Raw genomic sequence first — 72,089 nt, 5'->3', positions numbered from 1 at the left:
TATTTGAGTCGGACAATGTCACACCCTGATCTGTTTCACCTGTCTTTGTGATTGTCTCCACCCACCTCCAGGTGTCACCTGTTTTCCCCATTATGGCGTATTTATTCCTGTTTCCTGTCTCTCTGTGCCAGTTCGTCTTGTTTTGCCAAGTCAACCAGTGTTTTTCCGAGCTCCTATTTTCCCCAGTCTGTTTTTTCCTAGCCCTCCTTGTTTTTGACCCTTGCCTGTCATGACGCCGAACCCGCCTGCCTGACCACTCTGCCTGTCCTGACGCCGAACCCGCCTGCCTGTCCTGACGCCGAACCCGCCTGCCTGACCACTCTGCCTGTCCTGACCTCGAGCCTGTCTATTGCCTGGTAATGTTTGGACTCTGACCTGGTTTATGAACACTCGCCTCTCCCCGATCTGCGTTTGCCTACCTCTTTTGGTATAATAAATATCGGAGCTCAACTATCTGCCTCCTGTGTCTGCATTTGGCTCTCACATTGTGCCCTTATAGACACAAACATTTAAAAGCACATCTAATGGCTGAGTTAGAATTGTATTAATTAAGAATGAAATACACCTCATTTCTCTAATCGAACCCAATAGATCACAGTAATAGTCTTCAGAAACATCATAAAAGTAAGATAGAGAAAATGTATTTTCTCCAGATCAGAGCTGATCTGTTGTTTAAGAGTCAATGGGGGAGAGATAACTATGTCAACATTATTACTTGTTTCCTCCTGTGTTTTCCACATGTTTAGTGTGTGTGTGTGTGTGTGTGTGTGAATGCAAGCGTGTGCCTCTCTCTCTGTCTCTCTGTCTCTCTCACACACAGCTCCCTGGAGTATTTTCCCTGGCCCTGATGCCTGGCTGCCTCTCACTGTGCTGCAGGGAGAGAGAGGAGGAGGAGGGGGAGGGGGAGAGTAAACCACAGCTGCTGTCTGACGTAAATGCAACACAACCGCTCTGTTTGTGTGGTCACAGCCACAACGGCAGCACTAACCAGCTAATGGGCTAACACTCACTTTCCTCCCTTCCTCACCCCCTCAGCTCACTTCCCCGTCTCACAAAACCATACACAGGCTTACACTGTTGATGGATTTCATAGGCAGGCACGAACAGATACACTGAGGCGAGACACTCAACAGGGTGGAAAATATAGCTACCGTCTCTGTTCTGCGGTTTCTGTTGCCATCTATGAAAGTGTTTGCTGGTGTTTGGAGAACCCAATGCACATTTAGTCATGTGTTTCTACCATAGAGCTGAATTCGACATGTGTAGCATCTTAACTTTACCTTGATGACAGCTTTGCACACTCTTGGCATTCTCTCAACCAGCTTCACCTGGAATGCTTTTCCCGACAGTCTTGAAGGAGTTCCCACATACACCTCCTCCTCCATGCTTCACGGTGGGAACCACACATGCAGAGATCATCCGTTCACCTACTCTGCATCTCACAAAGACACGGCGGTTGGAACCAAAAATCTCAGATTTGGACTCATCAGTCCAAAGGACAGATTTCCACCGGTCTAATGTCCTTTGCTCATGTTTCTTGGCCCAAGCAAGTCTCTTCTTATTATTGTTGTCCTTTAGTAGTGGTTTCTTTGCAGCAATTTGACTATGAAGGCCTGATTCACACAGTCTCCTCTGAACAGCTGATGTTGAGATGTGTCTGTTATTTTATTTGGGTTGCAATCTCAAGGATGATCAATGGAAACAGGATGCACCCGAGCTCAATTTTGAGTCTCATAGCAAAGCATCTGAATACATCTGTAAATATTATATTTCCTTTTTTTATTTATAATATATTTGCAAATAAAAACTGTTTTTGCTTTGTCCTTAGGTGGTATTGTGTGTAGATTGATGAGGGGGAAAAAACGATTGAATCCAGTTTAGAATAAGGCTGAAACGTAACAAAATGTGGAAAAAGTCAAGGGGTCTGAATACTTTCCGAATTCACTTTACATACTGAATGTACAAAACATTTTTGCCCTCAGAACTGCCTCAATTCATCGGGGCTTGGACTTTACAAGGTGTCGAAAGCGTTCCAAAGGGATCCCTGTTGATTCCAATGCTTCCTAAAGGTGTGTCAAGTTGGTTGGTGGACCATTCTTGATACACACGGGAAACAGTTGAGCGTGAAAAATCCAGCAGGGTTGCAGTTTTTGACATAAACCGGTGCACCTGGCACATACTACCATATCCCCGTTCCAAGGCAATTCAATATTTTGTCTTGTCGATTCACCCTCTGAATGGCACACATACACAATCCATGTCTCAATTGTCTCATGGCTTAAATTTGTTTATTTAACCTGTCTCCTCCCTTCATCTACACTGATGGAAGTGGATTTAACAAGTGACATCAATAAGGGATCATAGCTTTCACCTGGATTCACCAGGTCAGTCTATGTCACAGAAAGAGGTGTCCTTAATGTTTTGTACACTCAGAGTATATTGTCCATGCTGTCTACACACACCACGTTTTGATCATTCTTAATTGTTCTTTTCTTTTCTCTCCTTGGGATTATTTGTGTTTTATTATTGTACTGTTAGACATTTACTGCACTGCTGGAGCTAGAAACACAAGAATTTCATTGTACCTACTTTAATCTGCGTATGCAACAAATACACTTTCATTTGATTTGGAGTATGTGTGTGGTGGATAGACATTCACATCAGCGTTTCCATAGAGCTGTTTGCTGAACATGATGTTATAGCCGTGTCCTAATGACTAACTGCTTGTTCTGCCACAGATAGATCAGGACTCATTAACAGCACTTCATACCACCAGATAAAGCACACACACACACACACAGACACACAGACACACACACACACACAGAGAGAGGAGTCTTGTTGATTCATGTGTTTACCTTTACCTTCATCTCAAGGAAGCCCTTGGCCTGGAACACAACAATTTAAACACAGACTTCCGAGGTTCTAGTTTGGAACTGTTTCCACTGTTCAGTAGTCATTCAACAATTATTGTTTTCATGCTCTGTGCTCTTTTTCAGCAGATCCATAGTTTAAACAGATCGCCCATCCTGCCAGCCTGCAGCCTGCTGCCCTGGCCTGGGATGGATCAATGAGACTGATGAGCAATCAATACTTCCATTGATCAGACAGAGAAATCTTGCCACGAGCAAACTTATGGTTAAACATTCTGGAGCTCTTGTGTGTGTGTGTGTGTGTGTGTGTGTGTGTGTGTGTGTGTGTGTGTGTGTGTGTGTGTGTGTGTGTGTGTGTGTGTGTGTGTGTGTGTGTGTGTGTGTGTGTGTGTGTGTGTGTGTGTAAAATATAATTTGTTTGTACCCGAGTTGATTTCATTACAGGTATGGATACATTCATACCAGTGGCGGTCGGTGCCGTTTAAGATGAGGGAGGACAATTATACTTTATTTATGAGCATGGTCTTATTTCTATTACAGCATATTGGATTACTGTCATTCTTATTCTTATTCAGTTCAATGTAACATAAATAGATTTAAGCTACTACATGATACTCTAATTTCCCTATACCCATCATGAGGTTGCTACAACCTAGCCTATGAATGAAAGTTTACAATGTAGATGAACACAGGTTGAGAGAAAGATTTGAAGTGACAGACAGTGACACATGGAAAGACAGTGACACATTCAATACCGCACATTCTTGTCTGCATCTAGCTGATCTTGGGTGTAATCAATTGTCCAACAGTTGCAAAGGAGAGTTTCTATTGGACAAATTCAGGTATGTTTGTCTTCGTTTCGTTTGCTTCCGTTTAAGAAATATTTTTCAACAGAATCGGCGGAATGAATACACCCCTGATCACACGCAAACAGTTCACTTTCATAGCCACATAAAAACAGCTCATTTAATTCCTTCTTGCATCTACGCTCTCTCCTCCTATCACCTTTTCCCTTCGCATGTGGACTTCAATGCACAACACATCAGCCGTCTGTGACCATGCTTAAAAACCTTTCCAAGCCAAACCTTCACATCATAATTGCTACACACACCCTACATCGTTGTCACCATATTAACTAAAGTGACGTCATAGTCCACTTAGCGAATAGAACTATCACGTCAGTAAACCCGCTACAATTATACAGTAGTGTCAATAAGCTATTTAGCAGTTACACCAGCGGGCCCCGTTGACAATAAATGAGTCAAACGAAAAGCTTACCTTGACTTGGAAGTGTTCCAGTGTTGGATAGTCATAGCCAGCTAGCTAACATAACATCTGTTTGAGCCGGGTGTTTGAGTAGACTAAACTAGCTAGCTGCATTTGCTACCTAAGTATATTAAAGTGAAAGTTTCAACAACAAAAAATATATATAGCTAGCTCTGTCTCTCTCTCTCTCTCTCTCTCTCTCGCTTGCCCCTCCTTCATTTTTGTTTTTTCAAAAACTGTTCAACTGTCTTTCTCTCTCTTTGACTCAACTACTCACCACATTTTATGCACTGCAGTTCTATCTAGCTGTAGCTCATGCTTTCAGAACTAGATTCATTCTCTGATCCTTTGATTGGGTGGACAACATGTCAGTTCATGCTGCAAGAGCTCTGATAGGTTGGAGGATGTCCTCTGGAAGATGTCATAATTACTGTGTAAGTCTATGGAAGGAGGTGAGAACCATGAGCCTCCTAGGTTTTGTATTAAAGTCAACGTACCCAGAGGAGGACTGAAGCTAGCTGTCCTCCCTCTACACAATGGTGCTACCCTACAGAGTGCTGTTGTGTAACGGCGTTCTTCGTTTGTTGAAAGAGAGGACCGAAATGCAGCGTGGTGGTTACTCATGTCTTTAATGAAAAAAGTGACGATACATGAAATAACTTAATAAATACAAAAACAGCCTATACAACACCCCTAATCAGCCGCGATCCCAAATACTACAAACCCCAATACGAAATACAATAACATAAACCCCTGTCACACCCTGGCCTGACCAAATATATAACGAAAACACAAAATACAATGACCAAGGCGTGACAGAACCCCCCCCCCCCCAAGGTGCGGACTCCCGGACGCACCTCAAAACCATAGGGAGGGTCCGGGTGGGCGTCTGTCCATGGTGGCGGCTCCGGCTCGGGACGTGGACCCCACTCCATAAATGTCATAGTTCCTTCCTTTCGCGTCCTGGGATAATCCACCCTCGCCGCCGACCATGGCCTAATAGTCCTCACCCAGAACCCCACAGAACTGAGGAGCAGCTCGTGACTGAGGGGCATCTCGGGACTGAGGGACAGCTCGGGACTGAGGGGCAGCTCGGGACTGAGGGGCAGCTCGGGACTGAGGGGCAGCTCGGGACTGAGGGGCAGCCCGGAACTGAGGGGCAGCCCGGAACAGAGGGGAAGCCCAGTACTGAGAGGAAGCCCAGTACTGAGAGGAAGCTCAGGTAGGTAGTAGGCTCCGGTAGATCCTGGCTGGCTGGCGGATCTGGAAGATTCAGGTTGACTAGCAGATCTGGAAGATTCTGATTGACTGGCAGATCTAGAAGATCATGGCTGACTGGCGGATCTAGCTGCTCTATGCAGACTGACAGCTCTGACTGCTCCATGCAGGCTGACAGCTCCTTGCAGACTGGCAGCTCTGGCTGCTTCATGCAGACTGACAGCTCTGACTGCTCCATGCAGGCTGACAGCACCCTGCAGACTGGCAGCTCCTTGCAGACTGACAGCTCCTTGCAGACTGACAGCTCCCTGCAGACTGGCAGCTCCTTGCAGACTGACAGCTCTGACTGCTCCATGCAGGCTGACAGCTCCTTGCAGACTGACAGCTCCTTGCAGACTGGCAGCTCCTTGCAGACTGGCTGCTCCTTGCAGACTGACAGCTCCTTGCAGACTGACAGCTCCCTGCAGACTGGCAGCTCCTTGCAGACTGACAGCTCTGACTGCTCCATGCAGGCTGACAGCTCCTTGCAGACTGGCAGCTCCTTGCAGACTGACATCTCTGGCTGCTTCATGCAGACTGACAGCTCTGACTGCTCCATGCAGGCTGACAGCTCCTTGCAGACTGACAGCTCCTTGCAGACTGGCAGCTCCTTGCAGACTGGCAGCTCCTTGCAGACTGGCAGCTCCTTGCAGACTGACAGCTCTGGCTGCTTCATGCAGACTGACAGCTCTGACTGCTCCATGCAGGCTGACAGCTCCATGCAGACTGACAGCTCCTTGCAGACTGGCAGCTCCTTGCAGACTGGCAGCTCCTTGCAGACTGACAGCTCCTTGCAGACTGACAGCTCCTTGCAGACTGGCAGCTCCTTGCAGACTGGCAGCTCCTTGCAGACTGGCAGCTCCTTGCAGACTGACAGCTCCTTGCAGACTGGCAGCTCCTTGCAGACTGACAGCTCTGACTGCTTCATGCAGACTGACAGCTCTAACTGCTCCATGCAGGCTGACAGCACCCTGCAGACTGGCAGCTCAGGCTGCTTCAAACAGGTAGGAGGCTCCGGCAGCGCTGTAGAGAAGAAAGGCTCTGATAGCGCTGAAGAGGCGGGAGCGCAGGAGAGGCGAGGCGCACTGTAGGCCTGATGCGTGGTGCGGGCACTGGTGATACTGGAGCGAGGACACGCACAGGAAGCCTGGTGCGGGGAGCTGCTACCGGAGGACTGGAGTGTGGAGGTGGCGCAGGATGTGCAAGGCTAGGGATGTGCACAGGAGGCCTGGTGCGTGAGGCTGGCACCAACTTCACCAGCCGACTAACACGCACCTCAGGACGAGTATGGAGCGCTAACTCACGGGGCCATCAAATCCCCGACACGATCCGTCGGACGAATATGGTATCTATAGCACCAAGCTAGCAACTCCCTCATTACTCTCCACTCCACTTTCCCCATTAACTCCTTCACAGTTTCTGCTTCGCTCACCTCTAACACCGGCTCTTGTTCTGGTCTCCTCCTTGGCTCCTCACGATAAACAAGGAGAGTTGGCTCAGGTCCATCTCCTGACTCAGCCACTCTCCCTCTGAGCCCCCCCCCAATACATTTCTTGGGGTGACTCTCGGGTTTCGCTCAGCGCCGCCGTGTCTGTTTCTCCAACTCCATTCGCCTATAGCCTTCTTCGCACTGCTCTAGCGAATCCCATGCGGGCTCCTGCACTCTCTCTGGGTCGGCCGCCCACCTGTCGATTTCTTCCCACGTCGTATACTCCATGCCATTGCTGTCCATAACGTCCTCCTTTTGCTTTTCCTGCCTGTTACCACGCCGCTCGGTCCGTATGTGGTGGGTGATTCTGTAACGGCGTTCTTCGTTTGTTGAAAGAGAGGACCGAAATGCAGCGTGGTGGTTACTCATGTCTTTAATGAAAAAAGTGACGATACATGAAATAACTTAATAAATACAAAAACAACAAACGGAACGTGAAACTTATACAGCCTATCTGGTGAACACTACACAGAGACAGGAACAATCACCCACGAAAGACAAAGCGAAACTCAGGCTACCTAAATACGGTTCCCAATCAGAGGCAACGAGAATCACCTGACTGCTGATTGAGAACCGCCTCAGGCAGCCAAGCCTATACAACACCCCTAATCAGCCGCGATCCCAAATACTACAAACCCCAATACGAAATACAATAACATAAACCCCTGTCACACCCTGGCCTGACCAAATATATAACGAAAACACAAAATACAATGACCAAGGCGTGACATGTTGAGGCTACTGTAGACCTTCATTGCAAAACAATGTGTTTTAATCAATTATTTGGTGACAAATATATTTCATATAGTTTTATCTAAAAATAAGAACTTTTACATTTCACCCAAAAAATGATCAGAAAATTCACTGACGAAGATGGTCCTCCCCTTCCTCTTTTGAGGAGCCTCCACTGATTCATACACACACACAAACAAACACAGTACGCTGATTTGATTAGTGAGTAAGGATCCTGAGGCGAGTGCGAGTTAAGGGGATTGTAAATGTGCTCCTGAGTCTCTGACGCATGTTTCTGACATCAATGCCATAAGTCCATCTGACCGATAGTACTGTCATGGAGGAGAGGAGAGAAGGAGGAGGGAGGAAGAGAGGAAGAAGAGAGGGAGAGAGGAGTAGGGGGGAACTGACTGAGACAGATAGAAACTTCCAGGTTAGAAATTGAGAAATTGAGGCTTATCAAAACAACGATAAAAACATGAAGAAAGCATGAAAAAGAAACAAAAAGGTTAAGAGACTGAGCGAAGGAAAGAGAAACCGACTATGTGAGAGATGGAGCAATAGAAAAGGAAAAGACTGGTTTTGAGTTCACTGATGAGAAGGTACTGTGTCAATATTAAAACGGAGCCAATCAGAATAATGATTGAAATCTCCTACTCAGTAACTAGCTGTGTTCAGGATATTTATATCACATAGGAGGCCAATTCCTCCTCTACCTAGATCATTAGTGTCGTATACCTGACAATGGCTATAGAGTAGCTAGAAGAGAGAGCATGTACCTGACATAAATATATTGATCATGTACAGTAGCTAAAGCAGGAGAAGAAACCATGTCTCCAACAGACGTAATGATTAGAGTGACTCACAGTGTAGGGTGAGATGATAACAGGAGTATACAGGAATAAAGTAGCTCCCTGGTGGTCTGTACATCTTGTATTCTGCATGACAACAAACAGCTGTTCTGTACCTGGCAGACAGGCTGTCGTCTTTTAGTTAGTGTGCTCTGGGGACCAGTGATACCGTAGTCATAGTTGGTGGGGTTAGTGAGTTCTTATGATTCATTCAATGGCATCTCTACTTTATTAATCCATTCAGTAATTAGGACTAACTTGTTTGGTCTAAACCCTCAAACTCAACTCTGGGCCCTGAAGCCAGTTCCACTATATGTTTTCATTGTTCCCCTCTAATCAGGGGCTGATTTAGACCTGGGATACCAGGTGGGTGCAATTCATCAGGTAGAACAGAAAATCAGCACGTTCCGGACCTCGTAATGTGAGTTGAATACCCCTGGTCTCGAAGTTCACATTTTCGAGAGACAGAGTAGTTGTGCTGGAGGTTATTTCATAATTATACCTGATAATCTCTGGGCCTCCCGAGTTCTAAACATAGGCAGATAATTGTAATTGTTTGGGCCCTAGAGTAGTCTAGCAGTCTGAGCTTCTGACTCAACCTATTAGAGCTCTTTCAGAAATTCTCTCCTTTCTCTTTTCTCAATAGCTCTGTCCTGTTCAATAAACACAAATATGTGACAAATGGGTCTACCCTAGATCTTAATAAAAAGAAAAGGTAATTGTTCAAAACTCATGTAATTGTGATGCCTTAGACAGCCCTGTGTTTTGTAGATGGATGGACTCCATGTGGCAGGTGGCTCCTGGCCGGCTCCTCGGATTCCTTCCTGGGTCTCTGGGTGCTTCAGACCCTTGACGATGTTTGTTTTTCTGCTCTAAGTTGCTTAACTTTACAACCTAGAGGAGAGGACAGGAGAGAAGGGGGGGATATGAGGAAGGGAAGGGAGAATTAGAAAGGAGATGAGATGGAAGAGGGATGACGGCATAGGTTGGGAGGGGGGCGAGGGGCTGTGGTGTAGATAATCTGAAGTTAATCACTGGGTGGATGAGAGAGAAGGGGGGGAGAGAGCGAGAGAGAGAGAGAGGGAGAGAGAGAGAGAGAGAGAGAGAGAGAGAGGGATTTAGGATGTTGCTGATGAATGAGTGTGTTGTAGACACAGGACGGACGGAGGGAGACCAGTTCAGACCTCAGATCATTATTATATGTTATATTAAAGGTGAACTGGGAGACCAGCTGACCTCAGATCATTATTCCATGTTATATTAAAGGTGAACTGGGAGACCAGCTGACCTCAGATCATTATTACATGTTATATTAAAGGTGAACTGGGAGACCAGCTGACCTCAGATCATTATTACATGTTATATTAAAGGTGAACTGGGAGACCAGCTGACCTCAGATCATTATTCCATGTTATATTAAAGGTGAACTGGGAGACCAGCTGACCTCAGATCATTATTACATGTTATATTAAAGGTGAACTGGGAGACCAGCTGACCTCAGATCATTATTCCATGTTATATTAAAAGTGAACTGGGAGACCCCTTTACTGCTCCCCATAGAAACAAAACCAAACACAGTGATAAACAGTGAACACATGCATGGACGCACACACACACACACACACACACACACACAAACAGTCTTGTACAACTAATCTTGTGGGGGCACAAATTTCAGTCCCATTCAAAATCCTATTTTCCCTAAATCCTAAACATAACCTTAACCCAGTTGGTCACATTTTTGTTAGTTTACTATTCTTGTGGAGACTTCTGGTCCCCACAACTATAGTTAAACACATCCACACACACACACACACACACCCCTCTGGCTGCGTCACTCTGTTCCCTATGTTTCCTTGGTTACCATGCATATTCCTGGCTGTCACCATGGTGTGTGTGCATCCATATGTATGTGTTTGTGTCCCACCCAGCACAATGTATTTGTTGACTGTCCTGATCTGACTATTGATTTCTTTAACATTACTGTGTGTGAGTGTGCTGTGCCACGTGCTGTGTTGTGATATGATGATGTGAAGGGATGTGTGCGTGCGTGCGTGCTGGTGTGTACGGCTGTGCTGTGGTGTGCTGTGGTGTGGTGTGGTGTGTAATGCTGTGGTGTGGTGTGCTGTGCTGTGGTGTGGTGTGTGATCAGTTCTATACAGCAGACTGAACATTCCTCAGTTTTATCACCCTGGCAGACAGAACCACTGGCACCAGAACAAAGAGAGAACATCAGTCAGTCCACCCAGAGAGAGATACAGTGAGAAATACAGAGAGAAATACAGAGAGAGATACAGAGAGAGAGATACAGAGAGATATGGAGAGAGATACAGAGAGAGAAAGAGAGAGAGATAGAGAGAGAGATACAGAGAGAGAAAGAGAGAGAGAGAGATACAGAGAGAGATACAGAGAGAGAGAGAGAGAGATACAGAGAGAGAGAGAGATACAGAGAGAGAGAGAGAGAGAAAGAGTTACAGAGAGAGAGAAAGAGAGATACAGAGAGAGAGAGAGAGAGAGAGAGAGAGAGAGAGAGAGAGAGAGAGAGATACAGAGAGAGATACAGAGAGAGAGATACAGAGAGAGAGAGAGAAAGAGAGTTACAGAGAGAGAGAGAAAGAGAGAGATACAGAGAGAGATACAGAGAGAGAGAGAGAGAGAGATACAGAGAGAGAGAAAGAGAGAGAGAGATACAGAGAGAGAGAGACAGAGAGAGAGAGAGATACAGAGAGAGAGAGAGACAGAGAGAGAGAGATACAGAGAGAGAAAGAGAGGGGAGGGGACAGTCTGAGTTTGCTTGCCATGTGTGAGTAATTAGTCTAGTTTTGTAGACCAACCACTGCATATCAAGTGGTGATGCTCATAGTGGTGATGTAAGTGTGTGTGTAAGCATTCATTTTCTCATATCAGAGGTGATTTGACTTAAGTCTACCCTCCGTTTTCATGTGCCAACTTCCTGTAGCACCCCTCTGAGATCCGAAGGCCATCCTTAGTGACCGCCCTTAAATGCTGACTAGACCGGGCGTGTGCGTCCACATGCGCCATCGCACACATGTTAACTTTGTTCATCCACACCAGACAAGAGAGAGGAAGAACTTCTCCTATTTTTTCTCTCCCTCCTCTATGATCCCCTTCCCTCTCTCTCCTTCCTGTCTCTCCTTCCTGTCTCTCCTCCCTCTCTCTCCTTCCTCTCTCTCCTTCCTGTCTCTCCTTACTCTCTATGATCCCCTTCCCTCTCTCTCCTCCCTCTCTCTCCTTCCTCTCTCCTTCCTCTCTCTCCTTCCTGTCTCTCCTTCCTGTCTCTCCTCCCTCTCTCTCCTCCCTCTCTCTCCTTCCTCTCTCCTCCATCTCTCTCCTTCCTGTCTCTCCTTCCTGTCTCTCCCCCCTCTCTCTCCTTCCTGTCTCTCCTTACTCTCTATGATCCCCTTCCCTCTCTCCTCCCTCTCTCTCCTTCCTCTCTCCTCCCTGTCTCTCCTTACTCTCTATGATCACCATCCCTCTCTCTCCTCCCTCTCTCTCCTTCCTCTCTCTCCTCCCTCTCTCTCCTTCCTCTCTCTCCTTACTCTCTATGATCCCCATCCCTTTCTCTCCTCCCTCTCTCTCCTTCCTGTCTCTCCTTCCTGTCTCTCCTCCCTCTCTCTCCTTCCTGTCTCTCCTTACTCTCTATGATCCCCTTCCCTGTCTCTCCTCCCTCTCTCTCCTCCCTCTCTCTCCTTCCTCTCTCCTCCCTCTCTCTCCTCCCTGTCTCTCCTCCCTGTCTCTCCTTACTCTCTATGATCACCATCCCTCTCTCTCCTCCCTCTCTCTCCTTCCTCTCTCTCCTCCCTCTCTCTCCTTCCTGTCTCTCCTTACTCTCTATGATCCCCATCCCTCTCTCTCCTCCCTCTCTCTCCTTCCTGTCTCTCCTTACTCTCTATGATCCCCTTCCCTCTCTCTCCTCCCTCTCTCTCCTTCCTCTCTCTCCTCCCTGTCTCTCTTTACCCTCCTCTATGATCCCCATCCCTCTCTCTCCTCCCTCTCTCTCCTCCCTCTCTCTCCTTCCTGTCTCTCCCTACTCTCTATGATCCCCATCCCTCTCTCTCCTCCCTCTCTCTCCTTCCTGTCTCTCCTCCCTCTCTCTCCTTCCTGTCTCTCCTTACTCTCTATGATCCCCATCCCTCTCTCTCCTCCCTCTCTCTCCTTCCTGTCTCTCCTCCCTCTCTCTCCTTCCTGTCTCTCCTTACTCTCTATGATCCCCTTCCCTCTCTCTCCTCCCTCTCTCTCCTTCCTGTCTCTCCTTACTCTCTATGATCCCCATCCCTCTCTCTCCTCCCTCTCTCTCCTTCCTGTCTCTCCTCCCTCTCTCTCCTTCCTGTCTCTCCTTACTCTCTATGATCCCCTTCCCTCTCTCTCCTCCCTCTCTCTCCTTCCTGTCTCTCCTCCCTCTCTCTCCTTCCTGTCTCTCCTTACTCTCTATGATCCCCTTCCCTCTCTCTCCTCCCTCTCTCTCCTTCCTGTCTCTCCTTACTCTCTATGATCCCCTTCCCTCTCTGTCCTTCCTCTCTCTCCTCCCTGTCTCTCTTCTTTCGCCTCCCTCTCTCCTCCCTCTCTATGATCCCTTGTCCCTTAAAGCTATGATGGGTTTATATGTTGGATGTTTCTAATTTAAATGGCCTAGCTATCAAATCAATTTCGCCATGAGCAGTACAATTCTGCAAATCCTTTGTCCCTGGACCCTGTGTGTGCGTGTGTGCGTGCACGTGTGTGTGTGTGTGTGTGTGCGTGCGTGTGCGTGCGCGCGCGTGTGTGTGCTTGCGTGTGCGTGCATGTGTGCTTGCGCATGTACAGTACCAGTCAAAAGATTGGACACACCTCCTCATTCAAGGGTTTTTCTTTATTTTTAAAATGTCCTACATTGTAGAGTAATAGTGAAGACATAAAAACTATGAAATAACATTGAATCATGTAGTAACCAAAAAACTTTTAAACAAATCAAAATATTTTAGATTCTTCAAAGTAGCCACCCTTTACCTTGATGACAGCTTTGCACACTCTTGGCATTCTCTCAACCACCTTCAACCACCATCTCAATTGGGTTGAGGTCGGGTGACTGTGGAGGCCAGGTCATCTGATGCAGCACTCCATCACTCTCCTTCTTGGTCAAATAGCTCTTACACAACCTGGAGGTGTGTTGGGTCATTGTCCTTTTGAAAAACAAACAATTGTCCCACTAAGCACAAACCAGGTGGGATGGGGTATCACTGCAAAATGCTGTGGTAGCCATGCTGGTTAAGTGTGCCTTGAATTCTAAATAAATCACAGACCGTGTCACCAGCAAAGCACCCCCACACATCACGCCTCCTTCTCCATGCTTCACGGTGGGAACCACACATGCGGAAATCATCCATTCAGAACCAAAAATCTCGAATTTGGACTTCGGATTTCCAACGGTCTAATGTCCATTGCTTGTGTTTCTTGGCCCAAACAAGTCTCTTCTTCTTATTGGTGTCCTTCAGTAGTGGTTTCTTTGTAGCAATTCGACCATGAAGGCCTGATTCATGCAGTCTCCTCTGAACAGTTGATGTTGAGATGTGTCTGTTACTTGAACTGTTAAGCATTCATTTGGGCTGCAATCTGAGGTGCAGTTAATTCTAATGAACTTATCCTCTATAGCAGAGGATCTCTGGGTCTTCCTTTCCTGTGGCAGTCCTCATGAGACCAAGTTTCATCATAGCGCTTGATGGATTTTGCAACTCCACTTGAAGAAACTTTCAAAGTTCTTGAAATTTTCCAGGTTTGAATGAACTTCATGTCTTAAAGTAATGGTGGACTGTCGTTTCTCTTGGCTTACTTGAACTTTTCTTGCCATAATATGGATTTGCTCTTTTACCACATAGGGCTATCTTCTGTATCCCACCCCTGCCTTGTCACAACACAAGTGATTGGCTCAAACGCATTAAGAAGGAAAGAAATTCCACAAATTAACTTTTAAGAAGGCACTCCTGTTATTTGAAATGCATTCCAGGTGACTACCTCATAAAGCTGGTTGAGAGAATGCCAACAGTGTTCAATGCTGACATCAAGGCAAAGGGTTGAAGAATCTAAGATATATTTTCTGGTTACTACCTCTATATGTGTTATTTCATAGTTTTGATATCTTCTCTATTATTCTACAATGTAGAAAATAGTCAAATAAAGAAAAACCCTTGAATGAGTAGGTGTGTCCAAACTTTTGACTGGTACAGGGCTTCTTTCCCTCTTTACTCCGCTACCTCCCTGTCACGACTTCTGCCGAAGTTGGTCCCTCTCCTTGTTCGGGCGGCGTTCGGCGTCATCGGCCTTCTAGCCATTGCCGATCCACTTTTCTTTTTCCATTTGTTTTGTCTTTGTCTTACACACCTGGTTTCAATTCACCAATTACTTGCTCATTATTGAACCTTCTGTTCCCCCATGTTTGTTTGTGAGTGATTGTTTTTATGTAATACGGTCTGTTTATGTGGGCTCGCTTATTTTGTATTGTATTTGTCTATTTTGAGTAAAGTATGTTTATTTACTCATATCTGCTGTCCTGCGCCTGACTCCTCTGCACCAGCTACACAGACCACATTACACTCCCCCTCTCTCTCTTTACCCCTCTACTTCCCTCTCTTTAAACTTCTACATCCCTCTCTTTCTCTCTCCACCCCTCTACCTCCCTCTTTCTCTCTCTGCCTTTCTTTCTCACTGCATTTTAAATTCCAATTTTGTCTCTACAGTATGTGTGTGTGTATACATCTCTCTCTCTGGCTTTCTGATTCTGTCTCTGTCAATCCCTTCTCTGTCTGTTTATCTTTGTCTCTCTCTTTCTGCTCGGGGATAATGGACTGGTCTATGGTATGACGCAGGCAGCCGTGTCTCCAGAGGGCTTTATACGCAGACAGACCAATGAAGAGAGAGACAGACAGACGAAGAGAGACAAGCAGGCTGACACAAACAGACAGTCAGACAGATGGACAAACAGACTGGCAGGCTTGCAGGCAGGTAGGCAGGCTGACTGACAGGCAGACCGGCAGGCAGGCAGGCAGACAGGCAGGCAGGCAGACAGGCAGACTGGCTGAATTCAGATTGCTGTGTGTTTTTGCAACACCTACTATAGTAATGTACTATTTAATGGCAATTAGATTTTTTATTTATATTCTGACTCAGACTTCACACACCTCTCTGACTTCTCTTTTGGGGAAAATATGGACCTTGGTATGGGCCCTACCAGCACAGGTTGTAATAAGGAGATGGGGGGGGGGTAATATAGAGTAGGGTATTGTAGTACACTCCAACCCTAACCATAATATAATAACCCTAGGGTACTGTACTACACTCCAACCCTAACGATAATATAATAACCCTAGGGTACTGTACTACACTCCAACCCTAACCTTAATATAATAACCCTAGGGTACTGTACTACACTCCAACCCTAACCATAATATAATAACCCTAGGGTACTGTACTACATTCCAACCCTAACCATAATATAATAACCCTGGGGTACTGTACTACACTCCAACCCTAACCATAATATAATAACCCTGGTGTACTGTACTACACTCCAACCCTAACCATAATATAATAACCCTGGGGTACTGTACTACACTCCAACCCTAACCATAATATAATAACCCTGGGGTACTGTACTACACTCCAACCCTAACCATAATATAATAACCCTGGGGTACTGTACTACACTCCAACCCTAACCATAATATAATAACCCTGGGGTACTGTACTACACTCCAACCCTAACCATAATATAATAACCCTGGGGTACTGTACTACCCTCCAACCCTAACCATAATATAATAACCCTGGGGTACTGTACTACACTCCAACCCTAACCATAATATAATAACCCTAGGGTACTGTACTACACTCCAACCCTAACCATAATATAATAACCCTAGGGTACTGTACTACACTCCAACCCTAACCATAATATAATAACCCTGGGGTACTGTACTACACTCCAAACCTAACCATAATATAATAACCCTGGGGTACTGTACTACACTCCAACCCTAACCATAATATAATAACCCTGGGGTACGGTACTACACTCCAACCCTAACCATAATATAATAACCCTAGGGTACTGTACTACACTCCAACCCTAACCATAATATAATAACCCTGGGGTACTGTTCTACACTCCAACCCTAACCATAATATAATAACCCTGGGGTACTGTACTACACTCCAACCCTAACCATAATATAATAACCCTGGGGTACTGTACTACACTCCAACCCTAACCATAATATAATAACCCTGGGGTACTGTTCTACACTCCAACCCTAACCATAATATAATAACCCTGGGGTACTGTACTACACTCCAACCCTAACCATAATATAATAACCCTGGGGTACTGTACTACACTCCAACCCTAACCATAATATAATAACCCTGGGGTACTGTACTACACTCCAACCCTAACCATAATATAATAACCCTGGGGTACTGTACTACACTCCAACCCTAACCATAATATAATAACCCTGGGGTACTGTACTACACTCCAACCCTAACCATAATATAATAACCCTGGGGTACTGTACTACACTCCAACCCTGACCATACTATAATAACCCTGGGGTACTGTACTACACTCCAACCCTAACCATAATATAATAACCCTGGGGTACTGTACTACACTCCAACCCTAACCATAATATAATAACCCTGGGGTACTGTACTACACTCCAACCCTAACCATAATATAATAACCCTGGGGTACTGTACTACACTCCAACCCTAACCATAATATAATAACCCTGGGGTACGGTACTACACTCCAACCCTAACCATAATATAATAACCCTGGGGTACTGTACTACAATGATCAGGGGCAAAGGAATCCAATTGGAGCTTTTTTACTCACGTCACCCACTCTGGATTACTTTGCTCATTTTAGAAAGAGAAATGGGCATGTTCAGGATTAGGGTTAGTAGGGCTCAGCTTAAATGTGTGTAGTGACAAAAGGTCTTCAGGTGGTTCGAAAGGCCTCTGCTGCTAAAAAACATACACAAAACAAAGATATAAATGCAACATGCAACAATTTCAAAGATTTTACTGAGTTATAGTTCATATAAAGAAATCAGTCATTTTACATTAATTCATTATGCCCTAATATATGGATCACACATGACTGGAAATACAGATATGCATGTGTTGGTCACAGATACATTTAAAAAAAGAGGTAGTGGTGTGGATCAGAAAACCAGTCAGTATCTGGTGTGACCACTATTTGCCTCAGGCAGCACGACACATCTCCTTCTCATAGAGTTGATCAGGATGTTGATTGTGACCTGTGGAATGTTGTCCCACTCCTCTTCAATTGCTGTGCAAAGTTGCTGGATATTTCCGGGAACTGGAACACGATGTCGTACACGTCAATCCAGAGCATCCCAAACATTCTCAATGTGGGAAATGTCCTGTGAGTATGCGGGCTAGAATAGAAAAACTAGGACATTTTCAGCTTCCAGGAATTGTGTACGACATGAGAATGTGCATTATCATGCCTTAACATGAGGTGATGTTGGTGGATTGTGGCGGATCTCATCATGATATCTTTATGCTTTCAAATTGCTATCGATAAAATGCATTTGGGTTCGTTGTCAATAGCTTATGCCTGCCCATACCATAACCCCACTGCCACCATGTAGCGCTCTGTTCACAACGTTGACATCAGCAAACTGCTCGCTCACATGACGCCATACATGCTGTCATCTGCCAGGTACAATTGAAACCGGGATTCATCCGTGAAGATCACACTTCTACAGCGTGCCAGTGGCCATCGAAGGAGAACATTTGCCCACTGAAGTCTGTTACGACGCCAAACTGCAGTCAGGTCAATGAGTGAGGACTATGAGCATGCAGATGAGCTTCCCTGAAACGGTTTCTAACAGTTTGTGCAGAAAAATGGGACCAACACTTTACATGTTGAGTTTTTGTTCAGTATACATTAAGACTTCACTCATCTCTCATCCCTGGTGACCTTCTGACTTACTGACTTACTGTAAGTAACTTACTGACTTACTGTAAGTAACTTACTGACTTACTGATGGTCCTGTGAACTCTTAGACTGATGATGACTGAGGAATAGGACAATGCTGTATATTTACAGTAAAACTGTAGTCTTCCTGTACAGGCTTTGGGGTGTGATCCAATATGAACTGTTTCCCTTTCAGCCTGTTTTCAGACAACACTTTCAGTCATCAGCTGAGCTTCCCCTTATGATTGTGGCTTACAGTTTTTCTCAGAAATAATGTGTGAAGGGGGTGAGTGATTGTGTGTGTGTGTGTGGAAGGGGGGGGGGGGTGATAGTTCAGGCTACAAGTGTGGGAACACTCTATAATGACTGCTATTGTAATCTGTCATGACCTCTTTAGACTGGCGTTATAAAGGCCATACTCTAAGAACAGACGTCACTAGACGTCATTATGCCTCTGGATGTCAATAATAGCTAATGGATTTGTTATTGATGAGCGCTATCATCATGACATAATTATAAGGGTTGAACCAGTTTGCCTATATGACCTAAGAGCCTTTTTGTGTCCTAAGTTCTCAACCAGCCTTTCGCACTCCATTCAACACAAACTACCTTGGACCTTTGTGTGCAGGGGCGTTTCTAGGATTCTTTTTAAAGGGATGGCCAAGGGGCAACCAAGAACCAGTTACTGGTGGCCATGAGAAATCAGCAAATTGTATCAGAAATAACATTGAAAATTGGCTACAATGAATTGTGTTGAATAACTGTTTCAAATGGCAATTTGTATCTGTCCTTATTCATTCAAATAAATGCATTTGAAAATGAACATAGGGAAAAAAAACTAGACAAGTTAGATAATACATTTTCAGTGGTAACTCCCTCTCCAATCATTTTTCCCCCCTCCAATTCATTTTTTAGAAAGTTGACTTAGGCCTACTGCATTGTTTTAAAAATGTAAAAGCTCTAAAATGCCCCCCCCCCTCTGGTGCCGCCCCTGCCTGTGTTGGGGGACTTTGGTTTGGAGTCTGTGCGTGTATATTTCTGTGTGCGTACGTACAGACGTGTGTGTGTCTGTGTGTGTGACCTGCAAGGCCTCTCACCATTGGTTTTGTTTGTTTGTAGATGACAGTTTGTCGCACAGCCTCAGGAGGACAGCAATTGTATGCCAAAATCAACAAACAGAGACAGAGCTGCACTAATTACCATTTTCAAATAGCTGAAAGTCTAGATAGGATGTGTGGGAGGTAGCGTCATGGGTATGTCCTCAAGAACCCAAGGAGAGGGTAATCTTTTGACCTTTTATCTTTGTAGGCTTCAGACAGTGTCACAGGTAACAGTTGATGATAATGAGAATGATGATGTCTATGATGTCAATATCAGATCTCTAGTAGTCCATGCTGGTTTGGTTTAAAGATAACTAATGATTGCAGGTTGGAGCATTTAAAGGTGTAGCCCTGCCTTTTACATGTGGACGTGATCTGGTTGATTAACTGAGGTGTGTGGTGACCAATAAGGAGCAGGGTCCCCTCTAGGTAAGAGGGGAGTAGGAGGGGTGTTGTACAACCAGTGAAGAATAGTGTCTCTATCCTCCAGGAGAGAGGATACAAATCAAATGTTTTGTGTCACATAACAGTGAAATGCTTATTGAAGGGCCCTTCCCAACAACGCAGAGAGAAAAAAAGAGAAATAATAGAAAAATAATAACACAAGGAATAAATACACAATGAGTAATGATAACTTGGCTATATACACAGGTGCCGAATCGATGTGCAGGGGTACCAGGTAATTAGGTAGATAAAGTGCATTTGGAAAGTATTCAGACTCCTTGACTTTTTCCAAAATTCTTATTCTAAAATGAATAAAAAAATAAAATTCCCTCAATCTACACACAATACTCCATAATGGCAAAGCAAAACAAATTGGGGGTAATTCTTTCCAAACGTATTAAAAGTAAAAAACTTAAATATCACATTTATATAAGTATTCAGACCCTTTACACAGTACTTTGTTGAAGCACCTTTGGCAGTGATTACAGCCTTGAGACTTCTTGGCTATGATGCTACAAGCTTGGCACAGCTGTATTTGGGGAGTTTGTCCAATTCTTCTCTACAGATCCTCGCAAGCTCTGTCAGGTTGGATGGGGAGCATCATTGCACAGTTTTTTTCAGGTCTCTCCAGAGATGTTCGATTGGGTTCAAGTCCGGGCTCTGGCTGGGCCACTCAAGGACATTCAGAGACTTGTCCCGAAGCCAGTACTTCGTTGTATGGGCTGTGTGCTTAGGGTCGTTGTCCTGTTGGAAGATGAACCTTCACCACGGTCCGAGGTATGGTGCGCTCTGGAGCAGGTTTTCATCCAGGATCTCTCTGTACTTTGCTTAGTTCATCTTTCCCTCAATTCTGATTAGTCTCCCAGTCCCTGCCCCTGAAAAAGATCCCCACAGCATGATGCTGCCACCACCATGCTTCACCTTAAGGATGGTCGAAGGTTTCCTCCAGACGTGAGGAACTCTGGAGCTCTGTCAGGGTGACCATCGGGTTCTTAGTCACCTCCCTTACCAATGCCCTTCTCCCCCGATTGCTCAGTTTGGCCGGGAGGCCAGCTCTAGGAAGAGTCTTGGTGGTTCCAAACTTCTTCCATTTAAGAATGATGGAGGCCACTGTGTTCTTGGGGACCTTCAATACTGCATAATATTTTTTGATACCCTTCCCCATATCTGTGACTCAACACAATCCTGTATCTGAGCTCTATGGACAATTATTTCAACCTCATGGCTTGGTTTTTGCTCTGACATGCACTGTCCACTGTGGGACCTTATATAGACAGGTGTGTGTCTTTTCAAATCAAGTCCAATCAATTGAATGTACCACAGGTGGACTCCAATCAAGTTGTAGAAACATCTCAACGATGATCAATGGAAACAGGATGCACCTGAGCTGAATTTCAAGTCTCATAGCAAAGGATCTGAATACTTATGTAAATGAGGTCAAATCAAATCAAAATTTATTGGCCACATACACATGGTTAGCAGATGTTAATGCAGGTGTAGCGAAATTCTTGTGCTTCTAGTTCCGGCAGTGCGGTAATATCTAACAAGTAATCTAACAATTTCCCAACAACTACCCAATACAAACACATTTAATGAGAATATATACAGTGCCTTGCGAAAGTATTCGGCCCCCTTGAACTTTGCGACCTTTTGCCACATTTCAGGCTTCAAACATAAAGATATAAAACTGTATTTTTTGTGAAGAATCAACAACAAGTGGGACACAATCATGAAGTGGAACGACATTTATTGGATATTTCAAACTTTTTTAACAAATCAAAAACTGAAAAATTGGGCGTGCAAAATTATTCAGCCCCCTTAAGTTAATACTTTGTAGCGCCACCTTTTGCTGCAATTACAGCTGTAAGTCGCTTGGGGTATGTCTCTATCAGTTTTGCACATCGAGAGACTGAAATATTTTCCCATTCCTCCTTGCAAAACAGCTCGAGCTCAGTGAGGTTGGATGGAGAGCATTTGTGAACAGCAGTTTTCAGTTCTTTCCACAGATTCTCGATTGGATTCAGGTCTGGACTTTGACTTGGCCATTCTAACACCTGGATATGTTTATTTTTGAACCATTCCATTGTAGATTTTGCTTTATGTTTTGGATCATTGTCTTGTTGGAAGACAAATCTCCGTCCCAGTCTCAGGTCTTTTGCAGACTCCATCAGGTTTTCTTCCAGAATGGTCCTGTATTTGGCTCCATCCATCTTCCCATCAATTTTAACCATCTTCCCTGTCCCTGCTGAAGAAAAGCAGGCCCAAACCATGATGCTGCCACCACCATGTTTGACAGTTTGAGTTTGAGTTTGAGTTTATTTTTATTTTTACAGGGACAGTGCACATTAATCAACATTTCAGTAAAAGTGCCGGTTTTAGCCAACCGGCTAATTTTCAACCGCAGTCCCTGGGCAGGTTATTAAAAACAATTACAATATAGACAATAGCAACATAGAACAAGCAAGACATAGCAACATATGACAAGCAAGACATAGCATACAGACAGAGCAACATAGGACAAGCAAGACGTAGCATACAGACAGAGCAGCATAAAACAAAAAGCAGCAAGACAAAATTCATAAAAGCAACAAAGTGTTTCCACACCTCACAAGCTACAGACAACAGACAACATGGAGAGTGGCAACACACAGCTAGGGACCATGTTCACAAATCTGATTGACCTTTAGCCATGTCTTCAAGCATTTGGTGAAAGTGTGATATGTGGTGCAGTTATGTGTGTCTGATGGCAGTGTATTCCAGACATGGGAAGCTCTCACAGAGAATGCAGATTTACTAAAGGTGCTTTTCCTTAGGGGAACTATACAGTCACCTCTCATGGCAGACCTTGTGGATCTGCTGCCATATGTCTGGGTTTTCTGTTTAACAAAAATATTGAGTGGAGGGGGAGCCAGGCCATTGAGGATCTTGAATACAAGACATGCGTCGGTGTATTGCACAAGATTTTCCCAACTCAAGAGCTCATGCTTTCTAAGGATGTGACAATGATGATGGCTATTGGGCTTCCTATCAAGCACTTTGAGAGCCTGTTTGTAGACAGACTGAATAGGTTTTAATGTTGTACAGCAAGCTTGGGCCCAACTAGTCAAGCAGTATGTTAAGTGGGGGAGTATCATAGATTTGAAGTACAGTTTTGCTACCTCTGTAGTCAAACAATTTCGTATAAATCGGAAATTAGCTAGGTTGAATTTGGTTATTTGAATTACCTTTTTCACATGCTTTTTAAAAGAGAGGTTGGATTCAAGTATGATGCCAAGGTACTTAAAATCGGATACCACCTGGAGCTTCTCCCCTGACACATAGACATCTGGCTCAGTAGCATCTGTTGCCCTCTTTGTGAAGAACATGCAAACAGTTTTTTTCACATTGAGATGCAAACACGAGTCACTGAGCCACTTTGTAACCTGGACCATTACAGTAGTGAGTTCTTGTGCAGCTTGTTGTTTGCTCTTTGCATGCACATATATCACTGTATCATCTGAATACATTTGAACTTCAGACCCAGTACAGACAGAAGGCAGATCATTAATGTACAGGCTGAACAGGAGGGGCCCCAGTATTGACCCTTGGGGCACGCCCACATCATAGCTACGAGTGGGCGACAGCTCATTGCTCACTCAGTGGGGATGGTGTGTTCAGGGTGATGAGCTGTGTTGCTTTTATGCCAAACATAACGTTTTGCATTGTTGCCAAAAAGTTCAATTTTGGTTTCATCTGACCAGAGCACCTTCTTCCACATGTTTGGTGTGTCTCCCAGGTGGCTTGTGGCAAACTTTAAACAACACTTTTTATGGATATCTTTAAGAAATGGCTTTCTTCTTGCCACTCTTCCATAAAGGCCAGATTTGTGCAATATTTGACTGATTGTTGTCCTATGGACAGAGTCTCCCACCTCAGCTGTAGATCTCTGCAGTTCATCCAGAGTGATCATGGGCCTCTTGGCTGCATCTCTGATCAGTCTTCTCCTTGTATGAGCTGAAAGTTTAGAGGGACGGCCAGGTCTTGGTAGATTTGCAGTGGTCTGATACTCCTTCCATTTCAATATTATCGCTTGCACAGTGCTCCTTGGGATGTTTAAAGCTTGGGAAATCTTTTTGTATTCAAATCCGGCTTTAAACTTCTTCACAACCGTATCTCGGACCTGCCTGGTGTGTTCCTTGTTCTTCATGATGCTCTCTGCGCTTTTAACGGACCTCTGAGACTATCACAGTGCAAGTGCATATATACAGAGACTTGATTACACACAGGTGGATTGTATTTATCATCATTAGTAATTTAGGTCAACATTGGATCATTCAGAGATCCTCACTGAACTTCTGGAGAGAGTTTGATGCACTGAAAGTAAAGGGGCTGAATAATTTTGCACGCCCAATTTTTCAGTTTTTGATTTGTTAAAAAAGTTAGAAATATCCAATAAATGTCGTTCCACTTCATCATTGTGTCCCACTTGTTGTTGATTCTTCACAAAAAAATACAGTTTTATATCTTTATGTTTGAAGCCTGAAATGTGGCAAAAGGTTGCAAAGTTCAAGGGGGCCGAATACTTTCGCAAGGCACTGTACATATACACTACCGTTCAAAAGTTTGGGGTCACTTAGAAATGTCCTTGTTTTTGAAAGAAAAGCACATTTTTTGTCCATTAAAATAACATGAAACGTATTCGGAATACAGTGTAGACATTGTTAATGTTGTAAATTACAACTTATTGTGTACATAATGTGGCCGTCTCTTATGACCGAAAATAACTTCTGGACATCAGAAAAGCGATTACTCACCGCGGACTAGAAGAAACTTTCTCCTTTAACGAATCCGACGAGAAGGATATCCTGCTTTCACTGGAACAGGCCCAGATCCACGCCTTTTGTGTGAAGAAAAGATGCCAGAAAAGAGGCCGCATATCAGGCACCCTTCTGAGAATCTGGAGGCGAGCGAGTAAACTCCCCTTCTTCTTGCCAACGTGCAATCATTGAAAAATTAAATTAACGATTAAGAATATCCTACCAACGGGACATTAAAAACTGTAACATCTTGTGTTTCACCTAGATGTGGCTGAACAGACAATATAGAGCTAGCGGGATTTTCCATGCACCGGCAGAACAGAGACGCTACCTCTGGTAAGACGAGAGGTGAGGGTGTGTTTCTTTTTGTCAATAACAGCTGGTGCACGATGTCTAATATTAAAGAAGTCTCAAGGTATTGCTCGCCTGAGATAGAGTACCTTATGATAAGCTGTAGACCACACTATCTACCAAGAGAGTTATCATCTATATTATTCGTAGCCGTCTATTTACCACCACAAAGCGAAGCTGGCACTAAGACCGCTCTCAACCAACTCTATAAGGCCATAAGCAAAGGAGAAAATGCTCACCCAGAAGTGGCGCTTCTAGTGGCCGGGGACTTTAATGCAGGAAAACTTAAATCAGTTTTTTTACCAGCATGTCGCATGTGCAACCAGGGAAAACAAATCATTAACCACCTTTACTCCACACACAGAGATGCATACAAAGCTCTCCCCCGCCCTCCATATTGGCAAATCTGACCATAATTTTAACGACATTACTCCTCTTCTGAGGAGGAGGAGTAGCGAGAAGGATCGGAGGACCAATGCGCAGCATGGTAAGTGTCCATAACATTTATTTTAAGACATAAACTGAACACTATGAAATACAAAACAATAAACGTGAACATGAACGAAAACCGAAACAGTACCGTGTGGCAACAAACACTCACACGGAAACAAACACCTACAACTCAAAAGTGAAACCCAGGCTACCTAAGTATGATTCTCAATCAGAGATAACTAACGACACCTGCCTCTGATTGAGAACCATGCTAGGCTGAACTCAAAACCCCAACATAGAAAAACACACAGACTGCCCACCCCAACTCACGCCCTGACCATACTAAATAAAGACAAAACAAAGGAAATAAAGGTCAGAACGTGACAATAATTCTATCCTCATGATTCATGCTTACAAGCAAAAACTAAAGCAGGAAGGACCAGTGACTCGCTCAGTACGGAAGTGGTCAGATGACGCGGATGTTACACTACAGGACTGTTTTGCTAGCACAGACTGGAATATGTTCCAGGATTCATCCAATGGTATTGAGGAATACACCACGTCAGTCATCGGATTCATCAATAAGTGCATCGATGACGTCATCCCCACAGTGACTGTACGTACATATCCCAACCAGAATCCATGGATTACAGGCAACATCCGCATCGAGCTAAAGGCTAGAGCTGCCACTTTCAAGAAGTGGGAGACTAATCCGGACGCTTATAAGAAATCCCGCTATGCCCTCAGACAAGCAAAGCCTCAATACAGAATTAAGATAGAATCCTACTACACCAGCTCTAACTCTCGTCTTATGTGGCAGGGCTTGTAAACTATTATGGACTACAAAGGGAAACCCAGACGTGAGCTGCCAAGTGACGTGAGCCTACCAGACGAGCTAAATGCCTTTTATGCTCTCTTCGAGGCAAGCAACACTGAAGCATACACGAGAGCACCAGCTGTTCTGGAAGACTGTGTGATAAAGCTCTCGGTAGCCGATGTGAACAAAACCTTTAAACAGGTCAACATTCACAAAGCCGCTGGGCCAGACAGATTATCAGGACGTGTACTCAAAGCATGCGCGGACCAATTGTCAATTGTCTTCACTGACATTTTCAACCTCTCCCTGACCGAGTCTGTAATACCTACATGTTTCAAGCAAACCACAATAGACCCTGTGCCAAAGGAAGCGAAGGTAACCTTCCTAAATGATTACCGCCCCATGGCACTCCCGTCGGTAGCCATGAAGTGCTTTGAAAGGCTGGTCATGGCTCAGATCAACAGCATCATCCCGGACACCCACTCCAATTCACATATCGCCCCAACAGATCCACAGATGATGCAATCTCAATCACACTCCACACTGCCCTTTCTCACCTGGACAAAAGGAACACCTATGTGAGAATGCTTTTTATTGACTACAGCTCAGCGTTCAACACCATAGTGTTCACGAAGCTCATCACTAAGCTAAGGACTCTGGGACTAAACACCTCCCTCTGCAACTGGATCCTGGACTTCCTGACGGGCCACCCCCAGGTGGTAAGAGTAGGCAACAGCACATCTGCCACGCTGATCCTTAACACTGGAGGCCTTCTGGGGGTGTGTACTTAGTCCGCTCCCTGTTCACCCATGACTGCGTGGCCAAACACGACTCCAACACCATCATTAAGTTTGCTGTCGACACAACAGTGGTAGGCCTGATCAGTGACAACGATGAGACAGCCTATAGGGAGGAGGTCAGAGAACTGGCAGTGTGGTGCCAGGACAACAACATCTCCCTCAATGTGAGCAAGACTAAGGAGCTGATCGTGGACTACAGGAAAAGGCGGGCCGAACAGGCCCCATTAACATCGATGGGGCTGTAGTGGAGTGGGTCGAGAGTTTCAAGTTCCTTGGTGTCCACATCACCAACAAACTATCATGGTCCAAGCATACCAAGACAGTTGTGAATAGGGCACGAGAAAACCTTTTCCCCCTCAGGAGACTGAAAAGATTTGTCATGGGCCCCCAGATCTTCAAAAGGTTCTACAGCTGCACAATCGAGAGCATCCTGACCGGTTGCATCACTGCCTGGTATGGCAACTGCTCGGCATCTGACCGTAAGGCGCTACAGAGGGTAGTGCGAAAGGCCCAGTACATCACTGGGGCCAAGCTTCCTGCCATCCAGGACCTATATAATAGGCAGTGTCAAAGGACAGCCCATAAAATTGTCAGACTCCAGTCACCCAAGTTAAATACTGTTTTCTCTGCTACCACACGGCAAGCGGTACTGAAGCGCCAAGTCTAGGACCAAAAGGCTCCTCAACAGCTTCTAACCCCAACCCTTTAGACTGCTGAACAATTTATAAAATCATCACCAGACAATTTACATCGACCCTCACCCCCTCCCTTTCATACACTGCTGCTACTCACTGCTTGTTTCTTACCCTAGCATAGTCACTTCGCCCCCACCTACATGTGCAGATTACCTTAACTAGCCTGTACCCCCTCACACTGACTCCTTACCGGTGCCCCTGGTATATAGCCTCATTACTTTTTTTTCTTCTTTTTTTTAAACTCTGTTTATTAAGTTTTGAACACACACACAAGACAAAGCAATGTAAATAATATACTCAACTAGAAGAAAAAAATTGTCTTTAAAGATCCCAGACTTTAGACAAGTTAAACACACCAGGCCGAAGGCTACAGAGGTTAATGGGCAATCTATAGTACAGGGACAGAGCAAACACCTCACCATTGTTCCTGTAAACAGTCAAGGGATAAGGTTGGAGAAATGCAACCACTCACAGAGAGTCATGGCCACAGACCGACCATCCACTGGACCAAAAAAAAGTTTACAATGCTTTAAAATAAAAAAATAAAATGATTATTCATGTAGGCGTGAACAAAATAACTGGGAAAAACAAGGTCACACTACAGTCTCTGCCCGGGCAAGATGAACAAGGCATCTGCGGATCACAATCAATAAGCACATGGACCTTAATGCCCCCCCCCCCCAGCAAAAACACAGAGAGAAGCTCCTCCAACCCTTAAGTCACAGACTTATTTTAGTATTAATTGGAATGCCATCAGAGGATGGACTGTTTAAAGTAAGACCGGAATGGAACCCAAGCCTCATCAAACAGTTTGGGGTTCCCACGTGAATTGAATTGAATTTTTTCTAGTTTCAGAGAGCACAACACATCCCTCACCCAATATTTATAAGATGGGGGAGCTGCCATCTTCCAGTTCTGTAGTATTAGCCGTCTAGCTAAAAGAGTTGTATAAGCAACAGTGTCCGACTGGATTCTTGATAGGGGGGTACCCATGGGCAGTACTCCAAAAAGGGCTGTAAGGGGAGACGGATCTATAACAGTGTCATATATATCAGAAAAACATTTAAATATTAATTCCCAGAAACCTGACAGTTTATGACAGCCCCAAAACATATGCAACAGTGTGGCTGGTTCCACCTTACATCTGACACAGGCAGGATCAAAATCAGAGAATATTCTTCCAAGTTTGGCCCCCGACCAGTGGATACGGTGAACCACCTTGAATTGAATGAGGCTGTGTCTAGTGCTAAAAGAGGACGAGTGCACCCTGTGCAGCATAGATTCCCAGGCGTCTTCCCCAAGTTCCTCCCCCAAATCCTTTTCCCATCGAGTCTTTAAAGGCACCAAAGAAGGGTTCTGTAAGTCATGAATGATTGCATATACATCTGAAATTGCGCCCCTGGGAAGCTTGTTCAGCTCCAAGATGCTCTCTATAGCTGTATTCGCAGGCCTATTGGGAAATCCAGGTGTGTTAGCCCTGACAAAGTTTCTAGTCTGGAGATAGCGGAAAAAGTGGGATTGGGGGAGATTGAACTTTTCCTGCAGCTGAGAAAAAGAGGCAAATGTATTATCAAAGAATAATTGGGCTAGCGAGGAAAGGCCTAGTGAGTGCCAAATGCCAAAAGCCCCATCATTCAAAGGAAATGGAGGAAATAAAATGTTCTGATTGATTGGGCCTGATAGAGAAAAGCCTCGGAGGTTAAAGGCTAAATGGAACTGATTCCAAAAGAGACTGCTTTACAATTGGGTTGGCACACCTTTTGCCTAGGGACACTGGGAGATTCGAGCACAGCACAGAGGAAAGTGCTGCAGGTTTACATGATTCAGACTCCATCTGGACCCAGAGTGGTCTAGGGCCAGTAGGATCAGTCTGCAGCCAGTACAGAACGGCTCTGAAATTTGCAGCCCAGTAGTATGTCTGAAAATTTGGTAGAGCTAAACCCCCCAATGACCTAGGCTTCTGTAAATGTTTTCTACCAATCCGTGGTACCTTGCCATCCCAAATAAAATGCATGAATGTTTGATCCAGTGAAATAAAAAAAGATTTTGGAATAAAAATGGGTAAACATTGAAATAAATATAAAAATTTGGGCAACACATTCATTTTAATGACATTAATCCTTCCGATAAGAGAAAGGGGTAGCGAATTCCAAAAAGTAAAAGATTGTTTCAATCTGTCTGCTAGAGCAACAAAGTTTTCCTGAAACAAATTTGAATATTTCCTTGTCACTTTTACTCCCAAGTAAGTGAATTGATCCCGGACAATCATAAACTGAGAACTTGTAAAAGAGCACTTTAAAGCAGCCTTGTTTACCGGAAAAAGCTCACTCTTGCCTAGATTCAGCTTGTACCCTGAGATTGATCCAAACTTTTTAAGAACAGATAGGGCACGTGGCAATGAGGTATCAGGGTTGGAGATAAACAAAAGGAGGTTGTCAGCATATAGCGAGACTTTCTGCTCCTAGCCCGCCCTGATTATGCCTTGAATGGCATCATTAGAGCGTAGTGCAATGGCGAGAGGCTCGATTGCCAAAGCAAACAACAAGGGGGAGAGTGGGCAACCCTGTCTGGATCCGCGGTGCAAGGGAAAATAGTCAGAGGACAAGTTATTAGTCTGTACCGAAGCCATGGGGGAAAAATAAATAATCTTTATCCACGCAATGAATTTGGGGCCAAAGCCAAATCTATAAAGGGCAGCTGTTAGGTAATCCCACTCAACGCGGTCAAATGCTTTTTCGGCATCAAGTGAGACCACCACCTCCGGGTCCTCCGACGCTGGGGAGTACAGTATATTCATAAGGCGCCTAATATTGAAAAATAAATGCCTATTTCTCACAAAGCCAGTCTGGTCAGAGTGTATTACTTGGTGCAGCAAGCCTTCCATACGGATGGCTAAAAGCTTAGCTAGGATTTTGTCATCACAGTTGAAAAGCGAGATTGGGCGATAGGATCCACATTCCAGGGGGTCTTTGTTTTTCTTTAGTAGTAATGAAATTGAAGCCTGATAAAGACTAGGCGGTAGCTTTGAAGTATTGAGGCACTCTGCAAATATTCGAGACAAGAAGGGGCAAAGCAGACCAGAAAACGTCCTGTAAAATTCGGTTGGAAAACCGTCCGGATCCGGTGATTTACCACTTTTCATTGCGGACACTGCTGTTGCAATCTCCTCAAGCGTAAATTCTTCTTCTAGACAGTCATGGGAGTCTGTATCAATTGAAGGCATATTCAAGCCATTAAAGGAGTCAATCAACAAGGGGTGTTGAGGGGATTCAGAGGTGTATAGCGCAGAGTAAAATTGTTTAAATTGATCATTGATCTCTTTATGTATAACTGTGGTGGCACCAGACGGGGTCCTTATTTGTGGGATTAAACGTGAGGCATCAGATTTACGGATCTGATGCGCAAGGAGTTTACTGGCCTTGTCGCCTTGTTCATAGATTTTGTATCGAACTCGCAAGAGTAACTGTTCAACTTGCCTGGTAGAAAGCTCATCAAATTCAGATTGGAGTAGTTGGAGCTCTTTATGCAGATCAGAGGAAGGATCCGTAGCATACTTCTCATCCAATGTGGCTATGGACTCGCTCAGGTCCCGAAGTCGCCTCGAGCGAACTCTGTTTTGGTTGGCTGTACAAGAAATAATTTGGCCACGTAGGTATGCTTTGAGAGACTCCCATATGGTAGAGCAGGACATACCTGGCATTGAATTAATAAGGTAATTTCAGAAGAAATGAAATTGACAAACTCCTTATCTGAGATTAAAATGGGGTTGAGACGCCATTGATAACACCTAGGAGGTCGCTGGGGAAACTCTAGTTCAAGCACTAATGGTGAATGGTCAGAGATAACAATACTCTCGTAAGTACACTGCCGAAGGTTAGGCAGAAGTTTTTTGTCCAAAAAGAAGTAATCAATCCGGGAGTATGTTTGATGAACATGAGAATAAAAGGAATACTGTCTATCTGTAGGATGTAGGAAACGCCAGGCCTCAAACAGCATATTTCTGAAGAAAGGCTTGAATAAGTAGGGCACATTTAGATGGGCCTGTATTTGTTTGTGAGGACTTGTCAAGAACTGGGGACATTTTACAGTTGAAATCCCCCCCTAAAATCAACAAATGAGAATCTAAATTGGGAATAGCAGACAGAAAGGAAGAAATGAAACTTGTGTCATCCCAATTGGGAGCATAAACACTAGCCAAAACAAGAGGGGTAGAAAACAGTTCACCGGTTACTATGACGTATCGTCCCTTAGGATCAGCAATAACCTCAGAAGCTACAAAGGGAGTAGCTTTATCAACCAGAATAGCAGCACCTCTTGATTTACTATGAAAGTTCGAGTGGAACACTTGACCAACCCAGTCCTTACACATCCTAAAATGCTCACCAGTCCTCAAGTGAGTCTCTTGTAGAAATGCAATATTTGCATTCAAACCCTTTAAGTGTGTCAACACCCTCTTACGCTTCACCGGGTTGTTAACCCCTTTGGTATTCCAAGAAATGTACTTGATCGTATTATTTCGGCCCCTCTGGGCATTCCCGTTATTCAACCCTGTCATTAGAGCATAGAATGGAAAAGCAATGAGCGCCCAAAACCCCCAGAATAACTTGTCTCAGAGTAATAATGTACGGTAGTAAATGTTAGAACTAAACAATTCAACCTGCCACCCCCCCCCCATCCCAGACAATACCTCCCCAAATGAGGTACAAGCCTAAATAGAACATGTTCTCTTCGCACAGTATGTCTGTGAGAGTGCGGTCTTAAACCTAAACCTACAGTCCCGCTCTTTAAAGTCGCGTTTTGTTAGTGGATCAAGCAGCAAAAAGAAAGACTTGTATGTATTTTTTCAAATAAAAAAAAGGCGAATCCCTTGTGCAAACGGAATGACAAAAGCACCACTTGTAGATGTATATAATTGTATTCCCAGTCTTATAACAGGCATTGAGAGAGAAAATAAATCAAAATGTATAAAGGCTCTCAGCCAGAAATCTAATTTGAAGTAAGGAAATCATCGTTAGACAATCAAAAATAATAGTATTTATAGTAGTAGTCTAGTTGAAGCTGAGACAGCTTACAACCAATACCAAAAAACTACGTGTGCGCAACGTTGAACGTTTGCTGGGCATAAATGATGCTCAAAACTTTTAAAATTAAAGTGAGGCCCCAGAAACCGTTTACTGTTTACTGGGTCAATGCAAACGGATGCAGTAAACAAATAACCAAAAATATTTTGAGTCACCGAGACAATGTGTAAACAAACTAAATAGGTGAGCGAGATAAGGCACGCACACTAGATGATCAAAACATTAGATCACATCAAATAAGCCTGAATAGTTTCACCAACTATACAAGACTAGCCTGTTATATCTAAACATAATTGTACCACAAGTGGGGTACTTACTATCCACAGTTCGCAAGCAACAGTTGCTGAACTGTGAGCATATTCAAGACTTCTTGATGTGACGTTGAATGTGAGCCATAGCCTCATCCGGAGTTTCAAATGTGTAGTCTTTACCCTCATGAGATATCCATAAACGGGCTGGGAATCGCAGTCCATACTTCACACTTGGATGGTCCCGAAGTACTCGTTTGGCCTGTCCGAAAGCTGCAGCGCTGCCTGGAAACAGTGGGGGAGTAGTCCTGGTAGATGGAATAGATCTGTCCTTGAAAGCTCAGAGTGGTATTGCGGGCTTGTCGGAGGATCTCCATCTTCTCATGAAAAAAGTGCACTCGAAGAATGATGTCACGGGTCCTCTCCCCATCCCGGGGCTTTGGGCGCAGCGACCGATGGGCTCGATCAATCAGGGGCTTTTCATCTAAGGCAAGAACATCCTTCAGCAGCCCTGAAACGAAATCCGTGGCGATGCATTTCCGCGGACTCTGGGACCAATACAAGTCTCAGATTATTGCGGCGAGAGAATCCCTCTAGACTCACACAGCTCTCCTTCACCTTTTTCAAATCCGCAGCTAGGCGTTTAACTTCAGCCTCCAGGGATGTAGTTAAATCGGAGACATTAGTAGCGGAGGTCTCCAGTGCTGCAATTGTTGTAGTGTGTGACGCAGTTGTTGTTTTGAGTAATGTGATTGCTGGCACAGTCTCGTTCCGCAGGATGGTTAAATCTGCTTTTAAAGAATCAGAAACCTCCTGTATTCTGGCCTCAATCGTAGCAACCACCTGTGTTTTCATTTCAACTATCTCAGAGCGTAGTAGTTTGATGGCCTCGAGAAAGTTCATTTCAGGCCAAGCCGCGCCCCCGGGTAAAGTGTGCGTCCCCGGGCCCTCAGACTCAGGAGAGGGCGGTGATGAGAGCGGGTCTTGTAGGCCAGGTTTTCTCAAAGTCATGCTCTTGGCCTTATGTTTGGTCGACATGCTGACATTCGGAAGCAAAGTAGTCTTGTTTTTTACGGAAAGGGATCACCAAATTATGATTTGAAATAAATACAGTTCTGCTGCAGAATTCACATAAACTTTAAGAATACCACGGGAGCAAACGGAAAACACGTCAGTCGCACATGGCGTCCCCTACCATCCCCCCCGCCTCATTACTTTTTATTCTTATTTCTTATCTTAGTCTACTTGGTAAATAGTTTCTTCTTCTTGAACTGCACTGTTGGTTAAGGGCTTGTAAGTAAGCATTTCACGGTAAAGTCTACACTTGTTGTATTCGGCGCATGTGACAAATAAAGTTTGATTTGATTTAGCCGTAGAGAGGCCCATTATCAGCAACCATCAGTCCTGTGTTCCAATGGCACGTTGTGGTTGAGGGCGGTGCAGTTGCCGTACCAGGTGGTGATACAGCCCGACAGGAGGCTCTTGAATTGTGCATCTGTAAAAGTTTGTCAGGGTTTTGGGTGACAAGCCAAATTTCTTCAGCCGCCTGAGGTTGATGTGGATAGGGGGGTGCTCCCTCTGCTGTTTCCTGAAGTCCACGATATTCTCCTTTGTTTTGTTGATGTTGAGTGAGAAGCTGTTTTCCTGATACCACACTCCGAGTGCCCTCACCTCCTCCCTGTAGGCTGCGTCATCGTTGTTGGTAATCAAGCCCACTACTCTTGTGTCGTCTTCAAACTTGATGGTTGAGTTGGAGGCATGCATGGCCATGCAGTTGTGGGTGAACTGCGAGTACAGGAAGGGACTGAGCACACACCCTTGTGGTGCCCCAGTATTGAGGTTCAGCGAAGTGGAGATGTTGTTTCCTACCTTCACCACCTGGGGGTTGACCCGTCAGAAAGTCAAGGACCCAATTGCACAGTGCGGGGTTGAGACCCAGGGCACCGGAGAGAGAGTATACCTGACGGCACCCCCTCCCTGGTGCCTTCGGCTCCATCCGCAGGACACCAACCCAAGGGACAATCCCGGGGATCAGGAGCGGACCGGTCACCACTGCTGATGTGCGGGAACCTGTCGCCGGCTGGGACGCAGGAACCTGACAGGCCGGCTGAGGCACGAGAGCCTGACAAGCCGGAGAAATCAGGGGAGCCTGGCGATCCGGCGAAGTCATGAAAGCCTGTAGCGGCTCCTGGACCTGACGTCATTCCACCTAACACACACAAAAAAATAAACACTCCCTGATGCTTCCCTTAGGTGAGGCGTTATTCTGTAACAATGTGCACTGAGAGTCGGGAAGCAAACTCAGGGAGTTAGTGTTTTAATAAATAAACGCAACATAAAACAAAACAAGAAACACGAACAGCGCAGAGACTTAACACTGGAACAGAAACAATAAAGCCTGGGGAAGGAACCAAAGGGAGTGACATATGTAGCGAAGGTAATCAGGGAGGTGATGGAGTCCAGGTGAGTCTGATGATGCGTAGGTGCGCGACACAATGGTGACAGGTGTGCACCACAACGAGCAGCCTGGTGACCTAGAGGCCGGAGAGGGAGCACACGTGACACATAGAGTCCAGTGAAGTTCCTTGAGGGCCGTCTTACTGTCTGCTTGAAGGGGAATGTACACCGCTGTGACGATAACTGACGAGAATTCTCTTGCGAGATAATATGGCCGGCATTTGATTGTAAGGAATTCTAGGTCGGTGAGCAGGACTTGAGTTCCTGTATGTTGTTATGATTACACCATGAGTCGTTAATCATGAAGCATACACCCCCGCCCTTCCTCTTCCCAGATAGGAGTTTATCTCTTTCGGCGTGATGCATGGAGAAGCCTGGTGGCTGAACCGATTCTGACAACATATCCCGAGAGAGCCATGTTTCCATGAAACAGAGAATGTTGCAATCTCTGATGTCTCTCTGGAAGCCAACACTTGCTTGAATTTCATCTACCTTGTCAAGAGACTGGACGTTGGCAAGTAGTGTACTCGGGAGCCGTGGGCGATGTGCACGTCAACGGAGCCTGACCAGGTGGCTGCTCCGTCTGCCCCTTCTGCAGAGCCGTTGTTTTGGGTCGGCCTCTGGGATTAGGTCCATTGTCCTGGGTGGTGGTCGAAACAGAGGATCCGCTTCAGGAAAGTCGTATTCCTGGTCGTAATGTTGGTAAGTAGATGTTGCTCTTATACCCAATTGTTCTTCCTGGCTGTATGTAATAAGACTTAAGATTTCCTGGGGTAACAGTGTAAGAAATAATACATTAAAAAAACAAAATACTGCATAGTTTCCTAAGAACGCGAAGCGAGGTGAACATCTCTGTCGGCGCCATCTTGCCTTGGTATTTCTGTTTTTCATTTTTAACAAATTTGTAACAAAAAAAATGACCTGTTTTTGCTTTATCATTATGGGGTATTGTGTGTAGATTGTTAAGGATTTTTATTTAATTTAATCGATTTTAGAATACGGCTGTAACGTATGAAAATGTGGAAAAAGTCAAGGGGTCTGAATACTTTCCGAATGCACTGTGTTAGGGATAAAGTGACTACTCAACAGAATATATAATAAACAGTGGCAGCAGAGCAAAAATGGTAAATGCAGATAGTCCGGGTAGCTATTCATTAACTTTTTAACTAACTATTTAGCAGTCTTATGGCTTGGGGGTAGAAGCTGTTCAGGGTCCTGTTGGTTCCAGACTTGCTGCATCGGTACCATTTGCAGTGCAGTAGCAGAGAGAACAGTCTATGGCTTTTGTGGCTGGAGTCTTTGACAAATTTTAGGGCCTTCTTCTGACACCGCCTGGTATAGAGGTCCTGGATGGCAGGGAGCTCAGCCTTGTGTTGAGCCATAGACACCCTCTTTAGAATCCTGTTGCCATATAAACAGCTGCTGATGTCATGCACATAACACCCAGATTAATTCAATATAAATTAGTCATTTGACATTTTGTATGGCATGAGTGTAACGTGAGCGCGGTGTACTAGTGTAAAGCAAGACTAGCGTTAGAACAGTCGAGGCCATGTCTCAGTGTGTGCCTGCAGGGCAGCTATTGTTCAAACACAATGAAGTGTGAATTTATCACCACATTATTACATTCAACAGCTGTTCGGATGTGACACACAACAAGGAGAGAGGTATTTCCAAATATCAGATAATTTGAGAATGATTTAAAATGTCAGACGAGATGCCAAGGTAAATTGTGTCACAGTTTGGAAAAACAAAAGAAACATCTTGTTTCTTTGTGTCTTGCATTTTTTTGTGCTTATGCTGATCCAATGGGACCTTTGAAGACCAAAGAGACAAGAAACAAGCATGGCGACCTTTGTTCGATTTTCCTATCACTATCAGCACATACCAAGACAGAGACAATCCTATGGCCTAGAAAAAGCAGGAAGTGACAACAAAATAAAAGACAAACTAGCAAAATGTGACTGATGTTTGGGTGTAAACAGTGATAGGTGAGGTTCAAGACAAAACAGTGTTGCCTTTGGCCATCTCTCCATGTCAGTGTTTGGAAGAATGGTGAAGGTCGTTATGCTCCTGAGTACGAATGTCAACACAACAGGCCCAATCAACCAACTGAGAGGTCATCAAGGCCTAATGGATTACAGGCCATGATGATGGCCTAACTCCCTTACATCATCATGGCCTGTCATCTATTAGGCCTTGATGACCTCTCCGTTCGTTTGATGTGTTTTCACTGTGCAAAAACTGGTTGAATCAACATTGATTCCATGTCCATGTCACCAAACAAATCTATGTGAATCAACATGGAAAACTTATTGGATTTGAAAAAGTCATCACGTAAGGGAATATTGTCTTTTTTTTGCCCATCTAACCTAAATCCACTGTCATGGTGATTTTTTTTGTTGATTTCACGTTGAATTCACGTTAGTTGACAACTCAACCAAATGTAAATCAAAACCAGAGGTTGAACTGATGTCTGTGCCCAGTGGCTTTGTCAAAGCACAGCACTCTTTTATTTTTCTTTCTTTCTTACTTTTCCCCTATCTTTTGCTCCCCTGTTGCACTCCCTTATCTCTCCCTCTTTGTTGGTTGTTGATCAGGGGCACAGGAATGATTCACACACACACACATTGACCATGGGTACTGATGTCATGGGAAGCTTGTTTGGAGAGTGCAGTGAATCATTTCACATGCCAATACACTCACAGGGGCTTAGAGGAAGATGTGTGTGTGTGTGTGTGTGTGTGTGTGTGTGTGTGTGTGTGTGTGTGTGTGTGTGTGTGTGTGTGTGTGTGTGTGTGTGTGTGTGTGTGTGTGTGTGTGTGTGTGTGTGTGCGTGTGTGTGTGTGTGCTTTATTTCCAGGAAATATGAAGGAGAAGTTTTTTAGGTCATCATGGGATCTGAATCAGGTGGCATTGGCGTGATGGTAGGCCATAGAGGGTACACCACAGATCCAGTTATGTTTCACTATATTGGGATCACTCCATGGCGGAGGGATATATCCGAGGTGAGGATTTACAGATTTACTCCCTTGTACACCTGTGTCACGGCTGGGGTCCGCCCCCATATATAGACACCATGGCGGCGACACACGTTCTCTTTCATTTTCTCGGCGGACGTCGGTATGGTTTGAGGTACAAACTTTCTGAAGTTCGCTTGGTAAGTCACTGGTAAGTGTAATATCTTGCGTGGAAGTATACTCACTGGCTGTTAGCAGCCTGGAGCAGCTGGCCTCAAGGCCAGCTCCTCCTCTTGAGTGCTACACTCGCTGCCTGCTGTTGATCTGTATCTTCCGCCCGTGGTTTGTCGTGCTTCGTTAGCGTTACATTGCAACTCTGTGTGCATCTATGAATATATTGGTGGCTCTTGCTGCCACAAACTGTATTCACTTACACAACTTGCCGACTGGCTTGTTTTGTGTTTGTTGTGAATTGTTTTAACACGCTTTCCCCGCGCTATAGACGCGGGTTCTCTGCTAATTACCCTACACGGGTTCTCTGATAATTTCCCTACATGGTTCTCTTGTTCTTGTTCTGTTCTGCCACTATGTTGAGACATTCATTTTGGAGTTCCTTAATGGAGTTACTCCATCATATGGTGCTGTTTTTTGTTTTCTGCTTGGATATTAAACCTGTTACGTAAAATCACAGTTGGCGTTAAACAAAAACAAAAAAACACATGAATCAAATTCATTACCTGGTTGCTGTTTTTTTGGCTATGTCACGGACATCTGTTGAAGAAGGTGTAGACCAAAGCGCAGCATGGTGAGCATACATACTTCTCTATTATATTATGTCGCCAACAAAACAATAAACATCCAAACGAAACCGTGAAGCCAACGTAGTGCTCACAGGCAACTATACATGGATAACTACCCACAAATACAGGTGGGAAAAGGCTACCTAAGTATGGTTCTCATTCAGAGACAACGATAGACAGCTGCCTCTGATTGAGAACCACACTCGGCCAAACACACAGAAATACAAAATCATAGAAAAAGGGACAGAATGCCCACCCAAATCACACCCTGACCAAACCAAAATAGAAACATATAAAGCTCTCTACGGTCAGGGCGTGACAGGCTGTCTGTTTTTCCCACAGGGGTCAGCCCCTGTGTTTGCAGAGATACTGGGTTTATTTATCCCTCACCGGGTTCCTATTCCTCCAAGTGGGTCACGACATAGTTCTCTAAGGGCGTCGGACCGTTGCTCCATGACATTGTTGGCTTGGCTGAGCTTATGGCTTCCCTTTGTGACAGGTGTGATGGTGACATTCCCCTGGGGATCTGCATACCTGGCAGCAGATGGGCTCTGCCTGCGGTGGCTGTGGCCACGCTTCCTTGGAGGGGTACTGGGCCCAGTAGAGGGACTAACAGCTCAATGCCACAGCCTGGGTTTGAGCCATACTGGATGCTGTTTTGTGTGGTGTTCTTAGAACGCCTGCACCTGGCGCGATTGGAGGCCATGCGCAAGTAGGTCAGCCAGGCAGGGGCTCAGGCTGGGGACCAGCTCCCTCCCTCAGGAGTGGTGCGGCAGCGAGCTGTTAGTCCCTCTACTGGGCCCAGTACCCCTCCAAGGAAGCGTGGCCAGAGCCACCGCAGGCAGAGCACATCTGCTGCCAGTCCTAGACGGGGGCTTGAGTTGGACCGTTGGGACCACCTTGAACGGAGGGTGCATGCCCTGCGTCAGGAGGTTGATAGCTTCAATGGCAACGACAGCTGTTCCCTGTTGGCCAGTGATAGGCTGCTCCTGGGGGATGATGCTGGCACTGTTCACCAGATGAGCGGGGATACCAGGCTGACAGGCCATCAAAAGCCACCAGCGGAGCATCATCGCCCCCAGTGGCTCAAGAGGCTATGAGAGGCCTACTCACTTGGGTAACCACTGCACTGGACATCAACAGGTGGACAGTGAGGACTCTCCATGTGTCCCCATCTCTGCTGAGTTCCGCCAGGCCTTGCAGGAGAGCTGGGCCTCTGCCAGGGCTGAACCTGCGACTGGAGGTGGGTTGCAGAGGTACTGGGTCATTTATCCCTCACCGGGTTCCTATTCCTCCAAGCGGGTGATGACATAAGCTCTCCCAGGGCTTTGGACCCCTGCTCCGTGGCCTTGTTGGCTTGGCTGAGCTTAAGGCTTCCCTTTGTGACAGCTGTGAGGGTGTCAAGCATCACCACCATAGGGACATGCCTGGGGGACCCACGCGCTCGGGGCGCCAGAGGAGAGGGGGACCCCAGCAGGTCCCCTGACACACCCTTCCCCAGCCTCGGCCGCTTCTCCCGGTTTCACAGGGCAAGGTGGGAGGACTGTGTCCCCATGTGTGTTGACCTCATGGGTGTTGTCCTCAATGCTCGAGGTACTGACTCCAATTCCGGTGCCAGCCTCTGTTCTTCAGGGGACTTCGTGTCACCACGGTGGAAGAAAACCCTGCGGCTGGAGATTTCCTCACTCCTGGATGTCGTCTGCAGGATTTAGACATCAGAACGGCTAGGTGGGTTCTTCTCCACTTATTTTGTGGTCTCAAAAAGAGAGAGAGGGTTTCAACCGATTCTGGACCTCTGCAACCTCAGTAGGCACTTGAAGGTACTGAGGTTCTACATGCTGTCCCCAGCCCGTGTGTTGCAGGCCGTGTCCAGGGACCAGTGGTTTGTTATGCTGGACCTGATGGATGCGTACTTCCATGTTGCTGTTCACCCAGCTCATTGGCAGTACCTCTGATTCGCTTCAAAGGGAGGGCTTACGAATTCATGGTTCTTACCTTCGGCCTCTCCTTGGCACTCTGCACTTTCACAACGTGCATGGACGCTGTCCTGGCACTTCTCACGTACCGAGGATTGTTGATCCTCAATTACCTGGATGATTGGCTGATTGTGCCCTGACCAGGACCCAGGTCCTGTCAGACAGAGACGTGCTCCTGACCCACATCGGTGGGCTGGGAATTACTGTAAAGGGCCATCTGATGCCCACACAGAGGGTGGCCTTCATTGGCATGGCACTGGACTCAGTCCTCCTGCGAGCACGCCTGCTCAGGCCACCTTATCTTGCCTCGACTACTTTCGGCAGGGGCGGGTGGTATCCGCTCTAACCTGCCAACGCCTGTTGGGCTTGCTGATGGCGGCCTCGTTGTTTATTCCCCTGGGCCTGCTCCATCTCCGGCCTCTTCAACGATGGTTCAACTCCCAGCATCTGCACCCAAAGCACCACTGTCACCGCCAGCTGCGGGTAACCGCAGTGCCTCAGGGCATTGTCACTCCTTTCTCTCAGATGGGGTGGAGATGCTGAGGATGTGCTGCCGCAGGTCAGCACAGACGCCTCCCAGATCGGCTGGGGGGGGGGGGGGTGACCAAGGGTAGGTCGGCCAGCGGCTTCCCCCTTGGAGTGGCAGGCACATCAATACACTACAGCTCTGAGCTGTACTGCTGGCCCTGCAGTCTTTCCTTCCACTTCTGAAGGGAAGACATTTCCTGGTGAGAACGGACAACACCACAGTGATGGTTTACATCAACCATCAGGGTGGACTGAGGTCTCACCACCTCCATATTATGGCATGGGAGCTCCTTCTCTGGGCTCAGGGACATCTCAGCATTCCCCCCTTTTCCCCTGATCCAGGCTGTGCTGTACAGGACCAGGATGCCAGAGCATCGTCTGCTTCTGGTGGCCCCATACTGGCCCAGACGACCCTGGTGGCCCCATACTGGCCCAGACAACCCGTACCTGTTGTCTGAAATACCTTGGCAACTTCTCCTGAGACCGGTCCTGCTGCCTCAGGTCGGGGGAACTCTGTGGCATCCGAGGCCGCACCGCCACAGTCTGTGGGCTTGGCCATTGAACGGCACCAATGGTCCATGTTAGGACTACAGGAGGGTGTAATGAACACCATGCAGAGTGCAAGGACGCTGGTTACAACCACGGCATACCAGTTGCGCTGGCGATTTTTCTGCTCTTGGTGCAGTGGTATTGAGGTTGTGCCCGAGTCATGCGGGGTGCAGTATGTCCTCCAATACATGCAGTCTCACTTGGATGAGGGCTTGGCAGCCTCTACACTGAGAGAGTATTTGGCCGCTATATCTGCCTGCCATGCGGGGTGGATGGACAGGCCAGTGGGGCGCCATCCCTTGGTCTCCAGGTTTATGAAGGGGGTTCGTCACCTGCGTCCAGCTAGGACCCGCGAGCTGGGATCTGGATGTGGTCTTGGCAGATTTGGCAAAGCCGCCTTTCGAACAGTTGGAGTCTGCCTCACTGAAACACCTCTATGAAGGTGTTTTTCTTGGTAGTGATTACTTCCATGAAGAGGGTGGATGAGCTCCATGCTTTTTCCGTAACTTCTGAGTCCTACCGGATGGACACTGGGGGAAGGAGTGTGTCTCTCCGCCCTAACCCTTCATTCCTCCCGGAGGTTCTGTCAGGCAGGCATGTGAACATCTGTTTTTAACCTGTCTGCTTACAACCGCCCATAGCAGTGGCAGGGGAGACTGGGCCTCCCTTTTTTATTTTATTTATTTATTTTACCTTTATTTAACCAGGTAGGCAAGTTGAGAACAAGTTCTCATTTACAATTGCGACCTGGCCAAGACAAAGCAAAGCAGTTCGACAGATACAACGACACAGAGTTACACATGGAGTAAAACAAACATACAGTCAATAATACAGTATAAACAAGTCTATATACGATGTGAGCAAATGAGGTGAGATAAGGGAGGTAAAGGCAACAACAAAAAAAGTAAATACAATATAGCAAGTAAAACACTGGAATGGTAGATTTGCAGTGGAAGAATGTGCAAATGGGGTGCAAAGGAGCAAAATAAATCAAACAAATACAGTAGGGAAAGAGGTAGTTGTTTGGGCTAAATTATAGATGGGCTATGTACAGGTGCAGTAATCTGTGAGCTGCTCTGACAGCTGGTGCTTAAAGCTAGTGAGGGAGATAAGTGTTTCCAGTTTCAGAGATTTTTGTAGTTCGTTCCAGTCATTGGCAGCAGAGAACTGGAAGGAGAGGCGGCCAAAGAAATAATTGGTTTTGGGGGTGAGCAGAGAGATATACCTGCTGGAGCGCGTGCTACAGGTTGGTGATGTTATGGTGACCAGTGAGCTGAGATAAGGTGGGACTTTACCTAGCAGGGTCTTGTAGATGGCATGGAGCCAGTGGGTTTGGCGACGAGTATGAAGCGAGGGCCAGCCAATGAGAGCGTACAGGTCGCAATGGTGGGTAGTATATGGTGCTTTGGTGACAAAACGGATTGCACTGTGATAGACTGCATCCAATTTGTTGAGTAGGGTATTGGAGGCTATTTTGTAAATGACATCGCCGAAGTCGAGGATTGGTAGGATGGTCAGTTTTACACGGGTATGTTTGGCTGCATGAGTGAAGGATGCTTTGTTGCGAAATAGGAAGCCCATTCTAGATTTTACTTTGGATTGGAGATGTTTGATGTGGGTCTGGAAGGAGAGTTTACAGTCTAACCAGACACCTAGGTATTTGTAGTTGTCCACGTATTCAAAGTCAGAGCCGTCCAGAGTAGTGATGTTGGACAGGCGGGCAGGTGCAGGCAGAGATCGGTTGAAGAGCATGCATTTAGTTTTACTTGTATTTAAGAGCAATTGGAGGCCACGGAAGGAGAGTTGTATGGCATTGAAGCTTGCCTGGAGGGTTGTTAACACAGTGTCCAAAGAAGGGCCAGAAGTATACAGAATGGTGTCGTCTGCGTAGAGGTGGATCAGAGACTCACCAGCCGCAAGAGCGACATCATTGATGTTTACAGAGAAGAGAGTCGGTCCAAGAATTGAACCCTGTGCCCCCTCCATAGAGACTGCCAGAGGTCTGGACAGCAGACCCTCCGATTTGACACACTGAACTCTATCAGAGAAGTAGTTGGTGAACCAGGCAAGGCAATCATTTGAGAATCCAAGCATCCCTGTGGCATGCTATCCCCTGTGAGGGCACTGGCTGCCTATGTGGAGCAGACCAGCTCTTTGTCTCACTGGATCATGGACATGATTACAACTGCATACCGCCTGGCTGGCAGGCCAGTCCTGGGATCTGTGGTGGCACATTCAACACGAGTTGTGGCTGCATCCTGGGCTCTACTGAGAGGAGTGCCCTTCACTGACATCTGTGCTGCGGCCAGCTGGGCTTCCTCTTGCACCTTTGCTAGGTATTATCGGGTAAATGTGGCACCTCCCTCTGCGGTTGGTTCAGTGGTCCTGGGCGTCGTCTTCCCTTCCGGGGACTGTGCCGGGACCCCCTTCCACATTGACAGCCCCTGCGTCTCAGTCCCGCGCTGGAACTTTACCGTTGGTTAGCCAGGTCTCTCTAGCACCGACTAATCTGGTACGGGTATAACAATATATTGGAGTGATCCAATATAGTGAAACATAACGGAGGTTACGTATGTAACCACGGTTATGTGAGCTATATGGATCACTCCAATCCTCTACGGTGCTAGAGGCGCCTCAAAAATTATGTAGAAAACGTGTCGCGGCCCTGGGGTCTATATATGGGGCGGACCCCAGCCGTGACACAGGTGTACACAAGAGTAAATCTGTAAATCCTCACCTCGGATGTATCCTTCTGCCACGGAGTGATACCAATATATTGGAGTGATCCATATAGCTCACATAACTGTGGTTGCATACAGTACGTAACCCTCGATGTACAGACCTAGCTTTCTCCTTCCTCTGAGCTCTAGCGATGGGGATTGTAGCCTACTGTTAGAGACAAATTCATTAATTTACCCAAATGGCACATTCACAGTCTGGCATTGTGGCCAAGAAATGTTATGTTTATGTCTGCCCCACTATCGGTTTGGCACTGTTCACACTTTCAAACCTGCTGTCCCACCATGTGGGTCCCTCTCAAGCTGTAAGAGTTACATAACCAATGATATGTCAACCAGACACAAACACAACAACAACTGGAACATGAAAAGCTGTGACAGATGCAAATGAAGCTAGAACAGACTGAAGCTAGAACAGACTGAAGCTAGAACAGTTAGAACAGACTGAATCTAGAACAGGCTGAAGCTAGAACAACTAGAACAGGCTGAAGCTAGAACAACTAGAACAGACTGAAGCTAGAACAGACTGAATCTAGAACAGGCTGAAGCTAGAACAACTAGAACAGACTGAAGCTAGAACAGGCTGAAGCTAGAACAACTAGAACAGACTGAAGCTAGAACAGACTGAAGCTAGAACAACTAGAACAGACTGAAGCTAGAACAGGCTGAAGCTAGAACAGCTAGAACAGACTGAAGCTAGAACAGACTGAAGCTAGAACAGACTGAATCTAGAACAGACTGAAGCTAGAACAGTTAGAACAGACTGAATCTAGAACAGGCTGAAGGTAGAACAGACTGAAGCTAGAACAGACTGAATCTAGAACAGACTGAAGCTAGAACAGTTAGAACAGACTGAATCTAGAACAGGCTGAAGCTAGAACAGCTAGAACAGACTGAAGCTAGAACAGACTGAAGCTAGAACAGACAGAAGCTAGAACAGCTAGAACAGACTGAAGCTAGAACAACTAGAACAGACTGAAGCTAGAACAACTAGAACAGACTGAGTAAACAAAGACAGGGTAGACCGTGGTTGGCTGTAAAAGTGTAATAGTGAAAGGTTGCTTCGTGACCTTTTGGGGTCGGGATGCTTTGCATCCAGTTTGCATTCCTCCATCATAGTAATGTAGAGCGTGGGAGCGGAAGACTACTTATCTCTACTGTGGTGCAGTCTGGTCTCGTAGACTAGACGTAACATAGTAAACGTAAATCCGGCACACTCAAACGAGTATGATATGTTACGTTTGGTATGGTTACATGAGACAGATTGATACCTACGGTAAAAATAAAAGTAAGGTGGTTGGTCAGGGTGGATAGGTGGTCAGGGTGGATAGGTGGGTGTATTATGTGAACGTCTAGCAACCCAAAGGTTTCAAGTTTGAATCTCATCACGGACAACTTTAGCATTTTAGCTGATTAGCAACTTTTCAACTACTTAGCATGTTGGCTAACCCTTCCCCTAACCTTAACACTTCAAGCTAACCCTTCTCCTAACCCAAACCTTAATCATTTAACCTAAGTCCTAAACTTAACCCTAACCCCTAACCTTAAACCCTAACCTTAACCCCTAGCCAGCTAGCTAATGTTAGCTACCTATTTAGAATTAGTAACATACAGTATCATACGTTTTGCAAATTTGTAACTTATTGTAAGTTTTATGAATTCGTAACATATAATACAAATTGTAATTCATAACATATTATACGAAATGGGTGACAAACATCCACAAATTAATACATACAGTTGAAGTCGGAAGTTCACAGACACTTAGGTTGGAGTCATTAAAACTTGTTTTTCAACAACTCCACACATTTCTTGTTAATTAACAAACTATAGTTTTGGCGAGTCGGTTAGGACATCTACTTTGTGCATGACACAAGTCACTTTTTCCAACAATTGTTTACAGACAGATTATTTCACTTATAATTCACTGTATCACAATTCCAGTGGGTCAGAAGTTTACATACACAAAGTTGACTGTGCCTTTAAACAGCTTGGAACATTTCAGAAAATTATGTCATGGCTTTAGCTTCTGGTAGGCTAATTGACATCATTTGAGTCAATTGGAGGTGTACCTGGGGATGTATTTCAAGGCTTACCTTCAAACTCAGTGCCTCTTTGTTTGACATCATGGGAAAATCAAAAGAAATCAGCCAAGACCTCAGAAAAAATATTGGAGACCTCCATAAGTCTGGTTCATCCTTGGGAGCAATTTCCAAACGCCTGAAGGTACCACGTTCATCTGTACGAACAATAGTACGCAAGTATAAACACCATGGGACCACGCAGCCGTCATACCGCTCAGGAAGGAGATGCGTTCTGGAAGGAGATGAACGTACTTTGGTGCGAAAAGTGCAAATCAATCCCAGAACAACAGCAAAGTACTTTGTGAAGATGCTGGAGGAAACAGGTACAAAAGTATCTATATCCACACTACAACGAGTCCTATATCGACATAACCTGAAAGGCCGCTCAGCAAGTAGGAGCCACTGCTCCAAAACTGCCATAAAAAAGCCAGCCTGTGGTTTGCAACTGCACATGGGGACAAAGATCATACTTTTTGGAGAAATGCCCTCTGGTCTGATGAAAGATAAATAGAACTGTTTTGCCATCATTATGTTTGGAGGAAAAAGGGGGAAGCTTGCAAGCCAAAGAATACCATCCCAAACGTGAAGCAATGGGGTGGCAGCACCATGTTGTGGTGGTGCTTTGCTGCAGGAGGGACTGGTGCACTTCACAAAATAGATGGCATCATGAGGGAGGGGAAATTATGTAGACATTTTGAAGCAACATCTCAAGACATCAGTCAGGAAGTTACAGCTTGGTCGCAAATTGGTCTTCCAAATGGACAAGGACCCCAAGCATACTTCCAAAGTTGTGGCAAAATGGGTTAAGGACAACAAAGTCAATGTATTATAGTGGCCATCATAAAGCCCTGACCTCAATGCCATAGAAAATTAATGGGCAGAACTGAAAAAGTGTGTGACAGCAAGGAGGCCTACAAACCTGACTCAGTTACACCAGCTCTGTCAGGAGGAATGGGCCAAAATTCACCCAACTTATTGTGGGAACAATTTAAAGGCAATGCTATCAAATACTAATTGAGTGTATGTAAACTTCTGACCCACTGGGAATGTGAAAGAAAGGAAAGCTGCAATAAATCATTCCCTCTACTATTATTCTGACATTTCACATTCTTAAAATCAAGTGGTGATCCTAACTGACCTAAAACAGAGATTTTTTTGCAAGGATTAAATGTCAGGAATTGTGAAAAAGTGAGTTTAAATGTATTTGGCTAAGGTGTATGTAAACTTCCGTCTTCAATTGTACCATACGAAATGTAAGTGTCTCGGATTTACGTACAGACTAATACGAAATGCTCTGGGATCAGGTTGTGCGGTGAAATGTGATATTTACCTACTCCTACTCTCTCCACCCACTCTTTCTCTCTGGTTTTCTCTCACCATCTCTCTATCACGCTTGGTCTCTGTCTGTCATTCTCATTATCTTTCTTTCTCAATCTGAATATCTCTCTCTCGCTTGGTCTATGTCTGTCATTCTCATTATCTTTCTTTCTCAATCTGAATCTCTCTCTCTCTCTCTCTCTCTCTCTCTCTCATTTCCCCCTCTCATGATCTGTGTCACAAGTGTGTTTTTACCTCTATGTTATCATGGGGCACAGAGGGATGGTTATTCCCCAGGCATCTATTATATGTTCATAGTATAACAACGTCATTGCACTTTTCCTCTGAGGTTTGTTCTTTTGAATTTCATTCTTACTGCTCTTACTCATATGTCTGTTACGGTAGTGGCATACTTATTTGTGTATTCTGTTATTATATTCTGTTATATTCTGTTCAATTTGGTTCTATTCTATTCTGTTCTATTCTATTCTGTTCTATTCTATTCTATTGATTGTAGCTATACCCATGCTATTATTCTTCTACTCTGGCATTAGTGGGTATACCTGAGTTATGGCAGGAGTTGCAAAAGTCCTCTGTGGACCTTTCAGAGCTGACTGGGCTGTCTCTCTGAGTGGAGGAGTTTGACACCTCTGCAGGGGTACCCCCTAATTAATGTCAAGGCCCTGTTCATGATGCTGTGGCATGGTGATGTGTGAACAATAATATGCCACTAAGTCACCTACTACTGTACAGCTACATCACCCCTCCCTCCCACCCACCCTCCCTCCCTTTCCTCCTCCCTCCCTTTCTCCCTCCCTGGGCAAGAATCAGCCCAATCAAATGCTGGGTACTTTTCAGCACTAAGTACAGTACACATCCAACAGTATAAATGGGACAGTAACAGACAGACCAATAGCAATGAAAGAGAAAGTGATGAAAGAAATTGACAGGATGTCAGGGTTAAGTGTTGTAATCCCTGGCAATGAAGCCAGAGAGTGTGTTTCCGCCATTGAAGCTTCTATAAAAAAGGATGCCTCTGACAGGCTATGCATGAACCCAGTGCACCTGAAAAAAGTACTGCTAAGGCCACACCACCATGAAACTACAGAACAGCCTGGTGCAAAAGTGTTCAGCATTGTTGATGAAAAATGTGGATTCTGGCAAATTCCTCTCGATGAGAAATATTCTAAACTAACCACATTCATGTATCCTGTTGGAAGGTTCAGGTTACTCCACTGGCAGTGAGGTCTTCCAGAGATCGCTGGAGTAGCTGTTTGTTGGGCAGCCATGTGAGATGGTGGTGGATAAAATCCTGGTGTGGGGAGGCCCACTAGGTAAACACGATGAGCCCCTCAAGCAGGTCCTCAACAGGATTAGGGCTGTCAACTTGAAGCTGAATCCAGAGAAGGGCAGATTCAGGCTCCATGAGGTTCCTTACGGCGGTCACCTCCTCATAGCCGACGAGGTGAAACCTGACCCAGAAATAAGACAGAGGCCATCAGGCAGAAGAGAAGCAGGCCCTGCAGCCACAGGTGACGGGCCCCTCCGCCAGCTCCTCCATCAGGACACTGAATGGTGCTGGTAGGAGCAACATGACCCTGCCTTCACCAAACTGAAATAACTGCTGTCCAGCACAGCAGTGCTCCAGTACTATGATGTGGGCTGCAGTGGGCAAACCAGTGGTCCTATCTGCAGATGTGTCCCAGCATGGTCTCGGAGCAGTATGTTTATAACAAATCAAATCATATTGTATTAGTCACATGCGCAGAATACAACAGGTGTAGACCTTACAGTGAAATGCTTACTTACAAGCCCCTAACCAACAATGCAGTTTTAAAAAATACAGATAAGAATAAGAGATAAAAGTAACAAGTAATTTAAGAGCAGCATTGAAATAACAATAGTGAGACTATATACAGGGGGTACAGGTACAGAGTTCATGTAGGTCAGTGGTGTTTGCATCAAGAGCACAGACAGAGACTGAGACAGTTATGCTCAGATAGAGAAAGAGATGTTGAACCTTGTTTTCACCTGTGTTACGCTCAGATAGAGAAAGAGATGTTGAACCTTGTTTTCACCTGTGCTATGCTCAGATAGAGAAAGAGATGTTGACCCTTGTTTTCGCCTGTGTTACTCTCAGATAGAGAAAGAGATGTTGACCCTTGTTTTCACCTGTGTTACGCTCAGATAGAGAAAGAGATGTTGAACCTTGTTTTCACCTGTGCTACGCTCAGATAGAGAAAGAGATGTTGAATCTTGTTTTCACATGTGTTACGCTCAGATAGAGAAAGATGTTGACCCTAGTTTTCACCTGTGTTACGCTCAGATAGAGAAAGAGATGTTGACCCTTGTTTTCGCCTGTCAGAAGTTTCATGATTTCATATACGGGCGAGCAGTGGTGGTAGAGACAGACCACCAACATGTGAGCACTATCCTGCGGAAGCCTCTGCACACTGCATCCTCACATCTGCAAGAGATCATGATGAAGCTTCAACGCTACAATGGATGTGGTTTACAAAAGAAGCAAGAAGCTGTTTGTAGCTGAAGCGGTACAGTGTACAGCTACATCACCCCTCCCTCCCTCCTTCCCTCCCTCCCTCCCTGACTGAGTATCAGCCCAATGGAATGCTAAGCGCTATGTACAGTACACATCCAATAGCATCAATTTGACAGTGACAGACAGATTATTGATATTTCGATGCCCCACAACATCAATCAAAGGTACCGGCACAGAGAGAAAAGAAACGACAGATATGTAGATTGTCCAATAGCATAAATGAATAGTTGTGTGGACATTAAGAAAAGAGGAATGACATTTGTTGGGAGGCCCAGTAGCATCACTCTGTAATTACTGACACACAGTGAAAGGAGAAATGACAGATATGTTGACGTCAACAGAACTAATATCCCCCAGGTTGGCTTTGGAGTGGGGGTGGAAACTTCCTGGAATGTTCAACAAATTGGAGGTGTCAGAGTTATTGTTGCCTCTGGCTCTCTTTTTGACAGAGGGAACTATGAACGTTCCCAATTTGAGCTGTGTTTAACAGCCACGACTGTAAACTCTGTCAAAAACAGTTATGGAATGAAAGCACTGGGCTGTTGACCTGTTTAGAAGGCAGCCTTGTGTACTGCACGTATGCCTTTCTCTCATCTGGCTGACTGGATTGAAAAAGTGTGAGTGTGTGTTTGAATGCAGCACACCAAATGCAGAGTACCTTTCCACTCAGTCCCCCCTCTCACCTTCCCCAATCTCTCTGCTCTGCTCCCTCGCCTCCTTTCTCTCCTTCCCTCCCCCTCTCCCAGCTCCCTCTAGGCTACTTATCTCTTATTCTCTCTCCTCCCCCCCCCCTCTACTTATCTCTTAGCTTCTCTCTCCTTCCCTCCCCCTCTACTTATCTCTTAGCTTCTCTCCTTCCCTCCCCCTCAACTTATCTCTTAGCTTCTCTCTCCTTCCCTCCCCCTCTACTTATCTCTTAGCTTCTCTCTCCTTCCCTCCCTCTCTACTTATCTCTTAGCTTCTCTCTCCTTCCCTCCCCCTCTACTTATCTCTTAGCTTCTCTCTCCTTCCCTCCCTCTCTACTTATCTCTTAGCTTCTCTCTCCTTCCCTCCCTCTCTACTTATCTCTTAGCTTCTCTCTCCTTCCCTCCCCCTCTACTTATCTCTTAGCTTCTCTCTCCTTCCCTCCCTCTCTACTTATCTCTTAGCTTCTCTCTCCTTCCCTCCCTCTCTACTTATCTCTTAGCTTCTCTCTCCTTCCCTCCCCCTCTACTTCTCTCTCCTTCCCTCCCCCTCTACTTATCTCTTAGCTTCTCTCTCCTTCCCTCCCCCTCTACTTCTCTCTCCTTCCCTCCCCCTCTACTTATCTCTTAGCTTCTCTCTCCTTCCCTCCCTCTCTACTTATCTCTTAGCTTCTCTCTCCTTCCCTCCCCCTCTACTTATCTCTTAGCTTCTCTCTCCTTCACACCCCCTCTACTTCTCTCTCCTTCCCTCCCCCTCTACTTCTCTCTCCTTCCCTCCCCCTCTACTTATCTCTTAGCTTCTCTCTCCTTCCCTCCCCCTCTACTTCTCTCTCCTTCCCTCCCCCTCTACTTATCTCTTAGCTTCTCTCTCCTTCCCTCCCCCTCTACTTCTCTCTCCTTCCCTCCCCCTCTACTTATCTCTTAGCTTCTCTCTCCTTCCCTCCCCTTATACTTCTCTCTCCTTCCCTCCCTCTCTACTTATCTCTTAGCTTCTCTCTCCTTCCCTCCCCCTCTACTTATCTCTTAGCTTCTCTCTCCTTCCCTCCCTCTCTACTTATCTCTTAGCTTCTCTCTCCTTCCCTCCCTCTCTACTTATCTCTTAGCTTCTCTCTCCTTCCCTCCCCCTCTACTTCTCTCTCCTTCCCTCCCCCTCTACTTATCTCTTAGCTTCTCTCTCCTTCCCTCCCCCTCTACTTATCTCTTAGCTTCTCTCTCCTTCCCTCCCTCTCTACTTATCTCTTAGCTTCTCTCTCCTTCCCTCCCCCTCTACTTATCTCGTAGCTTCTCTCTCCTTCCCTCCCCCTCTACTTCTCTCTCCTTCCCTCCCCCTCTACTTATCTCTTAGCTTCTCTCTCCTTCCCTCCCCCTCTACTTCTCTCTCCTTCCCTCCCCCTCTACTTATCTCTTAGCTTCTCTCTCCTTCCCTCCCCCTCTACTTATCTCTTAGCTTCTCTCTCCTTCCCTCCCCCTCTACTTCTCTCTCCTTCCCTCCCCCTCTACTTATCTCTTAGCTTCTCTCTCCTTCCCTCCCCCTCTACTTCTCTCTCCTTCCCTCCCCCTCTACTTATCTCTTAGCTTCTCTCTCCTTCCCTCCCTCTCTACTTATCTCTTAGCTTCTCTCTCCTCCCCCCCCTCTACTTATCTCTTAGCTTCTCTCTCCTTCCCTCCCCCTCTACTTCTCTCTCCTTCCCTCCCCCTCTACTTCTCTCTCCTTCCCTCCCCCTCTACTTATCTCTTAGCTTCTCTCTCCTTCCCTCCCCCTCTACTTCTCTCTCCTTCCCTCCCCCTCTACTTATCTCTTAGCTTCTCTCTCCTTCCCTCCCCCTCTACTTCTCTCTCCTTCCCTCCCCCTCTACTTATCTCTTAGCTTCTCTCTCCTTCCCTCCCCCTCTACTTATCTCTTAGCTTCTCTCTCCTTCCCTCCCCCTCTACTTCTCTCTCCTTCCCTCCCCCTCTACTTATCTCTTAGCTTCTCTCTCCTTCCCTCCCCCTCTACTTCTCTCTCCTTCCCTCCCCCTCTACTTATCTCTTAGCTTCTCTCTCCTTCCCTCCCCCTCTACTTATCTCTTAGCTTCTCTCTCCTTCCCTCCCCCTCTACTTCTCTCTCCTTCCCTCCCTCTCTACTTATCTCTCCTTCCCTCCCTCTCTACTTATCTCTTAGCTTCTCTCTCCTTCCCTCCCCCTCTACTTCTCTCTCCTTCCCTCCCCCTCTACTTCTCTCTCCTTCCCTCCCCCTCTACTTATCTCTTAGCTTCTCTCTCCTTCCCTCCCCCTCTACTTATCTCTTAGCTTCTCTCTCCTTCCCTCCCCCTCTACTTCTCTCTCCTTCCCTCCCTCTCTACTTATCTCTCCTTCCCTCCCTCTCTACTTATCTCTTAGCTTCTCTCTCCTTCCCTCCCCCTCTACTTCTCTCTCCTTCCCTCCCCCTCTACTTATCTCTTAGCTTCTCTCTCCTTCCCTCCCCCTCTACTTATCTCTTAGCTTCTCTCTCCTCCCCTCCCCCTCTACTTATCTCTTAGCTTCTCTCTCCTCCCCTCCCCCTCTACTTCTCTCTCCTTCCCTCCCTCTCTACTTATCTCTCCTTCCCTCCCCCTCTACTTATCTCTTAGCTTCTCTCTCCTTCCCTCCCCCTCTACTTCTCTCTCCTTCCCTCCCCCTCTACTTCTCTCTCCTTCCCTCCCTCTCTACTTATCTCTTAGCTTCTCTCTCCTTCCCTCCCCCTCTACTTCTCTCTCCTTCCCTCCCTCTCTACTTATCTCTTAGCTTCTCTCTCCTTCCCTCCCTCTCTCACTCCTCTCTTATGTTCTCTACACTCCTCCTCTATTAAACCATACTCTCTCCCATGTGAGTAATACAGAGGTCCAAGTGGAGGTTCTGGTGATTTTCAGGGTCAAATGCAGTGAATTACCACAAGGAAAAGCATGCATGCATCTAACAGCAACCCAGCTCCAAATCTGCAATCTTGCCTACATTATAAAACAAGTGCATGTTGACTACACAGTTTTGCTTTGCAAGCTATGTGGTATAGTATAGAATGATGTGTGCACTTAATGCAAAAAGTTTGAAAACATGCCATGTATAACCAGTTTAAAAGGTTCATAATTACTCAGAACCATTTCCAATTTCACTTTTCCTCCCAAAGTAAGGAGACGAAAGTCAACTGAAAGTCGAGGGAGCGCACACACGCAAATGCTTTCCAGCAGCGATGAGCGAGCCCAAGCTCGAGCTCCGCTATACAACAACAGCTTGGGAGGAAACATCACGTGGTGACACATCTCCGGGACTGACGTCATCGTCCCCATCTCCAAGCAACCTCTCCATCAGCACTCGCGTCACCGCGCGCCGAGCCGCACGGTTGCCTGGCAACCTCTGCCTTGCGCTTGCGCCCAGGCTTGTGCTTTGCTCGAAGTTCTGACGCGAGTGTGACGTTAATGAGGTGGGTATCAATTTGTTAGCCTATAGCAGCGAGAGAGGAGGAGTTTCCCATGAACACTGTGGCTGTCTGCATTCCACAGGAGCGCACAGGCAGACCGAACAGTGCGGTAGCCGGGGTTGTGACCGGCCAAATCAACCTGTAAATAGTTCTAACTGATACGGCTGGCACACTTTAGTGTACACTTCAGTGTACATTTATGTAGATATTTCTTTTAAAAGAAGGAAAATAAAAAAGTGAAATGCTGTTTTTCATTATACTTTTCTCATATTTACTGCAACTAATATCCTTATAGAATGACTTGTATAGCTGTCTGTAACAACCGATTAAACTGTGAGAGGAGCTGGTGCACCTACATCCAATAAGGTAAGACACGGCAATGCTCTTATGATTCTTTGGAAAATCTGGTTTGATTTTCAAAGTGGATCTATAATGGACATATATAATAATGTTTTATTTATTGAGACCGTTTTTATTTGTTTTACTCGGGCAGCCTGTGTGCGCGGAGCTGCCATTGCCATTTTCTTAACACTTAACAATTCTGTATTGTGTGTTATGTTATAAATGTCTACATGTCTATTAAGCATAGACTTTTCATATTTGGGCATGTTTAGTATGACGCCAGCGCTTCAAAAGCCGTATTTAATAGAATTAATATATGGTTAGAGCAGTAATTCAATTTAGTGCAAACTTGAAGATTTGAAAGACATGAAATGATGTGCTCTATCTTGAATTATTTTGTGCATGATGATGCAATGGCAATGTTAATTCAGAATCTTTGCGTTTTTTAATAGTAATTGTGGAAGAACTACGCCTAGTTAAATGTGTAGCCTAATGATTATAATTATAACGTTATTATCAATAATGATAATAATACATTGATAATGTAATGCATTAGGCCTAACCAATGATAACACACTAATAATAGGCCTACAATAAAAAATTCAACAATGCCATTAATCATAGGCGTATGCGCATTTGATATTTCAAATTTGTACTTTTGTAACGCAGGTACTACACACAATTTGTATCCTATCCTTTGGAATATAATAATCATCATGGTGATCATGACCGAGAGCAGCCAGGGGGCCCAGCCCAACCATACCCAGGGAAGGCCTCTCCAGGTCGGCTTCTATGAGATCATCAGCACGCTCGGGAAAGGAAACTTTGCCGTGGTCAAACTGGCAAGGCACAAAGTCACCAAAACACAGGTCAGCATCCCAAATCATTCCTTACCAATGGTTCCATGTCATATTTTATTCATTTCTAAATCACACGGACACATCTGAAAAGAACAAAAACATTTGGTAGAATCATATCAGCCTCTCACAGTGCATTTGTCCTGGATATAGTAGACCTTATCGTGTGTTTACAGTTTGCTGTGTTGGTTGGTTTTCCACTGCCAGGTGGCCATAAAGATCATTGACAAGACGAGACTAAACCCATCCAACCTAGAGAAGATCTACAGGGAGGTCCAGATAATGAAGCTGCTTAACCACCCCCATATCATCAAACTCTACCAGGTGTGTGTTGTCTCTATGATGATCCACTGTTCCACTGGGGGGGGGGGGGGGGGGGGGGGGGGGATCTGTTATTTTAGGTGTGTTGACTGACACACTATCCATCATGGATATTGCTGAGTGACTGGGCTGTGTGTTTGGCTATGAGTCCACAGAGAGACACAGGAGCTGAGTGGGTGCCGGGGATGAATAACACATGCACAGTAAACAGGAGAGGTAGAGGGCCTATTATTTGTATATGTTTTTTATTTGACCTTTATTTAACTTAAAGGACAAGGAGTAGGGATGGACGTGTGGTGGCTTGGAAGAGATGAAATGTATGGCTGAAATGGAAAGGAAGGTTTCACTGTTTGTGTTATGGTACATATGGGTTTATACACACACACACATCTTTTTTCAATCAGCAGTTTTCTGACCTTTGTTCAGTTCTGTGCTGTTTTGCTGGTTTTGAGGATTACTGGATGTCCGGATTTAAGAAGGTGACTGCTGAGGGATTTAAGAGGGTGACTGCTGAGGGATTTAAGAGGGTGACTGCTGAGGGATTTAAGAGGGTGACTGCTGAGATTGCGAAATTGTGTTCCCTTCCACACCCGAAATCCTGGGGAAAGATCTTATTAGAAGGGCCCCCCCCCCCCTCCCACACACACACACACACACACACACACACACACACACGCACACGCACACGCACACACACAACACTTTGAGTTGGACAGGAAAGCCTGATGTGTCATATGTCTTCCAGAGGACGAGCCACCACTGTGAGCAAATTAGTACTGAGGGATAGTCCTCCTAAAGCTAATCAGCATTTCCAATCAGGGCTCACAGTAATGGTCACATCTGACAGTGCTGCTGTGCTCTCGACAGCCAGGGAAACTTCTCACTTAAGAGGAGTCACTGGATGACTAATGGCTCTGAACTGGGTTACCCCCCCCCCCCCCTGTGACACCCCCTCTCTGTGACACCCCCTCATCTGCCCACTGAGGGGGAGGTGTAGTGCAGTAAAGGCAACCTTGTGATCCGGAGGTCACATCCTCTCCCTCTCATCCTTCTGTTACACTAACAAACAGTGGGGGATTGGAAATGAGGCCAACAATTACATTGAAAAAAGCCACAATCTATTTGCAATATTAAAGCTGATCCACCACCACCAAAAAAAAAAACTCCAAAATAACACTAAAGTGTTGAACCTCGACCTTTAGATATGCTGACCTTTACATACTGAATGCTCTTTTGTGAACAAAATGACACTTTTTCCCCCTGTACTTCTGGAGATGACCACAGCCTGTTGTCTATTTCTCTTTCTTTCTCTCTTTTCCTCTCTCATTCACACACTCCCCCACACACCACTCTTCAAGGGGCCAGTATGAGGGGCCCTTAACGTGCCAGACCACTTCCCTGGAAGCCTGTATGACATCAGCAGCACCTCTAGGGTGAGAGGGACAAAGAGTGGTGCTCATCTCTCTCAGACGAAGACTAGAGACTATGTGGAGCGTCTGTGTATCCCTAACCATTACGGCTGCTCACGCAGTTAGAAAAATGAAAGAGAAACTGGTTTGGAAATTAAACGAGGTTATGAAATGACTGCCATTGTTGTTGATCCGTGACTTAGCTAGCGTTAGGTTTTGGTTTATTGAGTCCTGGCAGTGATGTTAATCAGGCTTTCATTCCTAAGAAGTGGTAGTGACACAACATTCCCAACAACAACAACTGGTGAAAGACAACACAGTTTAGTGGGAACACGGGTTTGAACTGTTGTGTGTGTATTTGCCTGTGTGGACTCATGTGTTCGTATCGTGTTCGGGTCCTATAAATAAAGAGCATACAGGAAGTGCCTGTCATCTCTGTTATGCAACAGTTCATATCATGGAAAGTCAGCATGCCCAGTGTGTGTGTGTGACAGGAGTTATGGAACAGGAAGGGGTAGTGTGGTCAGAGGAAAATGAAGGTTGCCAGAAAATGTCCCCAGTGCTCAGTCCTGGCTCTGCTAAAACACGCACAGAGTGAAAAGTTCTCTCTCCTCACGTCATCACGGTATGTTTGTGTGTGTATACTTTTAGCTAACTTCTCCTCTATGTCTCTCTTTGTGTTTCTCTTAGGTAATGGAGACTAAAGATATGCTGTACATTGTGACAGAATACGCCAAAAATGGAGAGATGTTCGGTGAGGATCAAATAAAATATCCCTTTGTTGTAACCTGTGTTGGGCACAGTGGAGGCTGCTGAGGGGAGGACGGCTCATAATAATGGCTGGACTAGAGTCAATGGAATGGTATCAAACACATCGAAGACATGGTTTCCATACGTTCGATACCAGTCCATTGACTCCATTCCAGATGTTATTATGAGCCGTCCTCCCCTCAGCAGCCTCCACTGGTTGTGCAGTACCTTTTTAGGTAATAAAAGGGGTAAAATAGATATGAAGTTCCTCCCTCACCCAGGATGTATAAATGGTTTAGGCATCTGAGTCTAAAACGCCCCCTCTCTCTCTCTCTCTCTCTCTCTCTCTCTCTCTCTCTCTCTCTCTCTCTCTCTCTCTCTCTCTCTCTCTCTCTCTCCCTCTTGTCCTCCAGACTACTTGACCTCAAACGGGCGCATGAGCGAGGACGAGGCGCAGAAGAAGTTCGGGCAGATTCTGACGGCAGTGGATTACTGCCACAGACACCACATCGTTCACAGAGACCTCAAAACTGAGAATCTACTGCTGGATGCCAACATGAACATCAAACTGGCCGGTGAGTCTGTCTGGGAGATAACACGAACATCAAACTGGCCGTGAGTCTGTCTGGGAGATAACATGAACATCAAACTGGCCGTGAGTCTGTCTGGGAGATAACATGAACATCAAGCTGGCTGTGAGTCTGTCTGGGAGATAATAGATAGCAGACTCCCCTCTATCCTTTATGGTTCTCTATGTGATTCCCAGACTTCTTAATCTCTCTACTGAAGAGAAGACCTGCATCACTGTAATTAAAAGATTGTTACTGGGTCTGAGTGCTAATGAATTGCCAACTGCCAAGAACTAGGTTCTTTAGGGTGAAATAGCAGGGTCATAGCAGGCCTGATCTGATGCCACAGAGAGCCAGGGTGACAATCTGTATTCAGTAAACACACACACACAAACAAACACATACACACTGCCAGAAAGCAAGACAGTGCCCAGCGGGTCAACCTCAGTGCCTCATTGTGGCAGGACAATCAGAGCTCTGTGTCAGAGCCCAGGGTGATATTAGCTCAGATGCTATCTGGCCTTTCATCTGTCATTATGTGATTAACATTACGCAATATCAACAAGAAAAAACTCTGTAGCCAGCAGGGAATACAGGACTCAAACAACCACGAGTTTCACAAACTAACCAATCTCTTTCTCCTTCCCGTTCAGACTTTGGATTCGGTAACTTCTACAACGCAGGCGAGCCCCTGTCTACATGGTGCGGCAGCCCCCCTTACGCAGCACCCGAGGTGTTCGAGGGGAAGGAGTACGAAGGGCCACAGTTGGATATCTGGGTAAGGGCTGACAGGGAAACTGTACACAATGTGTTTTGAACCGTAGTTCTACCATCTTCATGTCAAACCAATGAATAGTGAAGTAAAGGGAGAGGCCATTTGTTGACGTTCTCCTCCTGGTGTCTCTCCTCTAAAGAGTCTGGGTGTGGTTCTGTACGTTCTCGTGTGCGGTTCCCTTCCGTTCGACGGTCCCAGCCTCCCTGCCCTCAGACAGAGAGTCACAGAGGGGCGCTTCAGAATCCCCTTCTTCATGTCTCAAGGTACCCATCACACCATGGCAACCACACAGTGACACATTTCATAGTGTGATTGGACTGATACATTGATTGATAAAATGACTGGTTTATATTATATAAAAGCATCTGCTGTAGCATCAGACTGACCTTGCTTTCCCTTCTATCGCCCTCCCTACCTCCCTTCTCCCTCCCTATCTCTTCCGCCCTCCCTATCTCTCCCTCTCTTCTCCCTCCCTATCTCTTCCGCCCTCCCTATCTCTCCCTCCCTATCTCTTCCACCCTCCCTATCTCTCCCTCCCTTCTCCCTCCATTCTCCCTCCCTCCTTTCTCCCTCTTCCTCCCTCTTTATTCCCCGCAGACTGTGAGAACCTGATCCGTAGGATGCTGGTGGTAGACCCAGCTAAGAGGATCAGTGTGGCCCAGATCAAGCAGCACCGCTGGATGCTGGCTGACCCCACAGCTCTTCACCAGACCCTCAGCATGACCCTTCCCCTCACAGACTACAACTCTAACCTGGGGGACTACAGCGAGCCTGTCCTGGGCATCATGCAAACCCTGGGCATTGACCGCCAGAGGACCATTGAGGTGAGTGGCTCATTGGTTGATGTGTTAATTGGTTGATTGGTTAATTGGTTTACTGGTGTTATTGTCCTAGAAGGAGGATTAGAGGAGGGTAGGAGTGAGTGGAGCTGGGCCGTTATATAGGTTACAGGTTATAGGTTATGTGTTATAGGTTATGGGTTATAGGTTATAGGTTATGTGTTATAGGTTATGTGTTATAGGTTATGGGTTATAGGTTATGGGTTATAGGTTACAGGTTGTAGGTTATGTGTTATAGGTTATGGGTTATAGGTTACAGGTTATAGGTTATGTGTTATAGGTTATGGGTTATAGGTTATGTGTTATAGGTTATGGGTTATAAGTTACATGTTATAGGTTATGTGTTATAGGTTATAGGTTACAGGTTATGTGTTATAGGTTATAGGTTACAGGTTATAGGTTATGTGTTATAGGTTGTAGGTTACAGGTTGTAAGTTACAGGTTATAGGTTATGTGTTATAGGTTATGTGTTATAGGTTATGTGTTATAGGTTATGTGTTATAGGTTATGTGTTATAGGTTATGTGTTATAGGTTATGGGTTATAGGTTACGGGTTGTAGGTTACGGGTTGTAGATTACAGGTTATAGGTTATGTGTTATAGGTTATGTGTTATAGGTTATGTGTTATAGGTTATGTGTTATAGGTTATGTGTTATAGGTTATGTGTTATAGGTTATGTGTTATAGTTTATGGGTTGTAGATTACAGGTTATAGGTTATGTGTTATAGGTTATGGGTTATAGGTTACAGGTTATAGGTTATGGGTTATAGGTTACAGGTTGTAGGTTACAGGTTATGGGTTATAGGTTACAGGTTGTAGGTTACAGGTTATGGGTTATAGGTTATGGGTTATAGGTTACAGGTTATAGGTTATAGGTTGTAGGTTACAGGTTATAGGTTATGTGTTATAGGTTATAGGTTATGTGTTATAGGTTATGTGTTATAGGTTATGGGTTATAGGTTACGGGTTATGGTTATGGGTTATAGGTTACAGGTTATGGGTTATGTGTTATAGGTTATGTGTTATAGGTTATGGGTTATGGGTTATGGTTATGGGTTATATGTTACGTGTTATGGTTATGGGTTATAGGTTATGGGTTATAGGTTATGGGTTATGGGTTACAAGTTACAGGTTATAGGTTATGTGTTATAGGTTATGTGTTATAGGTTATGTGTTATAGGTTATGGGTTATAGGTTATGGGTTATAGGTTATAGGTTATAGGTTGTAGGTTACAGGTTATAGGTTATGTGTTATAGGTTATGTGTTATAGGTTATGGGTTATGGTTATGGGTTATATGTTACGTGTTATGGTTATGGGTTATACAGATCACATAGTACCACAGGAATACAGTATTTGGAGTACACTGTAAAGACTGAGGTAGTGGGGTCGGGTACTGGGTTGAAAGTGGTGGGGCTTTGAGACAGTTAGTCATGTCTGGCAGTAGAGCAGGGTATGTTATGCTGCCTCCTAGGCAGGCACCACAGTCAAACACGCCCTGGATCCCTGTACACCTGGGGGACTTAATACTCATTTTGTAGGGAGAATTAGGGGGATAACTGGCATCTGCTTTTAAAGCCTGACACAGTTAGCGGTGAGTAGATGAGCTCCAACAGCAGTCTCTCATGAGATCAGTCTGGGTGAACGCAGTCTGACGGGGTACAGACCTATCTGAGAGAGAAATATATGTAGAGAGAGTGAGAGAGACAAACAGGGGAAGGAACAGTGAAAAGCTGGCTAATACAGCCCCTTATATTATGACACCCTTTGGACCAAAATGGCTGACTAACATGTCCTTCTGTTCTGCCCCAGTCTCTGCAGAGCAGCAGCTACAACCACTTCTCAGCCATCTACTACTTACTGTTGGAGAGGATCAGGGAGCACCGAGCCCAGCAGCTCAGCCGTCAGTGTGGGCCCTGGAACCAGAGACCCAGGAGCACCTCTGACTCCGGTACCCCAGAGGTCATCATGGAGGACAGCTTCAGACCTTCAGCCTACCCCATTCAATGCAAGAGCACCCCTCCCATGCACGCGGAGATGGAATATGACCAAGGTGCATTGTTCCAACGTGTGGCGTTCCCGGTGGAAGCCAGTCTGAACCGACTGCTGTGTAACCACTCCATCTCCCCCAACAGCCTGGTGGAGACCAGCATCAGTGAGGAGGTGCGTCCCCGCGACCTGGAGGAGGAGGTCACACACACCTGCTCGGCCCTCGTCCTGCCCACCACCACCTCCCGGCGACACACCCTGGCCGAGGTCTCTGCTCGCTTCCACCAGTGCAACCCCCCCTGCATCGTTGTCAGCCCCTCCGATGGTGCGTCGTCTGACAGCTGTCTGAGGTCCTCGTCCACCCCCAACCCCGCTCTGCACCCCGCTGTAGGTGGCCTGTCAGCCGTGCTGGCCATTGGGACTGACCCTGGGGCACTGGTCCCCGCCGATAGCCCACCGGCCCTCTCCTGTCACCTCCTCCCCCAGGCTCAGGCTGCCAGCTTCCAAGAGGGCCGCAGAGCCTCCGACACCTCCCTCACACAAGGTATGGGTGATGACAGTTTATAGCCATTAGGTATGCATCAGTCCCATCATCCTCATCATCATCATTACTACAGAGAAATGTATCAGTCACATCATCATCTAACCAATCGTCTGCCTGTCTCTGTCTCTGTGCACCTCCCCAGGTCTGAAAGCCTTCCGCCAACAGCTGAGAAAGAACACGCGCACTAAAGGCCTTCTGGGTCTGAATAAGATCAAAGGTCTGGCGAGGCAGGTCTGCCCTCCGACCTCCGACCGCAGTAGCCGTGGCACCTGGGGATCAATAGGCCCCACCATCAGTGAGCACCGCAGCATGCTGGAGGAAGTTCTGCACCAGCAAAGGTAAGAGGGAGACACACACACAACCTTACATACTGCACATAAATACAATCACAGACACGTAGTCACCGTAAGTATCATTCTAACCCCACCTCTGTCTCTGTTTACAGGATGCTCCAGATCCAGCACAAGCCCCAACCTCAGCCTCCTTGGCCAGCACCTACCCAGAATCCCCCGTTCTTCCTGTCCCAGCAGCAGCCCCCCTCCCCCACCTCAGTCTTCGCCGCCCCCTCCACCCTGTTCGACACCCCCGCCCCCTCCCTCCTCCAGGGGGAACCCCAACACCCCCTGCCCTCCCAGCAGAGCCCCCTGGCTCTCCAGCATGCCTTCTGGCAGCAACCTCTGGAGTTATCTTCACCCTCCTATGGCTCCTCTTCCTCCTGCTCCTCCTCTTCCTCCTGCTCCTCCTCTTCCTCTCTCTCCCCCGTGGGTACTGCTGCTTACCTCCTCGAGGCTCGACTGCACATAAGCCAGCAGTCCAGCCTCTACCTCGAGACCAACCTCCACCCCCAGACCAACCCCCAGGACCAAGCCCAGGACCAGACCCAGGCTTTCACCAAGGGCCCCTTCCCCCTCATGCCTATGCAGGGGATGTGGAGTCTGGATTCAGCCTCCGGGAGAGAGTCTGAGATGCAGGAGCTGGGCTGCGGTGGACAGCAGCAGCTGAGAAGCTGTGTGATGGTGAAGTAATGGAGGGAAAGAAAGGAGAAGCAGAAAACAACAACTTCTTATTGGAACAGAGTGATTGATCTGCATGACAACCAGAGGACAAAATGTCCTGGTGATGTCATCACTGATGGACAGGAAGGGTAAGCGCTTTTTGACAGTGGGAACAGAACTTTGAGACGTGGAGTTTCTCACAGACCATCAGATGATGAGCAGATGACGACAGATCAGATCCTCTAAAAGTGTGAAAAGAGAACAATTAGGTAGAAAAACTGAGCAAAGAGGAGATAGATTTTTTTTAACTGATGCAAGTCACAAATCTACACTCTTGAACAACATGCAAACACACATCTAGTTGTGTGTGTCTGTGTGTGATCACATAAGCTGAGAATTAAGCAATAACCAAACTCTGGAGTGACGGCTCTGAGGTCTCATCCGAACCCCCAGAGAAGCAATAAAGGTCTGGGACCCCCTCAACACAACAGGGGACCTCCGTTCCTCTCCTTTGTCCCTGATGGGGACCCCAACTCACCCCTGTCCCGCTGTGGAGGGGTGAGTGAAGGACTAGTCTTGAAACCCCAATGAGGACTGGTATCAATATACCATACTAGATCATTTAAGACCTATTTCAACAGTTTCAATTGTATTTTTTTCATCAAGTTTGAAAACAGGAGGATCCAGTCTTCCTGATTTTGTTTTGTGTTACTTTTCCAGTTTTGCTCACTGTATATAGACCTTAATGACTTATTACTTATTGTTTTTACTTCATTAGAAAAGACCAAAGTTATTTCTTTATTTTGACTTTGTTTGTCTTTTGGAGAAGATATGACTTATTGGTCACATACACATGTTTAGCAGGTGTTATTGTGGGTGTAGCGAAATGCTTGTGTTCCTAGCTCCAACAGTGCAGTAATATCTAACCATACACAACAATACACACAAATCTAAAAGTAAAAGAATGGAATTTAGAAATATAGTAATATTTAGACGAACAATGTCGGAGTCAGGAGTATAAATAATTATATATATATATATATACACACATATATATATATACACATATATATATATAGTACCAGTCAAAAGTTTGGACACACCTACTCATTCCAAGGTTTTTCATTATTTTTACTATTTTCTACATTGTAGAATAATAGTGAAAACATCAAAACTATGAAATAACACATCTGGAATCATGTATTAACCAAAAAAGTGTTAAACGAATCAAAATATATTTTATAATTGAGATTCTTCAACGTCGTCCCCATTTACCTTGATGACATCTTTGCACACTCTACTAATTCTCTCAACCATTGAATGAGTAGGTGTGTCCGAACTGTTGACTGGTACTGTATGTATGAGCGCATATGTGTGATGGGATGTATAGACATTGTGGACAGTATGTAGATAGAATATGTAGTATATCTGAAGAATACGTGGATAGAATAGTATATGTACAGCAATAGTTGAATAGGATGGACTTGACTAGAATACAGTATATGCATATGAAGTGGGTAAAATGGGATATATAAATATGATTAAAGTGACCAGTGTTCCATGTCTATGTACATAGGGTAGCATCTTCTAAGGTGCAGGGTTGAGTAACCGGGTGGTAGCTGGCTAGTGACAGTGACTAAGTTCAGGACAGGGTACTGGTGGAGGCCGGCTTGTGATGGCTATTTAATAGTCTGATGGCCTTTCAGTCTCTCGGTCCCCGCTTTGATGCACCTGTACTGACCTCGCCTATTTTGTAGCCATCCTACAAACATGCAGTATCATAACTATTCTAAACTTCCAACCTTTCTTTGAAGACAATGTTATTGTGATTTCACAAACTGTGATTTGTTTGTGCGAGATTCTAGCTGAGCTTATACTGCTTTCACCAGAGAAGAAAAAATGACTTGCTGTGTGACTAAAGCACAATAGGTACTGCTGTTAGCAAGCAGTGTGTGCATGCGTCTGTATGTGTGTGTGCACCTTACAAAAAGGTTGATTTTCAATTAATCATTTCTACTCATGTATGGTTACTTTCTACTCATATTCCCTCTGTATTTATGTCATTTTATATGTCTCAATTTGTAAATATTGTCAAAACGTAAGACCCTGAAGACCTATGAGCATGATGTCATTCCCTATCAGGGGAAAACATTTACATTTGAGTCATTTAGTACACACTCTTATCCAGAACCACTTACAGTAGTGAGTGCAACCATTTCCATAACAAAGCTTTACCCACTATACTTTTCACCTCATATGGGCTACGTGTATGCTACATGATGTGGTGCTTTCACACAGCCAGAACAAAGACTTTGGGACTATAGTGCAATATTTCACATTGAAATGCAGAAGAAATGAGAGATAGAGAGATGACATAAGATACTACAGTAACTGTCTGCTGGTGTTCATTTTATTGTTTTTTTTGTGTGTTTTTTCTTTTTGTATGAATGTACAAGGTTTTCCGACCTTCATAGGGAGCTAGCTGAGTAGAGCAGGTGGTAGAAAGCTTCTGTTTTTTGTTGAACATAGAAATGCATATGTTTAGACGAAAGGACCCAAACCATTTCACAGTGCTTTCCCTATCGACAACATGGTTGCCTGCTACTGCATGATGGCAGAACTCGAGATTAGCCAAAGAGAGGGCAGCGGAGTAAGAGAAAGAAACTACGGACTTTCCTCTGTGAAAGCGTTTACTCAAAATGTTAGCTAGTGCTTTCATGGCATACTCTGTGTGGCTCCTGCTATGAGAAAGCTGCTTCTGCCACTAGATGCTAATGCAGGACCATGGATGTATTGGTTTATGTATTTTCTAAGAAATAGAAAAGTTGTTTCAATGAATTGTCTGTAGGTGGTAAAGGTACAGTATCTAGATAGAGTTGTGCACAGCATGTTTGGGTTTATGTGTTAGGCCTATTTATGTGTGAAGTGGTCTCATTTTGAACAACATGTTGAAGGGGAAAAGTGTTTGAAGCCTGAAGCTAAAATGTTGTTTGATAGATTTCTCTCTGAAAGAAGCATTGTTAATATTTCTAAATGACATTTCATTTTGGCTGACTGCACTCACCACCAACACTTGTGCCTTCTTCAGAACAAACCCCATACCTTCAGAGACTCCCTGCTTTTCTCCAATCAGCACACAGTGAAAACAGGTGGACCCGCCATGGGCCAGACACTCATAAGACCCAGTTTTCATACTTTGATTTAACTTGCTGTATTAATGAAAAAAATAAGCATTGCACTTTACAGTGAATATTTCTCATTTCTGAAATAGGTTTTGTTGTTCCTGTTAGTTGAGAAAACTGGTCACAAACGTAGTTTGACTGAACTATTGAAACACTAGTAACCTTTTTGACACAGATCTGTAAGATGTCCTTTTTGGTCAAATGTTGGATGTGAAGAAATACGTTTTATGATTTTCCTGATTTGCTACTTGACTGTGTGTGTGTTTGTATGAATGTTATATAGAAAGATTGTTTATTTATGTGGCTATTTATTTGAATAAAATTCACTCCCTAAACATAAATTCCAGTTGTTCATCATAATTTTGTATAAATGTCATTAGTCATATAATAATACATGCTAATATTTGTTAATTAAAAGTAGGCTGATCAACAGCCACTATAGTTGATGTCAAATCAAAATGGATGACATGGAGAGCTGAAGCAGAAAATGTTCCCAAGAAAACGACTTAGAACGCCACATTCTGAAAGCCGACAAGAAACACATCGTCCTCTTCACCTGCTGATGATGCACATTGATGATGTTCTTGTCCTCTCTGGTGATGTTCTAGCCCTCTGTGATGATGTTCTAGCCCTCTCTGGTGATGTTCTAGTCATCTGTGATGATGTTCTAGCCCTCTCTGGTGATGTTCTAGTCATCTGTGATGATGTTCTAGCCCTCTGACATTCTAGCCTGCTGCGATGTTGTTCTAGCCTGCTGTGATGTTATTCTAGCCTGCTGTGATGATGTTCTAGCCTGCTGTGATGTTGTTCTAGCCTGCTGTGATGATGTTCTAGCCTGCTGTGATGATGTTCTAGCCTGCTGTGATGTTGTTCTAGCCTGCTGTGATGTTGTTCTAGCCTGCTGCGATGTTGTTCTAGCCGCTGTGATGTTGTTCTAGCCTGCTGTGATGATGTTCTAGCCTGATGTGATGAAGTTCTAGCCCTCTGTGATGATGTTCTAGTCCTCTGTGATGATGTTCTAGCCATCTGGGATGATGTTCCAGCCCTGTGTGATGATGTTCTATCCCTCTGTGATGATCTATCCCTATAAGATTATGTTTTAGCCCTCTGTGACGATGTTCTAGCCCTCTGTGATGATTTTGTAGCTCTCTGTGATGTTGACGCTGGGTGATGATGTGATGGTAACGCTGGTTGATGATGTGATTGCCCTTGATGACCCTGCTGTGTGTCTATTACCCATAAGGCAGCGGACAGTGACAGATGTCTGATGGAGGACAGGGACACATGTGTGGGAGGGAGGAAGGAAGGGGACACGACAGTGGGCAAACCAATCATGATTCACACATCCTAAGTGGCCTATCTGGTGCTAAAACCACTCAGACTACGTGCTAACACACATTTAAACACACTCTAATCAACAGCTAACAAGCTGTGACACAGACATAGTTACAAACACCTGGGCTGATGAGCCTCTTATGAAGCAGGTTTTATCTAACCACAACATGTAGAATGATGGGAAGAGCAGAAGCAAAACACTTGTTTTTTCCCTGTGTGTGTGTGTGTGTGTGTGTGTGTGTGTGTGTGTGTGTGTGTGTGTGTGTGTGCGTGCGCCTGGTGTGTTTGATAGGAATGCTGTGTATTAGCGATCAGGTCACCCTACCAACCGTCCATCACCATCCTGCCGCTGTGGACACGACCTTGTACTGACTAATGAACTCGCCATCACAGCTTCATAACAAGGCAGACTGATGGGCTGATTTATTGTAATATTCCTACCGAATATGGCTCCCCTTCCTGTTCGGGTGGCGCTCGGCGGTCGTCATCACCGGCCTACTGCCTGTCACTGATCCCTTTTCCCCCTTTCTGATTATTGATTTCACCTGTGTTCCTTTTAGGCTGATTGGTCGGGCTTTATTATCCAGCAGGCCCGCCTGCTGGTTGTGCGGGATTGTTTGGTGTACGTGTGTACACGTCTGTGTGTCTCGGTTTGCCCATGTTCTTGGGTTTCGCTGGACTGTTTAAGTCCCCCGTGTTTGGGGCATTTGTTTTTGGTGTGCGCCCTGTGTTCCATGGGGTTGGTGTATGTTCCCCGGTTTTTGTGCATGAAACGATATAGCACTACCCTGAACTCTCTGCTTCCTGCGCCTGACTTCTCACCCGCTACACCCCGGTCGTTACAATTTTAAAAAGGCTAATTGACCATTATTAAACCCTTTTGCAATTATGTTAGCACAGCTGAAAACTGTTGTTCTGATTAAAGAAGCAATAAAACTGGCCTTCTTTAGACTAGTTGAGTATCTGGAGCATCAGCATTTGTGAGTTCGAATACAGGCTCAAAATGGCTAAAAACAAAGAACCAGGGTTGGCTGGCCTTCTCTAGTCACTCGTAGGCTCAGTCACAAAGCCATTTTTGGTTTACTACCTTTTTATTTGTGCATTTTTATTGTTCAGAAATGTGGTGGGTACTCTCTTCGTTCGCTGGACTTTATCCTGCTAACTGTTCCAAATGTCCGAACTGAATTTGGTAAAAGGGCTTTTATGTATTCTGCGCCATCGTCTTGGAACACCTTACAAAATACTTTTAAACTGGAAGAACTTGTTCCGATTGGTGTTTTTAAATCACTGATGAAGGATTTTGAGGCTGATTCCCTGACCTGGCAATGTTTTTAATTTGCTGTTTTATACTCTTGTGAATTCAATGGTTTTTACTAGATTACTTGTAGTTTCATGTTGTTTGTCTGTAATTTTTTCGTAATGACTTGGTGCTGCCTATCTTGGCCAGGGCACTCTTGAAAAAGAGATTTTAATCTCAATGAGCCCTTTCTGGTTAAATAAAGGTGAAATACATTTAAAAAAAATAAGTGACCCCAAACTTTTGAGCGTTTGTGTATGCCATCGCTCATTGTAGAGAATCACGCATTGGCGGTGAGACACGTCCGGTCAGATGTCATTTCCGGTCACAACTTGCAGACTTGTTTTCGAGTTGCTGTGCGTTTTGTTGACAACCTATTTTGCTACCGTTTATATATATATTTTTTTTTCCTCAACTTTTTCACTCCGGACGCTTTATCTGGACACGATTCGTCAGGAACTCCAACAGCCGAAGCTAAGTAGTAACATTAACATGATGCCTTCTAATTGCAGTCGCTGTACTCGCCTTACGGCGAGGATAGCTGTGCTACAAGCCCAGCTTCAGACGCAATCGTTAGGCAAGGGTAATTTCAGTGTAGGAAAGGATGAAACAGCGTCTGTGCCACCAGTAAGTACAGATAGTAGTATAAATCCCCTGGCACAGTCCCCGCAGCCGGACAACTTTCTCACGGTTTCTGGAAGGAAATGCTGTAGGAACGCTCAACCGGTGTCGCTCATTCAGCCGACAGAAACTTTCAACCGGTTTTCCCCATTAAGCAGCAAGTCGGAGTCAGAGGCCGAGTCTTCTCTGGTCTCTACTCCTCTCGTTACGGGGTCTGAGACGCCGAAGCTTCCCACCATTAGCTCTGACAAATTGAAAACTCTAGTCATTGGCGACTCCATTACCCGCAGTATTAGACTTAAAACGAATCATCCAGCGATCATACACTGTTTACCAGGGGGCAGGGCTACCGACGTTAAGGCTAATCTGAAGATGGTGCTGGCTAAAGCTAAAACTGGCGAGTGTAGAGAGTATAGAGATATTGTTATCCACGTCGGCACCAACGATGTTAGGATGAAACAGTCAGAGATCACCAAGCGACATAGCTTCTGCGTGTAAATCAGCTAGAAAGATGTGTCGGCATCGAGTAATTGTCTCTGGCCCCCTCCCAGTTAGGGGGAGTGATGAGCTCTACAGCAGAGTCTCACAACTCAATCGTTGGTTGAAAACTGTTTTCTGCCCCTCCCAAAAGATAGAATTTGTAGATAATTGGCCCTCTTTCTGGGACTCACCCACAAACAGGACCAAGCCTGACCTGCTGAGCAGTGACGGACTCCATCCTAGCTGGAGGGGTGCTCTCATCTTATCTACCAACATAGACAGGGCTCTAACTCCTCTAGCTCCACAATGAAATAGGGTGCAGGCCAGGCAGCAGGCTGTTAGCCAGCCTGCCAGCATAGTGGAGTCTGCCACTAGCACAGTCAGTGTAGTCAGCTCAGCTATCACCATTGAGACCGTGTCTGTGCCTCGACCTAGGTCGGGCAAAACTAAACATGGCGGTGTTCGCCT

At 45.5% G+C, this 72,089-nt stretch overlaps 1 protein-coding gene across 1 annotated transcript; it reads left to right on the top strand.

The window, feature by feature from the left end:
* Positions 1–55,369: 55,369 nt before the first annotated feature.
* sik1 (salt-inducible kinase 1) lies at positions 55,370–68,229 on the top strand. Its single transcript, XM_020460299.2, has 11 exons — positions 55,370–55,683; positions 56,329–56,528; positions 56,724–56,840; positions 58,937–59,000; positions 59,410–59,571; positions 60,219–60,343; positions 60,480–60,603; positions 60,938–61,164; positions 62,991–63,711; positions 63,854–64,049; positions 64,157–68,229. Exons 2-11 carry the CDS (start codon positions 56,376–56,378, stop codon positions 64,734–64,736), a joined length of 2,469 nt encoding a protein of 822 aa, XP_020315888.1. The 5' UTR covers positions 55,370–55,683; positions 56,329–56,375; the 3' UTR covers positions 64,737–68,229.
* The last annotated feature ends 3,860 nt before the right edge of the window (positions 68,230–72,089 follow it).

The sequence above is a fragment of the Oncorhynchus kisutch genome, linkage group LG2 (assembly GCF_002021735.2).
Source record: "Oncorhynchus kisutch isolate 150728-3 linkage group LG2, Okis_V2, whole genome shotgun sequence".
Taxonomy (NCBI): Eukaryota; Metazoa; Chordata; class Actinopteri; order Salmoniformes; family Salmonidae; genus Oncorhynchus; species Oncorhynchus kisutch.
Note: the sequence above shows the minus strand (reverse complement) of the source record. Positions and strands in the feature narration are given on the sequence as shown.

Coding starts and splice junctions, on each gene's coding strand:
- sik1 (XM_020460299.2), top strand. CDS start 56,376: ATGGTGATCATGACCGAGAGCAGCCAGGGGGCCCAGCCCAACCATACC. Junction 56,841..58,936: donor ATATCATCAAACTCTACCAG/GTGTGTGTTGTC, acceptor TGTTTCTCTTAG/GTAATGGAGACTAAAGATAT. Junction 64,050..64,156: donor GAAGTTCTGCACCAGCAAAG/GTAAGAGGGAGA, acceptor CTCTGTTTACAG/GATGCTCCAGATCCAGCACA.